The sequence below is a fragment of the Odontesthes bonariensis genome, chromosome 4 (genome assembly GCF_027942865.1).
Source record: "Odontesthes bonariensis isolate fOdoBon6 chromosome 4, fOdoBon6.hap1, whole genome shotgun sequence".
Taxonomy (NCBI): domain Eukaryota; kingdom Metazoa; phylum Chordata; class Actinopteri; order Atheriniformes; family Atherinopsidae; genus Odontesthes; species Odontesthes bonariensis.
The window spans coordinates 11,649,580-11,710,527 of NC_134509.1; the positions used below are offsets into that span (position 1 = coordinate 11,649,580).

Sequence of the window (60,948 nt, forward strand, 5' to 3'; positions counted from 1 at the left end):
TCAACACTTTTTCTATCTGGTTATTCTCACACTTTTAATTGATAACTCCTCCTACAGTGTTCACAATTGCTCACATACAAAGTTTACCACCAGACGCATTAACCCTTAAAAAGAACAAGCAGGAATATCCCTCACGTTAAGTCTACACTTTGAGATCGCTTCCAGCACGTTTTTTTTAATTTATTTGTGATTGGTAAAGTTCATTAATGGCTGTGTATATGTATGATTTTCTGCCGAACTCATATTGCATCCCCAGGAAAATATTTCTAGTAATGAGTTGGCCAAGCCTTATTAGTTTCATGTAGATTTGACAAAAGGCAGCTTGGTTTGACTAAGTGTGAAAAAGTCAATTGTAAGAAAAAAGTTTGCTGTCAAAGAATCTGTTTCTAACATCTTTTCGTAGCCTGTAGTTCTTGCAGTTTCTGCAATTATATCTTTTGTTTTCCTCACCAGCTGCTTTTATTTTTCCTCCACAGCATGCGGTAAGTTTTACAAAGCAGCTGTGATGTTCTCAGTCTATAGAGGGATGCTGCAGTTCAAGAATGCCCATCTTTTTTAATACTAGGCATAATCTGGGCTAATTACTGTATATTGTCTGAGCTAACAATTGGAAATCAAGTGTTATTTTATCCCCCTCTCATCCAGTCTGACTTACAGCTCCTTCAGTTATTTTAGTTGTAAATAATAGGAGTTGGCAGACTTTTCCCCAGAAGGTTCGACACACATTGAATGCTAATGATCATCTTATCTGACTCTCAATGTCTAAACAAAGAAAATTGTCTATTTAATCAAACTCTTGACTGGTGAATTGCTGGATTGGAAGTCAAAACATTATGACTACTCACAGATAACTTTTCACAATCAATATGCCAAGATAAACATTGTAAGGTGCAAGGGGTAAATTGGCATACCGACAAAGGAGCGACAAACTGTGTACCAGAGACAGCTGTGTCGGAGCCATAAATCTGATAAATGTGATCAAGAGCTTCAACTGTAGCGCTTTGCAAAATAATTAATTCCCCCTGGCATCTTTCCGCCTTACTAACTGAGATTAAAAGTGATGCGTTAAATATTCACTCACAACCCTTTACTTTGAACCAAAACGTTGAACCCCAAAGGTAATTGGCAGCACCACCTTCAAAAGTCGCATGATGAGTTCAGTGAAGCTATTTGTAGTCTCAGAGTCTATATATGACTCTATACTCTACTCTGTAAAATGTGTATATATACATATATATATATACACACATACTTGTGTGTGTGTGTGGATTCAATTTGATATCATAATACCTTTCTTGCTGCAATATAAATCATCATAAAACAAATGTGCTATTGTCATTGGTAGATAACAATGTGAAAATAAAACTGAAGCTGACAAACATTTAGAAATTTGAAATGTTGAAGGTGAATGCCTATGCTCAAGTGCTCAAGTGAATACATTTAAGTAAATTCTCACGTTTTTGTTTGTTTTGCGCCTTATGGAAGTACCTTATAGTGTTGATCAGATTATAAAAATTTCACAAAATCCATTTAAATCCCTAACTGAAAGTCAGCAAAATGGAAAAAATGTCAGTGGTGGTGTATTCATTCACAAGGCACAGCTCTAATGTGCCCGAAACCAAAGAATACCTTCAGAGGTCATGCCAAAATACAGGATTTTGGCCCCTCAATGTGGACTGGTAGCATTTAAGAGTGAATTTGTACATTTGGCAACAGTTTAAAATGCAACTGGCAAACTATGCTTTCATCTTGAAATGCAATGTATTGATTTGCAGTTGTTGATTACCGTTCAAAACAGAAATTGAATTGTTCTGTATAAATTCTAGTTGAATTTCCAGTGAAAGGTACTTGGCTGACTGGTCTTGTTGGTCCTGTTCTATCCAACAGGGCCTGCAAGGCTTTGGGGAAGAGGCCAAAATAAAAGAGGCAGTTGGCCTCCAAGCAGAGTGATCGTTCATTTTTTGTTTTGTTTTGTCACCTTTCATCAGTCGGTGCATTATTCAGTGAAAGATAAACATAAAAATGGCATCAACCATTACCTTGATTTATTTTCACACTAACAATACTTTAAAGTATTCGGCTGTGAACAAATGATAAAAAGCTGTACAGCTGTAATAATAAACTGCCACACGTGTAAACTAGTCAGTAACAGTAGTCTACTTCCAAATGAAAAAGAATCAAAATTGTCTATCATTAGATTGTAATACACAGATTTACCGATGGCATAAAAGGAATTTATCACTTGCTTAAGAAAGTAGAACAAATGATCAAAAATTCATGCTCAAATTTTTTCATGGGGGAGAAATCAAAATATGTGTTATTAAAATAAAATTCAAAAGTTGTGGATGGATCTGAAAGTAAATTCACTAGTCTGCTGAGGAGGATTCAGTACGGTTGCAGGCCCGGTTCAGTCAGTGTAGTTGCACCTTGACTTTGCATTTAACTGGACCATCGGTTTTGTCCCAGTATACATGCATTGGAACAGAATCAAGAGCACCTATATAGAAAAATAAGTTTTTGAAGTTTGTTGATCAGGTATGTGTTAACACAATGCTAAGGACTGCTTAAAGAGATTGCAAAAGAACTCAAGAGCTATATCTCAGACTCTACAGTTCTCAGTTAGCATGTGAAATGTTGAAGTTCATGACAATACATAGGAAGAGACTGAGCAAGTATGGTTTGTTTGGAAGGGTTGCCAGTAGTTGCCACTAAAGCCACATTTATTGATTAATTTGACCTACCTAGAAGGTAGTGCAAAAAAGTTACAGCTCCCACGTTATGACCAGCCCATTTTGTTGTTTAGAATTAGATTCAGACAACTTTATTTATCCCACAAAAGCAGTTCAGGTCTATAGTGTGAGTCACATTAAAAAGGAACAAAGAAAAGCAAACAAACATCCATCCATTCATTTTCATCATTTTCAGGGTTGCGGGGGGGCTGGAGCCTTGTGGATGTTCAGTATGACAATCAATTATTCTTCGCTCTTATTCAATCTTGGAAAGAATTAAAAAATCGTGAATTTGTCATATCTAAAAAGTAAAGAAAAAAAAAAACTTCTAGAAAGAATATTTAAACTACCACTCCAGCAGCTATCCGGGCTGGCAGCTGCCAGCATGCCAAAGTGGCGGCTGCCTTTCTAATATTGTTTAAAGCCACTGAAAGAGAATAAATTAGCATTCTGATAGTCATTTGCTCCATTGTTTCGTATGTAGAAGTGTTTAGAGTTACTGCTGTAACAGCAGATGCTCAGCTTTTCCTCACAGCTTGATGACTTTTTAATTCATTTGTACCTCACAATGCATGCTCATTAGCTGTACAGCCCATTGCGATACATAGAACAAATGAGCTTTCTGACCTTGCCTCTCTGAGACTATAGGTAGTGTTCTGTACAATCAAAGCAGAAATCCGCTAGCCTAGAAATCTAGACGCCCCTAGCGGCCGCAAAATGAATTTGCTCCGGGGCTTTTTGCTGTACGGGTCTGGCTTGCTAGGCTAGAAATCCGCGGCCATATAGCACTAATGACTGATTTTGCTCAGGATATATCTTGTGATATACAAACATCTTCTTGACATGTTAGGAAGTAGATTTTTAGTGGAGTTAGATGTTCGTTGTAATATACATTACCTCAGTCTCACTGTCAGCAGTGCCAATATACTAGAAAAATCCCTGAACTTCACAGACAAAAGTTCTAACAAGCAATGCAAGCCACAGCCAAACTCCAAATTATGACTAAGTTTATTAGCCTTTATCTCTACAGCCTGTTGCTATGTTCTACTGTGTGACTTTGTTCTTGAGTACCAGCACAGTAATTGCCACCTAGTTAGCCTGTTGCCTGAGTGTTCAGTTTGTGGAGAAGTGCCCAACACTTACAGTTGCTTAGCAAAACGGCTGATTGCTGTCAGATCAGTCATAAAAGCATGTAGTCTACTTGAGTCGTGAGTGAAGAGAATGATCATCTTTTCTCTTTTTTTTCTCGGATTGAGGCCCTATTTTGAACCTTGAGCTGAGAAATCACAATGAGCACATATTTTCTTTTTTTCTTTCGGTCTCTGCAGTTTCAGGCCGAGGTGGGAAAAAAGTTGTGATTGTCATCTTGTGGAACAAGCACTGAAGGGTTTGCAAGGGAGTTTAAGAGGCTTTATGGCACTTGCTAAATGTGATTTGAAATGTTTTATCTCACTAAAATAAGTGTCAATTGCAGAGGACCTTTGGGGGGGAAAAAAGTTAATCTTACATTCATTTCAGAAAAAAAAGGGTGCAGAGACTTTGAGCACAGTATATTCCTTTACCTAATAATGTAGGAGACTGTCATGTCTGAGTGCTTATCGGAAAGATGTACCCTGGTAGCTCAATCACATTTGGTTTTCTGTGTCTTATTTGGTACAAAGCAAGTCAGCTTGATGTAACGAACTCTCAATACAATTATTGTCTCAGAGACCATATACCAACCTGTTATAATGTAACAATGATATAATACGACAATGTCACAGAATCATGAGTTGCATTTTACCAAGCCATCTTCTTTATGTACCTTACAGTGTGTCAAACTAGTCATCGCTGTATTTTTTTGCCCTATCACAAAGATAAGGATTTTTTTTGTCGCAAACTGTGTTTAGTTGATGTCATTTTCAAGCAAGATTTTCTTGGATGTGGCAAAGCCTTGCAGGAAGATACATTTTGCAAGGGTGATACTTCAAGAGATGCTGATCTTATTTCAAAGTAATATCACTGGAAAAAGGATGCAGGAACACACAATAGCGTTTGATAATGGGGTACACGCCTTGTCAGAGAACAGCCTGGCCACACATATGAAAAGCAATGTCAAAATTGAAGCCATCGTTAAATTTGGGGATTAGGGAAAAGCTACTCTGGAAAGGCCTTGGGATGAATGGGAATAAATGAACACAAGCTTAAGTAGTCTTAACTGCAATTTGCTGTGATAGGATTCCTTTCAGTCAAAACAAATTATACTCACACAGCCTGCAGCTGAAAATATTTCAGTAGAACAATACCAAGGGAAATCCTGATAAAGAAATAAGGTTATTGCAAGCAAATTGTTAGGGTAATTAAATCTGATTATTCATGAGGGAGCACTTGATGCAGTCAGAGAAATCAACAGGCTCAGTTTGAGGACTGAAATAAAGATTATGACAATGTTTTGAGTTGATTAGTTATAGTACAAAAACAATCATGATTTGTGTTAACGATTTACTTTACTAAAGTTTGTTCAGAATTATTTGTGAAGGATCTTAGTTCTCCATCGCATGTGGCACTCGTGACTTACAGTCCAGAGGGCTAAAAGATTGATGGCCAGAGGACTGATTGTTGGTTTCCTGACCAGCAGGAAATAAAATCTGGGATGTCCTCCTGTTTTTCGCTTTTCACAGTTAAAGTTCCCTTAATCAAAGCAAAGCAAGCTCCTGTGGCAGATATGTTCAGTGTATCATAATATAAGCATAAAAAAAATTCAAATCTAAATGGGAGACACCTTGATCAAGATTATTAAGAATAGAATAATGAGGAGGTCCCAGGACCGATCCTTGAGGCATGCCGTTGGTTACACTAAGGTAGCTAGGGAGGATTCCATTTACCTGCACACACTAAAATCAACCGACAATGTGATCAAGCAATAACAATAATAAGGTGTACAATGCTATTGGAAGAGTGTCACGTTCATGGGGTTTTCCCCATGTTTTGGATTTTGTGTTTATCATGCTTAGTCACATCCTAGTTTAAGTCCATGTTTAGTTAAGTTTGCCATTGCCTTTTTTCTCACTTCCCATGCCAGGTTATTAGTTTCACTCACGTCACCTGTTTTTCATTTCCCCAGCTGCACTCATTTGTGTACAAGTCTCTTCACGGTCAAGCGCCAAAGTACATCTCTGACATGTTAGAGCCATATGAACCAACTCGGGCTCTGAGAACCTCAGGGAGGGGTCTCCTGCTGGTGCCCAGAGTCAGGACTAAACAAGGTGAGGCTGCGTTTCAGTTTTATGCCCCTAAAATCTGGAACAGTCTTCCAGAAGATGTGAGACAGGCCTCAACTCTGACAATGTTTAAATCCAGGCTGAAAACAGTTCTATTTAGCTGTGCATATGACACCTGAAAGTATTTTATCTGCACTCTTCACTTTTTAATTAATTAATGATTATTTTAATGGGTTTTAAATTTCTTTCTTTTATTTTTTTATTCCTTTTTAATGGTTTTATTGCCTTCTTGTGATGAAACGGTTTCCTATGGGCAACGTTATAAAGGCACAAACTATGCTTTTTATAATTTATTAATTACTGTACACTAGCACTGATAACGTGGAGGTGCGTCGCTTACTTAAAAAAATCCGGGTTACTGTAATTTTGATTTTTTTGTCGTAAAGTGGGTGTTACTGACGTCATCGTCGTGCTACTACACAGACAGCCCACAGACCTGCTGCCTATTTATTCATTCGGCTGAAATTCAAAATTACAGTAACCCGGATTTTTTTAAAGTATTAAAGTATTTTTTTAAGTGCTAGTGTACTGTAATTAATAAATTATAATCAGCGTAGTTTGTGCCTGTATAACGTTGCCCATAGGAAACCGTTTCATGGCCGAATATCTCAAGAGAGCAGCCAGACGCCTCTCGAATATCTTCGGAACAGCTCCAAATTACCAACAACAAGCAGGGGTGAGTATAACATCATGTTATAATGTGAAATCAAGGGCCCAATGTCAAAAAAACTGTCTTGTCCTTTAAATACCGTTCTTATTTATTCTAAGCCACAGTCATGTTTTGTTTTCGTCACAGTTTAGTTTTTGGTATACGGCTCAGCCGCGCTTTTTGTTAAAACCTTTTTGTGAATAAACTAAGTTTTTCTTTCTACCTCTGGAGTCCGCATCCGTGTCCTGCCACACCCACCCTCTTTGACAAAGAGCAGTTCAACTAAACCTACTGTCTTGGATAAATTGTGATTTTTTTTTTCTTTTTCTAAATGAGTGATTTCAAATATATTCTAAAACAAACATAACAGGAAGCATCTTTTATCAAAGTATTTGAAAAATTGGTCAAAGGAACACTTCTGAATGTCAGTCTAAAATGTCACTTGTTTATACAAGACATACAGTATGTATTCCAACCTTTTTAACAGTGACTGTAATGAGTGTTTAGTCTCTCAGCATCTTGTCTTTTTCAACAAGCTTTCTCTTTCAAACTAATAAAATCACTGAATCCATCTATATTCAGCTGTTTTTTTTTTTTCCCCTGATGTGCCCACATCCACCCATTTGTTTGCTCATACTCGAGAATATAATTGGTCCCGAATTTCCCCTTTCAGCTTAATGGAATGAAAGCTTTAACCGCTTTCATGCTGCTCACATTTTACTGGATTTCTGGATTCCCGGCCCCATCTCATTGATAACCAGTTAACGGATCTTATTTCTAACAGTGGCTTACGTACTTAAACACTTTTTGAATAATTTAAAAAAAGAAAAACAACAAACAAAAAAACGTTTCACATCCAACAACTAGAACATTTCCTCCTCATCTTCCCTCCTTTGAGCCCTGTCGCATCATCCACCTCCTGTCTGAGCTTCACCTGCTATAATAGAGAAAAGCATCATTTGCTTTCAGACTGACGCATTACAGTTTGAGTACCACATTAGTGAAGCACTGAGTTGGAACAGTCAAACCTGAATACTGTGTGCAACCTCATGTGGACAAAACCAAACACCTAAAAAGACTAGACAGTATAAGAAGAGAAGAATCATGGATTTTTTATTAAACTCCCTCTTACCGAAGCACAGAACTCTTTCTAATGGGAAGAAATTGAACTCACCCTTGATGAACTTCTACAACATCACAAGAATATCCCATAGTTTAATCCAAAAAACAGTGAGGTTTCCCCTTATTTAAACGGAAAAACTTAGGGATCCAGCAAAAGACTGAAACAGCTGAAACTGTTACTTTAATCTTACCTGCTCTCTTGTGTTGTTCTGATCTAGCACTGACTCCTTCATGGAAATTTTAAAGTCAATCAGAATTTTTACTTTTTTCCCCACAAGAATATACCCGTTTACAATTATATTTTCTATCAAGCTGCTGTTTCAGACAATGCTTGTGGCAGTTTGCCGTTCATTTTGTTTTGCACAATATGCTCTCTTCAAAATGGAGCAGAACTGAGCTCAGTACAGCAGTAATTTGTGATGACAGTTAAAGTCATTATCCTCTTCACATACTGAGGAGGTGTCTCCCAGTGGGATCTTTTGCCATTTTTTTCCCCCACAACAGCGTGGTTTATGTTCGATAAATACTTTACCACAAGGTTTTTGTGTTTTCTTATTCCTGAAACGACAGAGTCGAATCTCCCACACATAAGCTCCTCAAACTAGCAGCCCTGGGGCTTGAGGTGATGGATTTCACTGTGCAAAACCCTCTGAGTTTCAAATAATCCACAAGTCATGAGCCTTGGCTATTGCTGCTGTGTGGCGGTAACTCCGCAGAGTTTGGAAGATTATATTACATCCCATTATACTAATAGAATATATACAGTATAAAATGAAGCCTCCAGCTAAGTCCTTACAAAATTATCCCACCATCTTCCATTGACCTCAACACTTTTAAATGAGGTCAAGATGAAGTACATTAGAAAATACTTAAGTGGATAATTGGATCAACTATTCGACCGATGTCACATTTGAGAGGTAAACACAGTTGTAGGGTTGAAACTAAAGCAATCACCACTTCCAAAAGTCTGTGCCTTGGGGATCCCAAAGCACTTTAGTGGTGTGGACGCTGTGTAAACACGGCAAAAGTTATTGCACATTGTTTCGCATCAAAAGCAAAAACTTACAGGTGTGGGCCATGGTGCCAGGAATTCATGAATAAATATTCTCTGTTGAGTTGTTTTAAACAAAGTATACCACCATGGGGTTTTCTGATGCATTTCTCTTGTGCAGTACAGCTCAGACTGACCGGAGACTCCACTTAGAATCAAGACAGTGTTTCTTTGTCGGTCTCTAACAAGACTCGTTTTCATAGTAGTAAGTCTGTCAAAGTCTGGACAGCTGTTCTTACTTTTTAGGCCTGTTTTAAACTATTCACATGTCCACAGTTTAACCGCTAATCTCTGTTTTTTGAGGAACTGAGTCTGAATGGAATGATGCTTATTTTATAAATTTCTCTTGACATTGATTCATTAAGGTTGAATTTGGCTGAACCTGTTTGAGGCTCATAAATACACCTGAGTAAAAACCAGGGATCAGATTAAAGACTAAATGTTATGCTGGAACACGCACGACTGTATCTGCTCTACTTTCATGGTTGATAATTACCAGCATGACTGGCAAACAGTTGATTATATTATATAAGTTGTCCATGGTACTGAAAATAGAAATTCCACAGAGAAAGAGAGGGGAGATTCATTTTAACAGTGTTTTAAAAAAGAAAATCACTTTATTACATTCACATTATTATTATTGTTGTTGTTGTTGTCTTTGTTTTTGCAGCATCACTGCTAATATTTATAGCAAAGAATATACAACATTTTTGTTGGTAAAAGATGGATGTAGCCTTTGGGGAGTGTTACATGCTGTGTGTGTGTTTTTTTTATAGGTCTCTCATGGACCTATTCTGTCCAAGTATTATTATTCTTCCTTATTAGATGTGCTTCAGTGTTGCTCTGGAATCATTACTGTTTGATGCTTTCACAAGACTTAACTCAAATTGAATTCCTCACTGTACATTCCTCCACTCAAATCAAGTGTTTGTGGAGCTCTTTAAGAGAATGGAGCTGGGGTTAAACACAAGTCATGAGCAAATCAACAAGTACTTTCATCCCGACTGTGTTTTGACAGTTTTCACTACCTTGACTTGTTGGATCTTTTCCATCACCCACATCCCGTGGCAAAGCTTAACTCGACTCTCTTTGAGCATATCTGGTTTGATAGTAACATATATTTGGTTTGCTGAAGTTCCAAAAAGCAAACTAAACTGATACTAAATGGCCACTGTAACAAAAGCATGTTCACATTCATTATTAGGAGAGAACAGGTGATGCAATAACATTTTCTCACTCCTCCAAACATGTACCAACAAACAGCAGCCACAAGCCACATATTATCTCTATTGAATTTTGCTGAAGGAAAAGCCTTAAATGGTTAGCACCGTCGCCTCACAGCAAGAGGGTTCCAGGTTCAACTCCCGGATGGGGCCTTTCTCTGTGGAGTTTGCATGTTCTCCCCGTGTATGTGTGGGTTCTCTCCGGGTACTCCGGCTTCCTCCCACTGTCCAAAAACATACATGTTAGGTTAATTGGTGTCTCTAAAATTGTCCTTAGGAGTGAGTGAGTGTGTGTGTGTGTGGTTGTTTGTCTCGTTTGTCTCTGTGTGGCCCTGAATGGACTGGCGACCTGTCCAGGGTGTACCCCGCCTCTCGCCCGATGACCGCTGGGATAGGCTCCAGCCCCCCCGCGACATGACCGACGGATTCAGCGGGTATATAAAATGGATGGATGGATGGATGGAAAAGCCTGAAATACTGTTTCTTTCTTCCATGAAAAAAAGCTGCCCTGGGAAAAGTTGATTGGTTTTCTACAGACAAAATACTGTACGTGTTTGTGGTTTTTCAGGTTGTTACAACAAAAAGCTGAGTTGGGGCTTTATCTATGTTGCTTTCATTTCGCTGACCACCATTGAGGGTTCCCCTGAAGTTGTGCTATAAGCTGATGTAAAGACTTGGTTGGTACACTGTGCCTTGAATACTGTTGTAAAAATAATGACTGGGATCACTGCTGCTTTCAAATAACCCTTTCCTATAGAGAAAAATACTGTTCAAAAGGTGAGAAGACCTGCTGCTGACTGTGTAGAGATGACCTCATTCACTAATGTTCACCCTTCCCTAGCCATTGCTATTCTCAGATCATTCGCTAAAAATGACTAGGAATTAATCTTTTGTATATTTTGGCTCAAATAAGTAGTCATGGCTATCAAATTCAAATGCCCCATTGAAATAATTGAAAATAAGCTCAATATTCAGAACTGGCATGTAGAAATAAAATAACATCCGCACTTATCTTATACCTGAGGTTGTGAATGCTAAGATTAAAATAAATGTGGTCCAGGTAAAATCACTGTGACTTCTCTCTCACGTCACACAACGGGCCCACTTCTCATATAACACAAGCACTGACAGGTATACCAAAACTGGCACTAGAAGAAACAAAGTAGATGGAAAGGTCTATTAATGAGATCCTTATTGTTCAATACTTAAAATCATCTCAGCTTGTCTGTTGCCAAAAATAAACCACGGCGGTGTTACAATGAAACATGGTAGCATGCCAAATGCCAGGCAGCATCTTGAAGCTAGAAGATATCAAAATACAAGCACTTTTATGTCAGTGCTCAACTTTCATGTTTTGTTAATACTGTATTTGGTGAGTTCAGTTGTAAAGACTGGGCCCTTCACTAGAATACGTAAAAAAAACCTGTTGCATTCTGGAAGTAAGTTATGTGGACCAATCAACCGAGAATAAACTTTTTTCACGCCATCAAAAAAATTGTACGGAAATGGAATGCAAATTTCATATGAAGAAAAAAAACTTTGTTAAAAAGTAGGCAGCACAGGGAAAAAAAGAAACCACTGTTTTACTCCAAATGTAGTTGATTAAAATCTGTGCATATACATCAAAACATTAATGCATCGTCAAGAGCCCAAAAGTCTAAAGAAGCGTTTTGAAGGACGAACAAGTTTAAAAACAAATAATAATAAAAAAAAGAAAAACAACCATAAACCACAAGATTTTTGTACTATTAACTGTTTTAAAACTGTTAAAGATGGGAAAATTGTTGACTAAATCTATCATCTTTAACTTAATGACTTTTGGAAATCAGTTTTTTTTTGTTTGTGTCTACTCATGCACTAAAATATGTGTTTTTCGCGGAAAGTCTGACCATTCAGCCCATATTTAGCCCAAACATTTGCATGCCACTACATTCATGTAGGCACATGTGTACACACTCAAATTCACCATTGATATCTTCATCACAAACTGACATTTTTCCTTGTCACTGCAGGAAAAGTATAGTTAATATAACTGTTAACACTGGCTGTAGTCACACGAGATCCATAACCATGCCCCTGGTACTGGAACATTGAGATGGAACTGAGCCATTATTTATCTCATCAATCACACCTCTGTTTGACGGCCTCAAATGTCTCACAACGCTCCCTGCACTGTTTTATCCACACAGTTTGGGCATTGCATGAGCAACTATAAACATCTCAAGCAAAACCACTGCTGAATACAGAAAGATTTATCAAGTTCACCTTTACTCCAGACAATTTTAAACCTACCTGCTCAAAACATCACTTATAAACCCAAACTGACAAGCTTGCAGACTCGTGTGTGTCTTAACAGCTGCTTACGTCTGTGTTGTCCGTGTTGTGCTACAGCGCCGTCGGCTTCACCAGCTTGTTCTCTGTGAGTGTCCAAGGGTCAGCGTGTCGGAGCCCGTTTCAGGTTTGCTCCAACAGTCCTTTTTGCTGCAGATAATTGAACATCTTTCGGTAAGAGGGTAACAGGTGTGTGGTGATGTAAGGCATGAAAGTGTTTGTTGAAACAGCGTGCAGAGCTCTAGGAAACAGAAGCGGCAAGATGGCTGGCAAGATGGCTGGAGAATTCAAATATGAATTAAATTATTTACACATGTGCTGCTCCTACTGTGATGTGTCAAAGTGTGGAAAAGGCCAATGCAGCAACCTTCCCTCAGACGGAAAAATAGCTTGTCGAGGCCTGCTGTTTCCTATTGTAATGAATGGCCATCATCAGCTTTGACTGAGCCGATATCTTTAAAATACTTTAGGGAAAACTAAACTTGACATTTTCCTATAAACACACGTGGAGTCAAAATGAAAATGGGATTCTACCAACTTGCTAAATCCTTCATAGTATATCCAGGGCAGTCTACCTTCAGAACATGTAATAGCCACGTTTATTCACAGTGCAAAGATGTGATATCATACTAAGGACTAAAACTGTGATGGTAAGTTTTTTTGTGTTGCCTATTGTCTTTTATAGGGCAGTGTTCATGCAAATTTAATGCCCAACTCCAGCTATGTGTATTTTATTTTTTAAATCCATCCATTTTCTATACCCACTGAATCTGTAGGTTGGGTTTTTTGGACAGTGGAAGGAAGCTGGAGTATACACAGGGAGAACATGCAAACTCCATACTGAAAGGCCCCAGCCAGGAGTTGAACCTGGAACCTTCTTGCTGTGAGGCGACGGTGCTAACCACCACACCACCGTGCAGCCCCTATGTTTCAAAACCTAACAAATCCTGATCACCTAACAAATCAAAATTAAGTTTATTGACACAACTCGTGAGCAAAAATGTTAGGTTGGATGTGGCTTGAACGTAGGTCTTTTGGATGAATAGCCATTTCCTCCAGCCTTCTTTTCAGGTGTTTTGTGTATTTAATGAGGCTAATATAAGGCAGTTTAATCTTCCATCTATCCATCCATCATCTTCCGCTTCTCCAGGGGTCGGGTCGCGGGGGCAGCAGTTTGAGCAGAGAAACCCAGACATCCCTGTCCACGGCCACTTCCTCCAGCTCTTCTGGGGGGACCCCGAGGCGTTCCCAGGCCAGCCGAGAGACATAGTCTCTCCAACGTGTCCTGGGTCTTCCCCGGGGCCTCCTCCCAGTGGGACGGGCCCGGAACACCTCACCGGGGAGGCGTCCAGGAGGCATCCTAACCAGATGCCCGAGCCGTCATCTGACTCTTCTCGATGCGGAGGAGCAGCGGTTCTCCTCTGAGCCCCTCCCGGATGACCGAGCTTCTCACCCTATCTCTAAGGGAGATCCTCCTTTTTCACCACGACGGGCCAGTACAGAGCTCGCATTACTGCAGACGCCGCCCCGAGATACTTGAACTCCTCCACATGGGGAAGGATCTCATTCCACCCTTTTTACCACCCAGTTTAATCTTTCAGTGGTTAAATTATGTCCTTTTTATTGCACACCTGTCATCACAATGAGAGCTATTCTGGTTTCATCAATTATTGCAGCCAGCGGGAGCGGGAAGACGAAAGTTCCATATTGCAGGTTTAACTCAGTAATGACAATAAAAAGAATTCTAACAGTAACTAATATTACTTATCAATTCAGTCCTTACTTTTACAGACAACAATAGTTTAATTCATAGCAGGCACAGAGTGGTAGTTTCGGCAGTACAGACGGAGCTGTAAAGTCTCCACATTGACTTATTAATATAACGAATTGACAAAAAGTGAAAGGAAAGCAAGAATGTCTATGACAATTTTTTAGATGTAATGTCTTAAGTTTGTTGAACTTGTTTCCCAAAGCTAAGTTAGCTTAGCCAATCCAGTTTTGCAATTTCATAACCCACAAGAGGACTAAAGGCTCGTGTATACTTCGCAGCAGTGTGTCGCAGTGAGCTTGTCGCAGACACGACGCAGTTATTTTTGATTTATGCCTTGAAGCGCTGTCTGCGCTATGTTAATCCCACGCCACAATGCAAGAGGGACAATCACGAGCAAGCTAGGATTGTGGGTGTTACGGTTACGGAGGTCATTCAACAACAATGGCGACTGGATGAATGCGCACTTTGATTGAGATACAGCTGATCGATCTAGAAATAGATGAAATATTGCTACTACTGGAGCTGGCAGAGAGGCGAAATAATCGTTACGGTTAGCACGGTTAGCGTCAGCCGGTTAGCAAACCGGAAATACGCATAGTGTAGAGCGGATGTAGAGTTGACCAATCAGAGGCCTCCTTTCTCTCCTCCCTGCGGCGATGTCTGCGGCACTGTCTGCGGTGAGTTACAATTTTGAGGAGGTGCACCAGAGTGTCTGCGTAGTGTCTGCGTAGTGTCTGCGTAGTGTCTGCGTTAACTGCGACACACACGCAGACGACCTAGTTTCCGAGTATAAATCAGGCTTTAGATCACTTTGAATTCATAACAGACAAAGCTGAGACAAGGACTGACCATGGAGGACAGCGGATCCAGAAAGAACCTGCAACGTCATCATCCTCACCCCAAGATGAGGAGTCTTCACCAGCCCCAACAGCCAAACAAGTGGAGTCTTCACCAGCCCCGGCAGTCCAACAGGCGGAGTCTCCCCCAGCCCCCAGCTCTCTCCACTCAGTCTGGACTTCAGTTCAGACAGCCTTTTCAATCCCTGTGATGACAGGTAACAGAAAATTGGTCAAACTGGTGAGAAATAAAAAGGGTTCAGTTAAATCTACCAATCTATTGAATATAGTGTATCAACCCCGAAACGCACCAGTATCACCTGTTGTCTCCACGAGATTAGCCCTACTCAATATCAGATCACTAGCCAACAAATCCCTCTTAGTAAATGACATGATCATGACCTATCATCTAGACTTTTTATTTCTTAGTGAAACATGGCTGAATGAATGTAGCTGTGATACCATTCTCAATGAGGCAGCACCAACAAATTTCAGTTTTATCAATAAGTGTCGAAGTGGTAAGAAGGGCGGGGGAGTTGCCGCCATTTTTTAAATCAGTCTTTCAGTGCAAAGAAATTTTACTTGGTGATTTTAGCTCTTTTGAATATCTCTGTTTTTTAGTAAAGGGGGATCCAAAAGTTATCTTCCTAATCATTTATAGACCACCAAGATACCCAGGAACTTTCTTTGATGAGTTTGCTGAACTGCTGTCAGTTATCTGCACTGACTATAACTTTTTTATCATAACAGGGGATTTTAACATTCACATGGACAATAACATGGACACTAATGTCAAAGAACTCTGCTCTCTACGTGACACTTTTGGCCTCCTTCAACATGTGAATGGACCCACACATACTCGAGACCACACACTGGATCTGGTTATCTCTAAAGGTGTTGACATTTCTTCTGTTGATATCAAGGACTTGGCGCTCTCTGATCATTTCTGTGTGTTCTCTGACTTACAGTTAACTCCAAACATTCAGTTAACCCGTGTGTCTGTTAGAAAAAGGTACATAATAATAATAATAATAATAATCAATTTAATTTGTACCGCACTTTTCATAGCAAAATCTCAAAGTGCTTACACAGTTGAACTAAAATCAAAAAATAAAATCAACATCATAAAATCATAAATGAGAATACCAGTGCTAAGTTTATGGAAGTTATAGCTATGTCATCAACTGCGAGTGCAGAGACAGTTGATGAACTCTTAGATAACTTTAACTTGAAAATCTCAAATGTCATGGATACTGTTGCACCTGTTAAAAATAAGATGATCTTGAGCGGAAAGCGAACACCATGGAGGAACACTATGATGGTAAAGGCTTTGAAAACAGAATGCAGGAAAGCAGAGCGTAAATGACGAAAAACTAAACTTCAAATTCACCATGACCTCTACAAACAAAGTCTTTGTAATTTTAACCACGGGTTACTCCGGGCTAGACAGCAACACTTATCTGAAATGATTAATAAGAACATCAACAACACTCGTGCTCTGTTTGCTATGGTTGATAAGCTGACACCCCCCAAAAACAGATAGTTTCAGAACTCTGTTCCACAGAAAAATGCAATGAATTTGCTTGTTTTTTCAATGAAAAAATCTAATCTATAAGGCTAAATATCAACATAAATCAGCAAAATAATAAAATGACGCAATCCTTAAAACCACCTAGGAATCAATCAACTATGATGTCAGAATTCAATACAGTTGACCAAAAACCAGAAGAAACAGTCCAGCATCTTAAACCATCGACATCCTGTCTTGACACAATGCCATCTGACTTCTTTAAAACTATTGTAAGCTCTGTCCAAACAGATTTGCAGCAAATAATAAACTGCTCACTTCAATCAGGCACATTTCCTAAACCCTTAAAAGTAGCTGCCATCAAGCCACTCCTAAAAAAGACAACATTGGATGCTTCCATTTTAACCAACTACAGACCCATCTCAAATCAGGCTTCCGACCTCACCACAGTACAGAAACGGCTCTTATTAAAGTGTTAAATGACATAAGGTTGAACACTGACTCAGGCAAGGTGTCAGTTCTGGTCCTGTTGGCTCTCAGTGCTGCATTTGACACTGTGGATCACAGTATACTGCTGAACAGGTTGGAAACCTGGGCAGGACTCAGCAGGACAGTCCAAGAATGGTTCAGGTCCTACTTGGAGGAGCAGAGTTATTTTGTGACAATTGGAAGTAATCAATCTGATCGAGTGGCTATGACATGTGGAGTTCCTCAGGGGTCAGTTCTTGGACCCCTTCTGTTCACTCTATACATGCTGCCTCTGGGTCAAATTCTGAAGAACTCTAAAGTCAACTACCACAGCTATGCAGATGACACACAGATATATCTCGCACTGTCTCCAGATGACTGCAGTCCTATAGAGTCATTGTGTGACTGCTTAGAGCAAGTCAAAAAGTGGATGAACCAAAATTTCCTTCAGTTAAATCTGTCACACCCATGGACTCACGTTTTTAGTTTCATGTTTTAGGTTATGTTTGTGTCACTCCATGTTTAGTTTTTGCCATTTTAGTTTCCCTGCACTCTGTTTATCAGTTTCACTCACTTCACCTGTGTTTTTTTTCCCTCAGCTGCACTCACTCCCCAATCACTCTCACTCCCTATTTAGTTTCCTGCCTCCCCTTTCAGTTTTGCCAGATCTTTGTTGCTGTTAGATGTCATGCCACGTTTCCACGACTAAGCTAAGTGTTTTTCATGTTTCATGTCAAGACTTTTGTTTTCGTTAGTCACAGTTATATTCATGGTTTGGTCTCAGTCTCATTTTTTATATCCGGCTCAGCCGCGCTTTGTTTTGACTTCTTTTGTTTTGTGAATTAATAAATCTACCTTTTTTTTGGAAGTCCGCATCCGTGTCCACCCTTCCACACCCTCACCTTGACAAAATCAAGAAAAAACTGAGGTCATTGTGTTTGGCAACAAAGAGAAGAGGTTTGCTGTCAGTAAACATCTTGAGTCACTATCTCTAGAAACTAAAGACCAAGTCCGGAACCTCGTCGTGCTGATAGACTCAGACCTGACCTTCAACTATCATATCAAATCAGTCACCAAATCAGCCTTTTATCAACTTAAGAACATATCCAGAATTAAGGGTTTCATGTCCCAAACAGTTCAGGAGAAGCTGATTCCTGCTTTCATCTCCAAAAGACTTGACTACTGTAACGGTCTTCTGACTGGACTCCCCCAAAAGAGTCTCAAACAGCTGCAGCTCATTCAGAACGCTACAGCCCGAGTTTTAAACACAACAAAGAGATCAGATCACATCACCCCAGTTCTCAAGTCTTTACATTGGCTCCCGGTCAGATACAGAATAGATTTTAAAGTTCTGCTACTCGTCTACAAATCACGGAATCGTTTAGGTCCAGAATACTTGAATGACATGCTAGTAGAGTATAAACCCAGTAGAGCTCTGAGATCTACTGACTCAGGTCAGATAGTGGAGACCAGAGTTCAAACTAGACACGGTGAAGCAGCTTTTAGCTGTTATGCTGCACACAACTGGAACAAGCTACCTGCAGAACTGAAATCAGCCCCAACTGTAAGCACTTTTAAATCCAGGTTAAAAATATTTCTCTTTCGGTGTGCTTATGGTTGAGTTTATATATTTCTTTTTCCCCTCTTCTTTGATTGCTTTAATTTTTATTCTATTTTATTTATTTATTTTATTTTTTTATTTTATTTTTTCTCTTTAAATTGCTTGTTTTTATGCTGCTTTATGCTGTTCTTTTAAATGCCTTGTCTTTATGTAAAGCACATTGAGTTGCCTGTGGTATGAAATGCGCTATATAAATAAAGATGCCTTGCCTTGCCTTGTGATGCATTTTGTCCAGCATAACTAAGGAACAGACTAGTCTGCTGGAAGGTGTGTTTAAAACTGACCTTATCATAAGGGTGATTGATACATTTAGAACTTTTTATACAGCATATCATCAGTTTGGTGATAATTGGTGCGACAAGATGCAGAAACTAAGGTTTTAATGCAAGAAAAAAAAGAAAGACTTTGAGGACACATGGAGATTAAATCTGAGATCAAATCAATAAAAAGCTTGAACCGCTAATTAAAACGATTACTGCGGTCTACAATATATATTCAGCATATGGAAGACACGTTGAGTATCAGCTGCAGATCATGTCATTGATTGATCATCAGATCAATCTATATCATGGGAGAAATCTAGTGCAAAGAGGACTTACAACCAACTAGACTTACAACTCCCTATTAGGGTAGCAGAATTTTTAAACATCTTCACCCAAAAATTGCCATCAAAAATACATAAATTATTGTCCAAGATAGATGACGCTATTTCTCTACCATCCTCAAAATGGAAGGCAGATCTATCCATCAGTTCTTTTTTTTCTTCCCCCTTGTCCTGTGCAGCATTATGGCAGCAGAATTGTAATCTGTATACCGTTTTATACCAAGCACATTTGCTTTGCCAAGGGAAGCTTTATGAATGTCAAGCTCCCCTTGATTACCAAGTACTGCGTATTTATTTATTATTAATACTTTACATGTAATAGTGCCGCACCTGATAGGGGGAGAGGGAGACCAAAGAAAGGGAAACAAGACAGAAATAGAAAGAAATGATCAGAAAAGATAATGAAAAACAAGATGAAACCAAAATGCTATTCAGATTACAATTCTGCTGCCATAATGCTGGACAAGACAAAAAAAAAAAAAAAAAAAAGAGGTGTGCCAGCACATATATCTCCCCAGATTCACAAGCTTGGACAGAGAAACCCCATGGTGTAGGCTTCATGCTGAGGCCTTCAGAGAAATGTTTTGAATTACCCAAAAGATGTGCAAATATGAGAAAACGTGTGAAAAAAATATATAGGCAATGGATTTTTCCTGGTGTATGCATTTTATTTAGCCTTATGCTTGTGTCTCATCATGTTTACATTACTAGTGAGACTAGATCTTCTTTTCACAGGCACGAGATGTTTCAGTAAATCATTTCTTTTATTCATTGTTCATTCTGTTTTGCACACTCCGCAAGGCTGTCCGGCTCATCGAGGCGGTTGCAGAAACCAGAGATAAGATGTTAGCTTGCACAGTCTGATTCGTGGACATTGTTTTTCCTTCTGCTGTGTGTTGGTATAATAAAACATGCACTGAAATTGTAAGTAAGAGCTACGCTCTGTGTTGAAGTCTTTCTCTCTCTTGTACAACAACTATTCAATAAACCTGCCTGAGTACTTTTTTCCACCACAGCCTGTAAACTGGTATGGAAGCGAAGAGAAAGAGGACTGCAGTTTTCAGTGGTGGTCTTTCTCAGGAAAAGGTATTCAATTCAAAACATCAATTCAATGTTTGGTGTAACATAAAAATCAATGACCACTGCAGTAAAAAAAACTAACGATTTGAACATCCAGACTTAAAGTGTGTGCTTTGCTCAGGAAATTTACAGCGCTGTGCAGCTCAGCACTGTGGTGAGTAAGAGGCTGTTCTAAAAATGGCTGACCTACGTTGTGGACTGACGCAGACCAGTGCTCCTAGAATGCATGCAGCACACGCAAATGACAGTGCAAAAATGTCCTCATCTAGTGCTGCAGGTCCATGCTTCTTTAGAAATACTGCTCTGTGATGTGAGTGGAATTTAAAGCTTAATATCAGTTGCATTCAGCTTGTACAAGGTCTCAACATGCTTTTAGATCTAGGACACGAAAAAGATTTAACAGATTTGATTCAGCATAAAACGACCACAACTAACACATGCCTGACATTCAGTTTGACTGTCAGTCTGCACTTTAACATCCTTCAGAAACAATTACTTCAAACTGCTTAACGTGGTTCTATGAGGTACTAACTCACAAGTTGCCGTATACCCATTGCCTCATTTAGCTTGCAAACCCTGACATGAAATAGTAAATTTGAATCAACCATGATGTGCAACTGCATATTTAATAATATGTGCTTGGGAATATTACATATTTCAGTTCTTTGAGATGTTTTCCACTTTCAATTCAAAGGTCTGATTATTTTCTATTACATTTAAAAGGAAAATGAATGTGTCTGCATCATTATTTACCTTGTTTTTGATAAACTGAAACCCAACATAAAAGTAATGACAGATAAGTAAAAAGAAAGAAGTAATGTAGCAAAGTAACCTTGAATGAATTTGTGGTTTGGTTTGGAATCTTAACAGATCATTATTATGCAGACTGTGTAGCATCTAGAAGCTATCTCTGTCAAAATAAATCCTAAATGTGGAAAGCCATGCAGTAATAACATATTGAGGAGGCAGAGGAGAAAGCATTCTATTCAAGTGGTACAGCTTGTAATTTGAAAAAGGGACGTAAAAGAGACAGCTACCATTTTGGCAGCTGAGATGTGAAAACATTTAATTTAGTTGTTCTCAGAACAGGATGAAAAGGGACGAGAGCCTCACAATGAAACTTATTGTACATAATCTTCTCAATGAGCTAATTTCAAGTTTTGAATTGTGTGTCCTCTTGAACTTTTTTTGGCTGGTTTTCGACCATCCCTTTTGGCCATATAGCTCACAACACTAACTCACATTTACTCCCTCGTGAGTTGCAGAAAGCCAGACATAGCTGTGAAAAACTGCTCCTTACAGATCAACTTAAGATGGTCTCTGCGACAGATCTATGGTGACCTTTTGCTAGTTTTTAACACTGATATCATATGAATTTGTGGTGATTTTATTCAGTAATTCTGCACATTAATACAGGCAAACCAAGACATATTGGCACTTTAATAGAGGTCAAAATAATGTAATAATCCACAACATTTGCATTATCTCAATTATCTCCCTTGGTGATGACGGGTCATTGTAGTGAATGTGGATGACAGCAGCTCCCAAATTATAAAAATAAGGGTGAGTTTGCAATTCAACAGCTGAAGGGAGTGAAAATGAGAGCACGACACAGAACAGCATTTCATTTGTACAGTGGTCTACAGACAGCGGTTTACTACATTAGAAATAAAACCTTTGATGTGTTTTCAGTCCTAGACAAGCAGCAACAGTTGAAGAAGTTATTTTTTTATGAGACGTTTTGTGATTCCAAAACAGAATCATATAAATGTAATTGTGAAGTCACATAAAACATGACAGCAGTTTGATTGCATAGGACTGCGTCTATGCTGTTGGTCTAAATTTGGAAAATATCGATGAATTGAGATGATGAAGTGCTGCAAATTATTACAATAGTCTGCACTGCTTTTGACAACAAACACCCAAAACAAAACACTTTTGGCGATTAGTTTTTTTTTTTTCTTTCAATAAAACTGGAGTGATATTGCAACAAGTCACAGCCACATTTTACCACACGCATGTCATGACACCTGTAAACACAATACTGTCAAGAAGACTACTGCAATAAAGTTACATCAAGCAGATACATTAATACTGACTGAATCAAGGCAAGACAAAACCTTGGAGGCTTACTATAAGAGATACGATATAGAAATTGTAAAGTTACTCAATGTAATCAATAGCAGAGTTTTCCCACCTAAAATGATCATAACACTTTGCCTGTAATCATAATTTCAAAATGATTTGTTTAAAGGATAATGCATTTATTTTCAACCTGAGTTTTTTCTTTGTTTGAACTTCCCAAGGGCCGTTAAAGATGCACTGCAAAGTAAAATGGCCATAAATATGCTGTTACCTGATAACAGCATGACAATTTATTGCATGAAAGTAAAAGAATAAGTAAAAAATGGGACTCAGGCTGAAATTAATGAATTGCCCTTTAAGAACACTCAACACCTAACAGAGACACGCAAACATTATACTGCACATTCAAAAAAACACATTTGCAAGTTAAATACATGTCAAAATGGCTCGATCACCACCTACAAATGTTTTAAACCAACTTCCATAAAGTGATTAATGAAAATCTGTAACACTGAAACGCACAAAACATATTTCTTCACATTCTTTAGCCAGTACTTTCATGAAGTCTCCTAACATTCAAATTTACTGGTAGGATTAATTAAGGACAATTACATCGTGTTTTCCTGGCTGCATTTACTGCTTGATTTGTTCAAGAGGCTAGGAGCGTCTTTTCACATCAATGAGAAATTCACTGCGTGGACAAATTCACATATCTCAGTCAGCAGGAAATATTAATCACGACATGTAAAAACCACTTAGCTATGTGTGCTCCTCTACAGAGGGTCAAAGCATTATATCAAATCTAGCGGCAAACTGCTATTGTTTTACAGGAAACAGTCACTATGGTCATTTAAAGTAATCATGTCAAAAGCCGGGCTGCACGGTGTTGTGGTAGTTAGCACCGTCACCTCACAGGGTTCCAGGTTCAAAACCCAACTGGGACTCCACCGTTCAGTGGGGAGTTTGCATGTTCTCCCCATGTATGCATGGGTTATATCCAGTTACTGCGGCTTCCTCCCATCATCCAAAAACAACCCCTGCATTGGATTAAGTGGGTATAGAAAATAGATGGATGTATTTCAAAAGCCTGGTTGCACAAAACACCTTAAGTTGGGATTGTCCTTTAACTGTGATGTTAAGTTTCCTTAAAATAAAATAAAAAACTATTTCATCATGCTCTTGTGTTTTTGTTTAAAAAAAAGCTCACTTAAATATTTTTAGGTTTTCTCCATATCTTGGTCTTATTCTTAAAGGATCCCTCAACATTATTTAAACCATTTTACAAAAAACCTTGTCAACTGACAGTAGCTGCATCTTAACTGCAACTGCAAAGGAAATGAACGTATTCAGGGAAAATTGTTCAGCAACCCAGGACTCTCATCAGATATGCTTACTCACAAACAAGTGATCCAGCATTATTGATCTGACAGGCAGACATTTTATGATTGGTCTATTAAGACGGTGACGGCAGTGCCCAATGCCAAGTCCATACTGTTAGCTTAATGTAAATACGTGGGACAGTTGCTGAGATAAGATCTTATTCCTGTTTCAGCGCCGTATCAAAAAATAGCCGCTTTCGGACTGTAGGAACCTTTGGCAGTTCTAATAACCTTTTAATCCGCGGGGCCGTTTTCTCCCGTGTTCGGACATACAGGAACTCGGGGCTTTCTCCCTTAGTTCCTATAACTATTTAGCTCCTTCTCCGAGGTCGGGTCTTTTCATAGTTCTTATAGAACGAATCTAACGGAGGTGTGTGGTGGTCGGTAGCTACGCCCCATGTCATGCTATCACGGCTGAAATGTTTCCTCATAGACACAGACACAACCGGCGGGTGTTTAATAAGTTAAACTTACACTGATCTCATTTGTCTGCGGCGCTCTGCTCTCCTTTCTTCCTTCATGAAATGAAAAAGTATCGTCTCCAGACTCTCTCTGTGAGCTTTTCCAGCCTCGATATTAGACCCCTGATGTGATTGTCCATGATTAATATCACCATCATGCAGACCATAAACACGGTGGCCTCCCCGCTCTCCATATTAGCTTCTTGGTGGTGTTTTTTCTACTCTCCTTACTTTTATCATTTTGTTTTGTGTTTGAATGTAGCGCTAAACGGCTAACGGCTAACGGCTAACACGTCACTGAAGCAGACGGCTGCGCGCGGCGCATCAGTCCCTATCAGGTCCCGACTCATGTGCGAATGCAGACTGAAACAGTTCCGCTGGGGAAGGATAGTTATCAGAACGAAATTCGAGGAGGGTAGTTCTGATAACTACTTTCTTAGAACGGTCTGTCCGAAAGCGGCTATTGAAATTACCTTGCTAATTTATTTAAGGCTATGTCACTCAGACTTTGCCTGATATTCAGTTTTAGTGTGGAAAATTTGTGGCCCTGTGAAAATGTTAAAACATTTTGACAAACAATCTTTTATGGCAGTCAAATCCGTCTCAGCTTTGGGATCTCCAATAGTATACCCAAATAAACATATTGTTACAAGTACAACTTATTTCTCACTTTTTTTCATGACAAGCACATCAAGCATTTTTAGTTCATGTGCACACAGCAGAGCTAAAATGATGGAAAATTATTTGAAAAATAGGGTCCAAAATAGGGTCTCAAGTCCTATTTTGGGGGAGCTCAAGCCAGGATTTGATTGATTACAAACTCACTATTTTCTTGGCATCCTTGCCACTGATTTTGGTCCAACTGAGACCAAAATGTGTCAATTATTGGTGAAAGAAATCAAGAGACTGTCCTAAATCAGCGTATTACCTTAAAAAACTATGTACAATACCTGTAAATTAAACACATTGCAGGTTTTCTCACATTTACTAGTGGTCATGTATGTGTGTTGCCATGCACTGAGTCTGTGTTCCACTCATCAAACTATAAACCCAGTCTGGTACAGGTTGGCGCACTGCTGGGTACAGCCTAAACGCCAGATATGCACAAAAGCAGTGAGTTAAATTATCATGCAACATGAGAAGAAAAATAAGCACTTAACCACCAACAGCAGGACAAAAATGTCCTGCATTTGCCATGCACTTTCTTCATTTTCCATTTCACTTGGTTGGAAAAGCAAATGACTAACTGGTCTGTTCGTTTGTTTTCAGAGAGCTTTATGGGCAGCTTTAATCGACTTGCTGCAAACGAATGCTGGATTTCCCCTCTGGCTTGTTGCAAGCCACTGGAACATTTTCCGTACAAGAGTTACATAATGAAAAGTCAAACTAAGAGCCACATGGAGTGAAACTGAGTTCAATCAGCACATTTCATTGACGACTGCGTCCGCTTGTTCATTGCCAAAGGGAAAATAGTCCATCCTCAACCAGTTTTTACAGATGCAAATGTAAAATCGGATATACTTCCATAACTACAATTATTCATTTTTTGATGATTTTCATTGTGAGCGGGTTGCAAGTGTTAAGTAGCATTCGTGATTAAAGTAACATAAAGTAAAATAATGAATCTCTGATCAGAACTGCTACATGTTAGTGATCTATCAGCTGAAGTGCAGGACCAAGACCCTGACAACTACACTGCCTATGTTTAAATGTTGTTCTCCATCAGAGCTGAAGTTTTGGCTTATGAAGGAGCAGCTAACAAAACAGTATTTTATTAGTACATATGATTCTGGTTTGGACAATAATCTGAATCTCTACATGCCAAAGTTTCTACTTCTGTGTTTATTCTACAGTATGTTTAAGCCAAGAGATCACTGTGTACGCTATTTGTATGTAAAGTGTCCTGATCATGTTTATAAAATTGTTTACATGCAAATATCATATGAACTCTGCTGTTTGTATGTCTGCACATGTGCTCTTCAAGAGAATTCCTCAGGCTGAGCAGTTGGCGCAACTCCATTTTGTATTTTAGCATCGCTGTTGTTAGAGCCGGTGATTTCTGTCTGGCGAGAGGTGATGTAGCTTCTCTTCCTGCCGGACAGCGAGTGCTTCCGTCCAGCTCCGTTGCCCTCAGCAGGGTCGTAAACTACGACCATGGTGGTATCCATTCGTGTCAGCGTGTACATGCTGCTCTGGCGTGTTGGGTGCAGCCGTGTAGAACGTAATTCCAGCTCATCGTAGCTGGATATCGTGATAAATGGGCACCAGCGAAATGCCCTCTTGAAGCCTGCTCGAAACCTGGAGACACATCAAGAGGAAGGAGGAGGAGTTAGCAGTCACAGACCGAGAGGCTGCTTAGTAGGGATTAGAGGTGTACAGGTTCTTTCACATGAAGCCAGTGGTGTAGTCTACGTTGAACGCAGGTATACGGCGTATACCCACCTCTTTTTTGGGGGGATTTCCGTATACCCACCTAAAATGCTCAGTATACCCACCTAAAATTCGTTTTTCAATATTTAGAATAGCACAGCCACGTTTCATCAACTACCACTTTTCATGGAAGCCTTGTTATAATTTAACAATACAACGACAACACTTCAGAATTGCATTCATTCGGAAATTGCGGCAGTCAGTCAATCTCCAACCAATCAGACGCGTTTTTTATGTCTCGCTGTCAGCCAAAACAAAAATCTATTATGGGGTGCGTACGTAGGTGCTTAGTGGCTAAGGAAAGGACTTTGTAAAGTCGAGGCTTCTACGAAAAGTAATTGTACATCTCGAATGGGCTGATACGATATGTTCTCCATGTTCTCACCATTCTGATGGGATTATGGAATTATCATCTCATCATCTCAACCCGAGAGTTTGCATTTCCAGGGCACACTTTTCCATGGCTGTTGACAGGTATGGTAGTGATTTATTAACACGTTGTCTAACTTTCGTGAACATATTGTAATGACTTCACGGAGGCTCTGAGACCGGCGGTTGCCGAACGGCTCTTTATTAAGTTATTACAAGCAGTACAATCGCAGAACACGGGTGACTCTCAGTCCTGCTCCGCAGCCAGCCCCAGGAGAACACCAAACCTGCACACAGACTGGCCCACGCCCACTCCTCTCCCCCAATCACCAGCCCACACCTGAGTGACATGACCTGCGGTCCAGTGATTGACAGGGAGAGGAGGAAACAAGCCAGTCCGTGTGCTTTTACCCTCATTCTGGGTCGTTACAATATATTATTATTATGATGATCATTATTATTTGAAAAGCCTCAATGCGTGATGAAAACATGCCAGTGAATTTCGCTAGGTAGCCGACCGCGAGCTGCCAGGTTAAACAAAGCAGCAGCGTTCCAGGTTTTTAGTTGGGGACGACGAGGATCATGGCCAGGCGCAAGGGACAGCAAGACCTTAGGAACTTTTTTAATAAGGTTGCCCGACCTGACGTTTCCGAAAGTAAGTTAAGTTGAGTCAAAAACATTATTCACGCTTTTTATGAGACTTTGCTACCAAGTTACCCTTCTAGGTTGTTTAATTTGTGGACATAACACGGCAATAACACAGGCTAGTCATGCTGTAGTCTAGCTTTCGTTCTTCTCTCAATACTAGCAAGCTAGCTACTCTGATCCACGTTTGCTTACTTAGTTTAAAATTCTAGACGTTTGTTTATCTGGGATTCTTCTTTGGGAATAACTCCTAATCACCATACCTGTCTGTATATGGTCTACATGATGATATGTACAGTGGCTGTCTGGATTAAGTAATTTATCTATCATAAACTAAACTTTATTTACTAGCCAGAACCATGCTATCTCCATGGTATGCATGGATGGGGAGATGGATCTGTACTTAGGCAATGGTAATTACATGATCTACTACACTGTTACTGCGATATAATGTCAGATGCAAAAACCTTTAGTGCATGTGATGAGTTTACAATACAGGCTATATTTCTATAGGCCTACATTTAAAAATCAGTTCATTTCATTTTGTTTGGGCTTGACTTGCTGTAGGCCTACTTGATAGTAACATTTTTGATTGTCATAGATGAAAATGCCTAAAAATGAAACTTTACATTGGCCTATTTTTTGTCATAGCTTTTAGAGGGCTTTTCATCTGAACTGTGTTATGTCATAGTATTGTAGTACTATGGTACTTATTACTTTTCAATGACTATTACAGCGCGCCACTGGAGGTACGGCGTGCATTAAGGGGCTACTATTGGTTCCGAGGGGTCCCGAGTCCCGACCCCTAGTTTGGTACCACGGGCCAATGACTGGCCAACTATACAGTATACCCACCTCAAAAAGGTAGACTACACCACTGCATGAAGCAGCATATTTTACAAAGTATGTCTATGAAACTCGTCCAATTTGTGACTGCCACCTAAATGTTGCTGCATTGACACAAAAAGAAGAGTTAGCAGAGTTGGGAAATTAACATTCACAGTGAGGTAAACAGTAAAATAAGCCAAACATCTCTAAGCTGTTAAATGAAGCAGCATTGCATTCAATAAATCAAGCCAATTTTTTTTCAAATGAGTGATTTGAATGAATTAAAAAAAAAAATTCTACTCACACATTCTCAGTAAATTAACTCTTTCGGTGCCATTGACGTCTATAGACGTCAATTTAAAAAAAACCGTTGACTGTCAAAGACGTCTATAGACGTCAATTGCGTTTTTTAACAGAGCGGGCTGGGGGACAATCTAGTGGAGTTTGTCACTAAATCTTAGGCTTGTAAACACTAAACAGAGAATATACTGGCAAAATTACCCGCAAGGTGGCAGCAGTGCCACTTTGCACAAAAAAAGAAGAAGCGTGTTTTCTCCGTTTTTTTTGGTCAAACAGTTGTTTTTGGTGAAACCAACCTATGTTCTACTGTCTATTACTAAAGGACTGAAAATGGTAGACACAAACTTTTTTTTTCCTGATGAAAGAAGAGAGTCTACTCTTTCGTTTGGTAATTTCGGTGTGTACATAGTCATAAGACACACTTTTCTGTGGGTCTTGGAAAATCAGTCAAAATACTGTAAAACACTTGGCAGTATGGGTCTCTCTGAACTGAAAATGGCTGGCAGCCAATGAGTTAAAGATAAAGAGACAATTTGCAAAACAGATTTCATGGGTTAGTCTTCGGGTTTTATATTTCCATGTGTGGATCAAAAGCACATTACACTGTGCAGTATAAGAATGTGTACACTATATTTTCATAAAGAAGGACCACCATGTTTGAGACCATACAGTTTCTATTGCTCCTCACAAGCCAGGGTGTATCACATACACACATAATCTCAATACACTCCATCAGGTTACAGTTTTTGATCATTGATTTATCATCTTAGCTTTTCTTTCTAACTCAGTTTTCCCATGACATGGGAGTCACAGGGAGGTTGCTGAAACCGTCAGAAAATGTTCAGTTGTTAAAACACCTGAGTCACCAGGGGTCCTTGTGGGTTACGGATGTGTCAAATGTCATTTGAATGCATTTTTTAGTTTTTCATGTACCATTCATGCTAATGATTGCGGATAAAAAGATGTATCAAAAGTGTTCCATTTCATCTGCTTTCACTGATGGAATATACAATCGGCTGCACTTCCACTCACTGCGGGGGATTGGAGAGGGAGGACATCGTTTAGATCAGACTTTGGATATGGATTGCTAAAAATTGCATTTGCTCACTTGTGTTTCATAGAATGTGTAATCAGCTGAGCTAAAAGCAAAAGTTGTTCCCGTGTTGATTTTTAACTCATCTGTGAGAAAAACATCACAGCGTGGGGTTTAAAAATGCTTTTTAAAATCTAATTTCATCTTGGAAAAGAAAAAAGCTAAAGTGAAATTAGAATATTCAACCCATCTAATCCACTTTACTCCACCTATTGTCCTGACAAGAGAAATTCATAAAGAGGGGATCAGTGATCAGCATCCAGAAAAAACGCAGGGGTACAGTTGAAATGGCACGTGGCCCTTTAGCCCTCCTTTTTCCAGCATCTGTGTTTGTAAACCACGATAGTCCTTACTGACCTGCTGTTGAGGCAGCAGTAGATGATGGGGTTGTACATGGTGGAGCTCATTGCCAGCCACATCACTGACAGGTAAACCTGCTGGATGTACTTCCACTTAAGTAGACGCTTGTTGAGACCTGTTGCAATGAAGTAGACATGGTACGGCAGCCAGCAGAGGGCAAAGGTCACCACCACAATGATCATCATCTTCACCACCTGCAACACAGAGTGAGAAACTGTGAGGCGCATACAGCATAAGATAAAGAGGAACATGACTGTTCTTGAAAAAATCATAAACACCTAAGCCTCTTCTCAAACATGAAGTACATTAAATTAATGATTTCAACAATCTGTCAGACATAATAATACGAAAGTTCTCAAAGTCTTGCATCGGCATAACAGTTCACTAGCTTGTGAAGTGTGCTGTATTTTTGTAAAACCAAAAAATATCACATTTTTAAATGTTTAGAATTGTTTAACGGTAAAGGTTAAAGAACTCTGATTATCATCATGCTCACGAGGGTTCATGATGACTGAATTCACTGACCTTACAGAATGCAATGATTCATAAATGTCATGCCAATATCTTATTCATCTCATATGCCAATGTATCTCTTATTCATATTCCCAAAAACAACTGTTGAGATTGAGACATTTTAATACTTCATGAAAAAGAAGGTGACGGCAGCAACACGTCTCAAAATTTGGGACAAAGGGCATCAAGAGGCTGGACCGTGCCTGTGCCCACCTGTGCAAACCGGGAAGCACTGTGAGAATCACGTTTTTTTTGAGTGCGTTCAACACGCACAACACCTGCCCCGCTGGGGAATAAGATGATGGCGATGCAGGTGGACCCTCCCCTGGTTTCTTGGATTACAGACTATTTGACGGTTTGTCCACAGTATGTCCGACTGTGTGTCTGACAGGGAACTGTTCTCTCCCTTTTCTGTTCACCATGTACACCTGTGACTTTCAGTTCCACTCTGAGTCCTGCCACCTGCAGAAGTTTTCGGAAGACTCTGCAATTGTTGGCTGTGTCAGTGAGGGGAAGGAGGAGGAGTGCAGGGGTGTTGTGGATTCCTTCGTCAGGTGGTGTGAGACTAACCATCTGCATCTTAGTACCACCAAGACAAAGGAGCTGGTGGTGGATTTCTGCCCCCACACCCATTTCCATCAACAGTGAGACTGTGGAAGTGGTCCAGGATTACAAATACCTTGGAGTACACCTGGACAACAAACTGAACTGGGCCAAGGATACGCAGGCTGTTTACAAGAAGGGTCAGGGCCGGCTCATTCAACGTATGTAACATCATGCTGAGGATGTTCTACCATTCGGTGGTAGCCAGTGCCATCCTCTTTGGTGTGGTGGGCTGGGGCAGCAGACGGCAGCAAGATCAACAAGTTCATCAGGAAGGCTGGCTCCATCCTGGGGGTCCAGCTGGACTCTTTGTTGGTGGTGTCTGAGAGGAGGATGCTGTGTAAACTGCATAGTATCGTGGACAACAACACTCACCCTCTCCACTGGGTGCTAACCTCGCACAGAAGCACCTTCAGCAACAGACTCATTCCATCCCTGTGTAAGAACGCCAGAGGAAGTCCTTTCTGTTAGGATTTGGTGTTTTTGTGTGAGTGAGTGTTCCGGCTGCAGAGAGGATCTTTGCTGGAGAGTTGGCCAGTTCTGAGTTGTTGCAGACCTGAGGCCAATCTGTCATCAAGTTGGCTGGTGCTTATAAGGAGAAGAATGATCACCTCCTGTCGCCGGATGATTAACCCTGATGGTACTTCCAGCCAGAACCTGAATTAAGTACCCAAATAAGAATTTGCCTTCTTGTGAATCTTTGCTGCTTCTTATGAACTTTTCATGTGGATCCTGTTTTTGCCTCTAGACAATCTGAGAGCCCAGTCTGTTCTAGACCTTCCTGGAAAGACTTAACTTGTGTACAGCTGTCTTCTATCTCCTTCATCTACCTGCCCACTCTCCAGTGCGACGCCTCCTGCAAACCTTATCCTCCCGGATCTCGCTCTCACTCTTCTTGGATCACCAAGGGAACTTTCTGCAGACCCTCCGCATCCAATCCTTTACCCGGTCCATGTTTCCCCCCCTTCAACAACCAATGTAAGCATATTCATTAGTTATCCGCTAAGACCTGACTGCACACCTCTAATCCGTCTGCTTCCCTTCCTCAGACTAACCACAAGACTGGTTGTTACTTCACCACCGTAAACTGTTCACTTTGTCCTGTTTTCTGGTTCCCCGTTTGTCACAGCAAAGAAAAATTTAAATTTACTGGTTTTCCGAGTGATTCTGCATGTGGGTCAGAAAACTTCAAGGCAACATGACACTTTCTGCCTGTGGCCATTAACTCGTCAACCTCTGGTCGAGAGGATCAGTGGAAACACTGCGTCCTGAGGCCAAAATGCCACTTTATCCATTGTCACTTATCCAAATCACTTGTTTGTATATATTGTATTTTATTGAGGCTACTAAAATTGCACAGGGCTGTATATTGTATATACCTTCAGTTAGAACCTACCTACAAACGGTAAATTTTGTTAATTGTGTTGTATTCAGTTAGTTATGTTAGCTTTATTTTATTATTTTTAATTACTTTCCCACTTTGTATCGTAACTGTTGCACAGCAATTTCCCTCGGGGATAAATAAAGCTTCTTAATTCTTGAATCTTGGAAAAAATATGTGGTGCTAAAAAGAAACAGCTGGAGGAACATAAATTGTTTATGTTCTACGTCTGGGTATGCATGGATCTCCTGGTTGTAGGACAAGTTTCAGGTACTTTGTTAATGTTTTAGACAAGACTGAAACAAAAGCGTTAAAGTGATAGTTCGGAGTAGATTCACCCTAGGGTCATTTGAACTGTGACATCCAGCCAAGGAGCCCACCTGAAGTTTTTTCGATCTTGGCTGAACATCAGCTGAGTTACTGAGTTATCCCGAATAGCTTTGTACAAGCGCTAATGGAACCTGGCAGTATCTCCAAAATTACCACACTAAAATCACATGCCATGACACCAAACTTCTACAGTAGTACAAATATGGTCTGTACTCACAAAACGATGCATTTGGAAGTTTGTACATAGTCCAGGAGTTTATTATTATCAACACAAGCCTAATAGCTTCTCTGCTGCTAAAGCTGCGTCGACGTCACACTGCATGAAAAGAGGGATTTCTGGATGTATGTGGCCCCTTACATGTCCGGATACGTTAAGCCCCTGCATTTGCGGTGGTAAAAGTGAAAACTTGGCCCAAGTTGTCGCAAATTGACCTGGCAACTGCTCCCCCATGCCCCCCTCCCCTCCCCTACTTAGGAGAGCCTTTAATATGTAAATGCCAGTGATCAGGTCGGGAGCTGCCACAGTCATTTTCAGGTGGGGGGTGGGCAGGCCTGTTTCTACACGTTCACCATCACCTCCAACTCCAGCCAAGTTTGTTGCTGTGTTGTCTTGAAAAAGAAGAGGTGCACGGTGTCTGCTGGTGACAGGTGATGCATATCTGTTTTTTTTTCTCCCAAACACCTCTTTTGTAATACCACTTTTTGTGGGCAAAATTCAAGGATTCAAAGGTTTATTGTCATGTGTGCAGTTAGAAACGTGTTTCCCTGAACAATGAAATTCTTTTCTTTGTTGCCCGCACTGGATGTCCAAATGTATAATAATAAAGATAAGAAAGATAAAATAAGCATGCAACAGCAATATTCTAAAAGGTTTCTTAAATAAAATAGAAATATAGAAATAAAAATATAGAAATCTGGCCTGTATACATAATGTGCAGTAGTGCGCTCAGTGTTTTATTGTGTATGGCTTAATTCGGTGTCACAATGGTCACAATATCGCCGAGGTCTTTTCTTTGTCCTTGCAGAGTCCATTTTTGTGTCAAAACAGTGCAAATTGCCAGCTGTGGTCAGACAACATTAAATAGCAAAAGGACGGGAGGTTGTCTCGCGAGTATTCCGTGTAATGACGTATACGCATATGATTGGTGGAGCTTAACGGCTCGCATAAGCTCTCGTTCAATCACGTATGAGAAACATTGTGTTGTGCAGTGTAAACAAAAAGTTTAAGGAGCATCTGGCAGCAGAAAGGCAGACAGAAATCGCTGAGGTCCCGTACTGTGAAAACTGCCCTGGTTTGCGGAATACAATGGCTGGAAGACGACTTGCTTTCAACTCCCCAGCAACTCTCTGCGGGTCTACAGGTTTGTGTGTTTTTTTTTTCTACTTGCACATGACCATTTGATTGTTTAATTTTAGTCTTGTTGACACTGTACAGCACTTGGGACAGTTCTCGCTGATTTTAAATGTGCTGTATATTAAACTTACTTACTCACTTGCTTACAGGCAGATAAAATGAAAGTCCTGTTGAATGCTATGACCGGGATGTCTCGTATGGTGGCCAGCACTGTGGATACGGTCGTGGAGAGGGTTCTGGAGGGAATCGACCAGAGATTCGCTAGGTTGGAGGCAAGATGGCCGTCGAGAACGGACTGGAGTTACATTCCAGAGAAGTTGAAGAGCGCACCCCCAAGAGAAGGCGGATACAGAATCCGAAAATCGCGGTAAGAGTAGGTTATTGACTGTGGCTTTAGGCTAAACTCAACTTAATTGTGTCCATCACGTGAAAACCAGTGTGAGTTGCTTTATTTAAAAAAATGTATTTCGTGTTTTCAATTTATAGGAAGCAGTTCGCCGCCTGCATAACTCACCGTGGCATTATAATCCAGGTCAAGGGTAAGAATAAGTGAATGTTCTCCCAATATCTAGTTGAGTTGGACCCGATGTTACGTCAATGCAGTTTTTATTTATTAACCATAGGACTATTGTTTTTACAGGCTACTGTCACCTCACAATATGGATGTAACGAGTCGCTTGAAGGAGGCGGTGTCAAACAGTCCGAACTTCAGAGAGGTAGACGGGGACACTATCGAGGGTGAGCGGCGCTGACTTTTACCACGGCTGGCACTGATACTTTTAAGCACTGGTCATTTTATTCATTCCTCTTGTTTGTTTTTTTTAGCAGCGTGACGGACCTGTATGCTGTGCTACAGGCGCGTCTTGAAGCCAACCCGAAATACTCACAGTCTCACCACAGAAGAGTGAAAGAGAGTAAGAACATATACGCTGTCAATATGACTTTTGTTACTTTAAAGACAAGTTGTCAATATGCTGTGCATGGATAGACTATGTTTTGATTATTTATTGGTTATTCCAACAGCTCCCAGAAGCCAGCTTCTGATCCAGGATGAGGACGTCTGACAACTCCCGCAGACCCTGCAGGGACCGGAGTAATGCGAAGAATGCGGATTCCAAACGGCGGCGTTTAGGCTTATTTTGTATATTGTAGGCTACAGCAGTGTGTGTGTGTGTATATAGTTTTCAATTCTTTATTATCAACATGGTTCTTATTACAATGTAAGCTATGTACATTGTGTGGTGTGGCAATAAAAGCGCTTTAAAAAAAAAAAAGTTTCCTTTTTCATTTCCTCAATAGATTCACGTCATTCATGCCTGCATTCATAGCCTAGTCATAGTGCAGCTTATAAGAATGACGTGAATATATGAAGTACACAAACATCCCAGGAATATTAGTAATCATAATCACAATTATTAATCATAATTGCTGAATGATATGCCCATATAAAGTATGTATATATTAACCTAATTGGCCAATGGGCAGTCAGCTTTACAGGAGCTTTTTCATGTAATCACGTGCCTTTTTCGTCCAATACCAGCGAGGCCAGTGAAAGGTCCAGGCACTCTCACAGCGGGGTGCTAATCGCTGGGCCATTAGCACCCCACTGTGAGAGCCCGCCGCGAGTCGGGTTCGTTTCTGACGATTTTCTCGCTCAACAAACTTAAAGTTTGTCTGCCTGCAAGCGCCCAGGTGCGTCCGAAAATTAGGCAAATTCGCGGATGTTCACTGCCGTCCACAGTGACACAAATCCCTCTTTTCGTGCAGTGTCACTTCCTTGATCTGGGAGCTTCAATGTAAGAAGAGGGTTGATCTACTACTGTAGACAACAAAGCAAGGCTGCTCAATTTCTCCATTGATAAAATAAATTCACAACTCTACAACATAAAAGTTCATAAAAAATCATGTAGAATATAACATATACTTTGTTGTCTACAGTAGCAGATCAACCCTCATCTTACTTTGAAGCTCCGAGATCAAGGAAGTGACGTCGACGCAGCTTTAGCAGCAGAGAAGCTATTAGGCTTGTGTTGATAATAATAAACTCCTGGACTATGTACAAACTTCCAAATGCATGTTTTGTGAGTAAAGACCATATTTGTACTACTGTAGAAGTTTGGTGTCATGGCATGTGATTTTAGTGTGGTAATTTTGGAGATACTGCCAGGATCCATTAACCCTTGTACTAAGCTATTCGGGATAACTCAGTAACTCGGCTGATGTTCAGCCAAGATCGGAAAAACTTGGCTGGATGTCACGGTTCAAATGACCCTAGGGTGAATCTACTCCGAACCATCACTTTAAGAGCACTGCGCAGGCTTCAGAATGTTTACAGAGTGAATCAATAAACCGTAAATGGAACAATGTTAAAACCGAGACAATGCCTCTCTCCAACCACAGAAAACAAGCTACAACCTAATTTTCAGAAAAGTTTACCACCCTGTGGGCTAGAAAATGGCATTGGTCTCTTTGTGCAGCTGCTGTGTGATAAGTCTGCAGGCTCTGCCCCCAAAGTGAAATACAGGCCAGGCGTACCTCATTAAATCATGATACAGTTATCTTTATTTCATTTTGAATTAGTTTGCTTTAAAAAACTTTATCCAATAACCCTAGAGCAATCTGAGGTTTGTCTGATTCAACATGAGGAAAGCGGTCACTAACCTGGTACGATTTCAAAGAGTTATTCAATAATCAGTGGTGAATATACAGCTGAATTTTGCATCAATAAAAAGTAACACAGATGTTTCCATAATGTTTGAAGAATCTATTTACTTGACAATACGTAAAGCAACCATTCAGACTGCTTTCTTACAGGGGAGAGGGCACTGCTATGGACTGTAGTGTCTCCAGGTGGTAACTGGTAACAAAATCTATTACAATGTGTGAGTCCCCTGAGGCTTTCCAGAAAGCAACTGCTAGCAGAGACGATACCAGAGAGAAAACAGACATCAGTGAGTCCCTTCTGAAATCTAAACAGCAGTCTTGGCACCCTTTGTTTTGAGTGAATGTTTCAAAAAAGTTTACAGGATAGCACAAATCAAGCTGTAAACTGCACTATGTGGCTGTTAAACACTGGTGGAGCTGTATTTGTCTGACGACAGCACCGACTTTAAATAAAGGCTCTAATACACTCAAGAAGTTATAATCCAACCTAAAGGGGAAGTGAAAAGCCTAATCCAAAGACCAAATAAGTTGCTATGTGTAGTTTTTGTCCAGTGCATGTGGGGTGTTCTGTTGCCAACAAATACTCTAACATTGTATTGCTGTCATTTAATTGCCCGAAGAAGATATGGACTCAAATAACTATAATTAGGATCATACACTGATCCTCCATAACATGACCACCTGCCTAATATTGGGCAGGTCTTTGTCATGATGCCAAAACAGCTCTGACCAATCAGGGCAAAGATAAATTATTCTGAAAGCAGAACATCCAAGACAGCCTAAATATTTCACAGAAGCTAAACCCACCTAACAGGAACTGAAAAAACTCAGATCAGCTCATTTTTCAAGGGCTTTGATAATTTTCAAAAACAAATGCGCTCTGAGTTTTGAAAAAAGTATTAAATACAATAAACATATAGAATCTTTGCTTTGTTAGAAGATGTTTCTGCTGTATTTATAGCAGCAGATGGTTAGTGTGGTATTAACTTCCAAGAAATTTCAGTGCCAATTTTGCGAGAAAAGAAAAGACATCTGCTATATAACAAAAATGTATTATTCATGGCAAACTGTCGGTGGCACAGCCTATTAGGCATTGTCAGCACAGGCAAAATCCACAATATAAGTAGAGTCAATTCCAAGTACTTGGAGTCTTGTAGGGGCACTCTCTTGCAAGGCTTAGTTCTGTCTTTCATCATGAAAATCATCCGCTGTGACAACAGCGTAAACATGAAAATAAACTTAAGGAAGAAAGACATATTTGCTAAGAGCTTTTAACAGGGTCCATTTTCGCACCAGCAGACGAGTCAAAACTATCCATATGAATTGATAAGTGAATACACACAGCTTTACCTATCCAGTTCTAACCATGGCCATTTATACATGTCAACATTAACACGATGTTCCTCTCATTTATTTTGCTCTAAAGCAAGACAGTCATACTGCATCTTATCGATCACAGCCAGCGGAGCACATGTAGACACGAGCAAAAAAAATTTTTCAGCAAAGACTCTAAAATACAATGGGCAGCAGAAAAAAGATTGCACACATATGAACAGACAAGATTGGTGAGATAAAAGTAGGCTTTGTGCTTGTTGACACGATAAAATGTGGAAATTCTTTTCAATTAAAGTCACACAGACATGTAAATATTTTCACCTTCTCTTGTAATCACCAGTTTCACACTGTCCTTGCCAAATTGAACTATGTCTGTGTAGTAGTGTACATTGATTATCATGACATGTTTTTATTTTACAATTTCAAATCGTTGGACCGAAATCTGTGAATTTCTTGTTTTCTCTATTGATTTATTCTGAATAAAACTGTGTGCACTGGGTCATGCATTAGTATAACCAACAAAGAAACATGGCGCTCTAGATCCAAGTTATTGATTGATCATCTGGTGCCAACAACATTCCTTCTAAATTAGCACACACACAGCCAGAAACAGACATGGCTGACTTCACAAGTGTCAGAAACACTGTTTGGCATCACCTCTTGTTAGGATTTGTCAAGTCAGATAATAAAAGATATCTTGCTTATGTTACTTGATAGTAAAGGCACCTGGCTTGGTACATTAGTGTATATTTAAAAAATGCCACAGCAAATGAAAATACATCACTCTAAGGGTGTTAACAATAAATTACAGATCATGGTATCCAAACTCTCCAACTTAAACAATGTCAGAAAAGATTTCCTTGGGAGGTTTCGAGGAGAACTGGCTAGCGTGCTTAATTTTACATGCATCTGACTTTAGTGAAACCAAGAAAACACAATGTAATAACAAAAATGGATATTGTACAATTAATCACTCTCAGTTATAAAGAGTTTTGAAGTAACATTTAGATAGTCAGGCAAGAGGATGCAAAACTGAAGATTCATTGGGGCTCATCTCACATATCTATAAAAATTGCAAATATTAATCCTAAAGCTGATTCATCATGAAATGGAGAAATAGTGAAAAGAGGCAAAAATGTAATCTATTCCACGGTTTGAGTGACAAGAAAATCAGATTATTCACAGGTCAGTTGGCACTTTTGCAGTGATGCAGAAGTTAACCATCTGGGAAGTCCTCTGTAGGAAACCATTTGGAAGTGGTAAGAGGAAAATGCAAAGCAGCTGATTAAATGAAGCATCAATTGTCTATCTCAGTCTGTTATGAGTGAATATCAGCCAGTCAGATCATCACAGCACCAATAGGAGCTGCCATTTTGTTTACTATCTTCAAATCTTACACCTAACCTGAATATTCAGGAGATTTTTTTTTTTTGTCACAAAACCATTTATCAAGTTCTCCAGAAACTGTTTTGAAAAGGGCAGGCATCGAAGAAAAAAAAAACACTGAGCCACACAGGACCAGTCATTGCTGACTGTCTTCACCCTTAAAAAAACATCTTAAGCTACCAGTATGGGACACTGACTGACGTGGACCTTTTGGTTTATTGTTGTCCAATGAGGAGGATGATGAAACAGAAATGTTGACTGATTAAGTTGTTCAAAGCGACTGACCACACAAGTGTTTTTACGGAGGATTTTGTGAAAAAATGAACAATTTCTTGTTGGAGGTAATCAATAAAACAAAGTTAATTTTGTTTTATTTGTCAAATGCTCAGTTATACACGTATAACAAGCAGTGAAATGTAACCGTGAATCACTCCATAGACTGTGTATACTTTAACAATTAAACAGGTTAAAACACAAAACAATATCATGTATCATATATGTATGTGTACCCTGCCTCTTGCCCAATGACACCTGGGAAAGACTATAGGCTTAAAAATATCAAGTGTCGGCTCCAAAAATGAAGAAGCGCTGTCTTGTTTTAATGCTTCCATGAGCTGCGACTGCCTGCCACAGACCCTCAAATGGTGATCTGTGAATTTCTTTGCTGCTAAGCATAAAACCTTTTTATTGGCCATGAAATAAACTGTTAAATCAGGTAAAGAAATCTGCTTGAAAGGTGGATGCAGTGGTATTACACAGATGGTTGTCGACCAGGAGATCTGAGTTTGTCTCGTGTTTTAATCGTTCATTTAAACTTTTTTTTGTTTTCACTCTGTGTTCGGTTTGGTTTAACTAACTAAACCACCTTGAAAAGGTATAGGTGTTAAGAGTTTCTGGTGCATATCTGCAAAACACACATGTAGGCTGTGGGTACAAAAGAGAAAAATACATCCCTTTTTAAAGTTGTGGTAGGTAACATTAAAAATAAAAGCACAATATGTGTCCATTTGCACAAATAATCTGATTTTCATTTCATGCATATTTCATGATATACCAGAGTACAATTGATAGATTTAGAGCTCTAATTAATCCTAAATAGAAACCGTGATACAATAAACAACCACGACTTGGTAGTAAAATGACCAATTCTTAGAACATTTCAATGGGTCTTGTAGAAGTCTCTGGACTGTCTTTCTTTGTCTCAAAGCTGTATATTTTTCTGTCCAAGAGATCATACATCATTCACCTGAAGCATCCAACATTCTCCTTCGGTGTCCTCGTGAAGGCCTGGCATTACTACTAAAAAGGAGCTACCGAGAACACAACAATAAGAAACCTTCAGTAAGAATATTTAATTTCCTGTGCACTGCCAGGTGTTAAGACTGCTGTATGAATGTATTAAGGTTAGGAAATATAATTTTATCTCATGGCTGAGATCACTTTCTAGGTTGCTGGGAGACAGAGAGCATCAATGTTGAATCAACCATTTACCAGTTTCTGAATGAAACAGCATGCAGACAGACATTATAGAAAAAATACATTACTGAAATAACGTTAAACAGCTTTAATTTCTTAATTGTTCTTCAGAGATGATATTCTTTCCAGTTAGTGAATTAAGAAAGGCAAAGGAAGGAAGGGACAGGAAAACACAAAGGCTCGGATTAACTAAATGAATGGATAAGCTCATGGTCACATATCATGAATAGTGCATTCATCTAATGCTCAGAAAGAAAAGTTATTTAAGAAACTGTTGGAATAATTCCTTTCAATACACTTTTAAGTTTAGGGATTGTTCATTTGTTGCATAGCTTGGTACAGAGAAATTTTCTTCCTACTATTTCTCCTGCATATATCCAACATATTATTTTATTCTCTAATCTAAAAACTTAGGGTGGACTAATGTGGCCTTGTTTCTATGGTTATCGTACATATCCAGGTATCAACTGTATTTCAGCACCTCAAATCTGCTCTGAAACGTTGGAGACGTACGTGAGTTATTCCGGTGGTCTTTGGAGAAAATCATTCATGAAACATCAAGGCAAGGCATCTTTATTTATATAGCGCATTTCATACCACAGGCAAATCAATGTGCTTTACATAAAGACAAGGCATTTAAAAGAACAGAAAAACACAGTTACAAAGAAGAGGGGAAAAAGAAAAAGAAAGATATAACCTCAACCATAAGCACACCGAAAGAGAAATGTTTTTAACCTGGATTTAAAAGTGCTTACAGTTGGGGCTGATTTCAGTTCTGCTGGTAGTTTGTTCCAGCATAACAGCTAAAAGCTGCTTCACCGTGTCCAGTTTGAACTCTGGGCTCCATCAAAGTAGTAAAAAGATATTTCAAATTCAACACTTTGAAGTTTTCTCAGCTGTATGTAAATGTATTTTTTCAGTTTTTCATCCATATCTTATTCTCTCTTCTCTGTCTGAGCCAATTTGCATTGAATTTTCAAGACCATTTTCATAGGAAAACCATCTACGGCTCCCTAAATGTTCACATGATGTCATCAAGTGCTATACTTGCACCTTTGCGAAATTTTATCAACAGCAGTTCAGAAGTGCAACCAATTTTCCTAAAACTCAGTGGCGCTGTTCTACCATTTTCATTTAATACACACTGGCCTTGATTTACTGTCACTTTGTACAAACTTTGTCTTGTATAAAAAATTGCTGGCAGCATTTATTGTGAAGATGTAAAGTTAGTGAAAGGCGGGAATACGACACATTACACACACAAGCACATGACATGGTTGTGAAAATTGTGCACAGGTCACACAGGTGCTGTTCAATTGTGAGATGAAAAAGTGTGTGAAAGAAGCTAGAAGAAGAATGCTAGAAGGGAATCCCACACACGTTAGCAACCAACCCACTACACACACACAAAGCTAATCTGCTCCTGTATATTTTCCCAAATACCCGACGAGCCCCCAATTGTTACGGGGTAAGGAAATAAAACAAGGAGAACTGATGGGTGATGTTAAAGAGTTATTTATTTGAAAGGAAAAATAACACTATTCAAACGAAACCTAAAAGAAAATCACAATCCTAACGGAACCTGTTGAGGAAAAACAAGAGCCTCGATGATTAACAGAACAACCAAAACCAAATTCAAACAATCACCCTCCTTCCACTGAAAGAGTTACGCTGTCTCTCAACACCCTGCACAAACTACTGAAAACACACCAACAATAGCTGGCCCCACTGGCACTCGTGTGGCGTCTTCTTTCTTCTTTTAAAAGTAGCCCATCTGATTAGGCCTACTCAACCACAGCTGGGACAACTCACCTGGCTGCAGCCCTAACACACACACACACACACACACACACACACACAATATACTATACGACCCTCGGGTCGTAACAGTGACATTATTAAAAATGATCGCCAAGCTTTGTTACTCTTGAGACGTTTTCACACATTCACTAGAGTCCTGAAATGTTCTAGATGTGCTCAGAGGGATGAAATGCGCAAACACAAATGTCCGACCTTCTTGTTGATATTTTCCACCCACATAGAGAAATCTCAGGAAGATGCGCAGAAAATCCTGAGCATTAGCTGCCACTCACACTTGTCCTAGGGAACCCAGCATGCACCTATAAGCACTGAGCTTCTCTTCTCTCTAATACCAGGGTCAGACAACAGGGGTTTTGAAATAGTGACTGATTTTGAAGCTGCAGTTGCATTGCAGGCATAAGGAGCAAAACAGACAATCATATCTCCCATGTATAAAAGCCCGGGTAGCATATTCTTCAAGAAAAACAATGGGTGACATTTAGACTATCAGTTTTAATATTTCTCAACAGTAACATGTAATGTTTGCCTTAAGGGTAAGAATGTTTAAAGACTACAAAGCTAGGCAACTGCTCCACTCGACTGCTGTTGGATTAAGAATTCAGATTTCAAGCCCTGAATATGAAACATGTCTAATAGTGTCAGCGTGGCGATTTAACTTATCACTTTTTCCAGATAGTCTGAGCTGAACACTGACACAGACTGAGGTTTCAGATAAAATTTTTCTTCTGAATGTCAGAAGTTGGCTCAAAGTGTGTGTCGCCTGACCCTGGCTTTTAAGGAAAGGCTCCCGCTCCCGGCAGTGATGAGTTTCATTACACTGATTGACAAGTTTAGGACAGAAAACTTGGAAGCTAGGCAAAAAACATTGACAATTACAGGTGACTAACTGCAACACATGAAGCATAATGTCGTGATTAGAGCCCCTTTGGATGTGCTGCTGTTAGCTTTTATAAATAACGCAGCAATAGCTTTATTTAGCAGAAAAAGCATTTGAGCCAGACAAAATAATGAAAACAAGTTACTGACGGCAAACATCTGCAGTCATCCTCATATCTCACAGCAAAATCGTTTTAAGTGATAAATTTGAAATAGAGTCTTTGGATAGATAACAGCTGCCCAATGCAGTTGATCCACTAAACCATAAATCAATGAGAAAAGATTGTGCCAGTTATTTTCATAATAATGGCAATTTTCTTTTAACAAGCATTTGGAAGCAGGCACACAGATGTGAGATGTGTTGGTTGAAATCTTCTGAAAAATAAATCTGGGTGGGTGCGTCGGGTTTGCTTCACACAGGTCTGCCATCCTCTGACTCTTTGTCATATTCTGATGATAACGCAGTGTCACTCACTAACTGTTGAGGCTGATCGGTGCTTAACAATAGCGAAAGTTGAAACTTCCCTCACTCAGGGCAGCCTGTTATCAAAAGCTCCATTCCCACGGCACACCACTTCAAAATTACCACCGGGAGTGAGATAGTGAAATTAAACTGAGTGGGAAACAAAATATATTAGCAGGAAGCTGATTTAGAAAGACAAAAAGTAATCATATGACCTGTTAATGAGATTTTTAATGCATAAACTGGGATCTGAGTCAGAGTGTAGTTCAACAAAACAATGCACGAGATTGATGTTCTTTCATCTATACACTAAATGACTGCCTGTTAGTCGGCAACTGAGTGATAAAACAAGAGAGACACTCATTCAGTAAAAACTTAAGAGCAAGTAAGTCATCACAAATCATCTTCAAAAAGCTTTCAATGCAGCCCACTCTGGATATTGTTTATTTAGTTTTAACTTCCATTTAAGGATGAAGCAACAAACTGTGTTGACTGACAATAGTTTTTCGAGGTGACCCGAGCACATGCAGTGATTTCCACTATGGAATTGTGCCTGTGTTTGATGTTGCGCTGCCTGAGGGCTTGATGATAACAGCCATTCAGTATTGGTTTTCAGCTTTGTCCCTTGCTCATAGATATTGCTCTGGATTCCCAGAATTCTTTTATTATATTATGTATTGTAGATGTATTTTGTTTTCTTTTGTAATTTGACACTGACAAGCTATAATCATCAAACTATTAGGCCATGCAGTCTTTGTCATGGTGGTAAACTCCTCACCATCTTTACTTTTAAAGAATGAATTCGCATGATACAACTTCTTCATTCTTTTCTGGCCCTGTCCCAACCTTTTTTAAATTTTTTGGAAACCACTTACAGACCTGAAAAATGAATATCCAATATTAGAAAATTTTACTCTACACGTATCTAATAGAACACGACTGTTGTATCATATATAAGGTTAAATGCAGGATTTGAACGGCTCGTACACAATTGCTTTTGTGAAATGTTTTTATTTGAATTTTTTCAGTATGAGACTTTTTTTGGGTTTGGAAACATGAAACCACATGTAGCCAATATAAACCCAGCACTCAATCTCTGAGAGAAAATAGCCCGCTCACATTTAATCATGGTAGGGCTCAGTTAATGACCCTTGAAACGTCTTTCTCAGTAATTTATTTTTTTTTTGCATATAGAACAAACCTAAGCCCTCGTCCATCCACCCATACACTTGTTTTTCTTAGGACAGACATCTATTAAAACCTGTCCAGTTGGTATTAGAACAGCCCCATTACACTGTGTGACAGTGACACAGACACATACATAGCATCTGTTGTCATTTCTAAAAAAAATCTCATCTCTTGGAAGTAATCCATTCAAGTCATTATGAGCACAGACATGTGCCTCCATCAAGTAGTTAGCACTTCAGGCAGAAAGACTGCCAATCAATGGCGCTTGCAGCAAAAGTCAAACACAAATTGGCTTAAAGAAATGTTATATTGGCGAGCCATTAGTAATGCTTCTCAAACTGACATTTCAAATGCAAAGCCCCAGATATGAGCTTTCAATAGAGGACCTGTGGCGTAGCGATATTAGCAGAGCGGATTAAGTCAGAACAAGGGACTAATTCTTTCTTTCAACAACAATGATGACAAATAATACAAATAATACAGAGGTGGAGGTTTTGTCCATTTCTTTCATTTCTAAAAGTTGTGATGGAATTTTGAAAAATGTGAAGAAATATTGCATTTCTGTGCAATATTGCCCTTTTTTTATCATAAATTGTGTTTCTTCATTTTTCTTTTTAATTCTGTGACCTCTGCTTCTAAATACACTACTCCATCAATCACTTTGAGTGGGTTACAGCTGTTTTAAAAATCAAATTATCACTGTTTCAAACAAATCATCTAAAATTATGGTCACAAATATGCCAAGGGCTGTATTTGGACCTAAGGATGTCTTTGGCAATCAAGCAGCAACTGAGTGTAATATACTTACAAGATACTAAAAGAGAGGATTAAAGATCTTTTTAAACATTGATTTATGTTCAAATAGGCTGTCTGCTGTTACTCTGTAACACCCAGTATGAATGTAGGGTTGGGTTTGTCTGTCAGGTCAAAGAAACTAAAATATACAGAATACAAATATATCAACAGATTAGATTAAGAAATTTATTTGGAAAATTCTTGTGATTTTTGTGCCTTTTTTGTTTCTCTGTTGACTGGAACTGAGCTCTGTCACTTCTCAGTCATTATGATTTCTCCCAAGATATTCAACAATTCTGAACTGAGAGCCTGGCACAGACTCATTCAGTGCAATAACCTGTAAGCTTCTCTTCTAAGTCTCTATGGAAAAGAGTGACTGCTGAATCAATGTAACGTAATGAACAAACACACAGCATAGTTATGAGTCTTCTTTGTGTCGTGGCAGACACACACTGTGCTGATAATTAGCTGATCGTTCTCAAAGTGAGGGATCATCTGCGTGATGGAAAATGAGGCACTGAAGAGCCGCGATAAGTCAAACTATGGTGTACTCTGCCATGTTATGATAAAACGCCATTATTTTCACTCAGTGTTTGGTAATGTATTGGAATCAAACTAGTTTGGTTTGGTTTATGGAAACATTGAGGTTGGGTTAGAAAGACTGTCAGTTAATGATATGGAAATACACCCAATGTGTTGAAATCTGTCAATATACATTCCAAATGCATTTGGAAGAAACACCATCATCCCAAAAAACTGCAAAATGCAGACAGCAGACAGGTAGTTTTGATACTGAGGCTGAAATTATAAAAGGTAATTTCATTTGTTCAGAATTTGTGAGTCAGTTGAAATTTTCATCTCAGTATATTGTCCATGAATATGGACTTTCAGTTCACAAGGAAAAAAAATTATTTGCAAAGATTTTATCATTGAATGAATACATTTTTTAAGACTATATAGACAAAAACTTTAAGTCAATTAAAAAATGTCATTTTGGTCAACTTGAAAAATGTGTGTTCATAATTGTGACTGTTGAATACACAATACCTATAATTTCCTTTCAAATAACAGGGAAAACTAGTTTTAGCAGCTCAAGCATTTTGATGGATGTGTCAGGTTGTGGTGTAGGGAAGGACTCGGATGCGGACTCTTTTCAAAAAATAACGGTTGATTTATTAACAAAAAAAACAAAGTGCAAACAAAAGGCGCGGCAAAGCCGGATTCAAAACACAAAACCTGGCAAAATAAACAAAGGACTCAACATGGCATAAATAAATATTTATCTTGGCAATATCGACGTGGAACATGGATAACAAGAATCTTGGCATAGGATGGCAAACAAAGATCCGGCAAACTGAAAGGGGAGACTGGAAACTAAATAGGGAGTAAGAGTGATTGGAGAGTGAGTGCAGCTGAGGGAAAAAAAACACAGGTGAAGTGAGTGAAACTGATAAACAGAGTGCAGGGAAACTAAAACATGAAACTAAAAACGTGAGTCCATGGGTGTGACAGGATGAACTTGTTTTTAGAGTGCATGAGTTTAACATTTTGAGTATATAAATATATAAATTATTGGATATAAGAACTCCAGAATGACATTGAAATCCCTTAAAAGATGATATGAAAAAACTTTACACCTAACATCATCATTTATTTTGTGATCAAAGATGATAACTTAATCTTTGAGAAAAAGGTGAAGTTGAAAAACACACCTCCTTGTCACTAATATTATCATTTATACCGAAGTACTGCTTTGACTGTGTACTACTGAGCTTCAGAAGGCTACTCCACTAATTTACTCAGCAAAAACAAATCTCTAAAATAGAAAAGTTTAATCACAAAGGGGTGACCTCATTTGCTCTTTCGTTTGCTTCTTTCTATCACCTCTGGTTTTTAGCTGTGCCTCTTGAAAAGATTGAAAGTCCCTCAGTCTACCGACAAGCTCATTTGAAACAAAGAGACATAGCAAATTGAGAGGCCGTATCAACAACAGGAATTTAAAAAACATTCTCAGAGCTCGAGGAAGGTAGAAAGCAAGAACACATGAGATGTGGTCTCTGACTAGCCCGGTAAACCAAGTTTTGTTTAATCTGGAGATGATTAGTGGACCTTTGATTGAGGTATGTGTAAAGGCAGTTGCAACAGTTGAGATATGAGTGTGAAAGACAAAGTACTAGATCATATTTTTGAAACAGGGCTGGCACCACAGTGCAGTGGTTCGCACTGCGTCTGCCCGCAACAATCGCAGCACGGACAGGCTAAAGCCTCCTGCGACCCTCTAAAGAGTGAAAATAATCTATATAGCTTTCAAGATGATGAAAGAAGAGCTCAAATCCAAGCGTGTTGTCAAACCAAACACAATGGTTCTTAGAACCTAGCTTTATATGTTCCTGAAAGAAAAAAAAAGTCTCTTTCATGTTTCTATAAGCCGCAAAAAATATTTCTATAGCCAGTTATTCACTTCACATTGAGATCCATATAGTGAACTCAGCATGTCAGAACAAGATGTAGCCTTTGATTTTTGGACAGGTGAAAGGAAACACCTTATCTTTGAAGTTCTTCCTCTGAGTTTATTACATGCTGCAGCAGGCCCCATATGAGGGTTTCCACAGTGACAGATATGTGCACACTGTGTGGCACAACAGCAGACACTAATCGTAAATAATCCCCACCGTGGAGGACAGACTGTAACGGCAAAATGGATGTGTGTACTTTCCAGCACTTAAAACGAGTGGGCTGTGACACATAAAGCCACAGTTTATTAACTAATTTTAAATCATCTATCTTCAGATTGCGTTCTGAGTTCTATTTCAGCTGTGGAAATGTTTGGATTTTACTGTTCTTCAAGATATGATCCGTTTGAAGCTAAAAATACGTTGTCTACCTGTCACGTCAAGTGTTTCATCATCATTCCTGTCTCACAACAGGAGACTAGCAGTGATTACATTATTGTCCATAATACGGACGCTTGCCATGAATGTATATCAAAACCTTTCCATCATTAAACTACCAAAGTATGGCAACGAGGAGGCTGTCGTTAAATCTATAATATCATCATACTTGATTTTCAGTGTTTGGGAAATGATGCAGAGTAAAACTGTGGATATTGGCTGATGATTATTTGGGATATCAATTCTTTGTAAACTTTTTAAACACCATAGCATCTATTCCAGTGGACTATTTGATAGGTTGTTTTACTCAAGTCGCTATCAAATTAAAGTTAAAAAAAAGAAAAAGAAAATTACTCTCATAATACGGCATATTCAGGTAACCTCCATCCAGACAATTAGACTCAAATAAGTATTGAATTGAAATGAACAGAATTTATTTTAAATCAATTGAATTGATATTAAATTAACCAGATAATACTTTATTAGTCTCAAAATTATACTATTGGAGTATAAATAATTGGAAAAAGAATGAATCAGATGTGTTTAGGCTTTCAGATTCATTTCTTGATGTCAAACATTTTTAGTTATATCAATATATATATATATATATATATGCAATTAATCTCCTTACATTATGATATAAAAACACTGTGGGGGCAGCGTTGATTATTGAGACCCATACTTTTAAATCAATAAATCACTAAAAGGACTAAAATCAAACAGTGGACAGGGCGATATGAACAAAAATTTATATCAGGATTTCCAACCAGAATGCTGGCATTTTATCTTTACCAGTTTTAATTTGAACTCAGCGCCTTGTGTATGAAGTATGATGTCACAAGCACTTCTATGTTGGTCACAAAAGAGAAGTTTTCCTTTCCTGTTCAACATAGCACAGCTGTGCAAATTACACATATGCCAACTACAAGAGTAACAACAAATAACCGATGCTTTTTAAAGAATATATTTACATGTCAATTAAAAGCTAGATTCAAATCTGTAAAAGAGTCTATACTAACGAGGCCAACCACCAGTACTATGGGGCTGTGCAATAACAAAAATGTAAACAATGAAAATAAAAAGCCTTTCATGTTTGGAAATCCACAGCTGCTTAGTGACATAACACTCATTTAGTAATTTAGTCACACTTTTTCCTACAGGTTGCTACATGTAGGGCTGGTTGCTTTTGTCTAAAAAAAAAAAAAATCACTAAGTTGATAATAATGAGAACAGATTGTAAGGAAGTGCAGCTCAGCTTGTTGCTCACAAACACAGAGTGGAAGGGGGAGTTGGTTCCACTAGGAGAAAGGAGCAGGAGAAATCCACGCTGGATAAGCTTTACAGGAGACACAAATGGTGGCAGATGTCAGTATGAAAGGTATTGTCTGATTAAATACTTTGTTTGAGAAAAATGGCGTTATTAATAAAAAGGTTAGTATACACAGTCCTATTAAAGAGACCGTAGCCTATGGCTACTCCTAATTGCACTTGAAGCAAAATAATATCTTTTAAGGATTCTCCGTGATGCTGCGATAAGGAAATCTGTGTCCATTATGCGGTGAGCCGAGGAAATTATGGTCATCGGTAGCAAACTGAGCAGTTGTAGAATGAATACTGACATAATTGAGCTAGTTTCTCCACTGTGAACACTCCATCTATATTCTGCTGAGAATTAACGAGTAGTGTTGAACTGGGATCGCTAATGAGCCATGGTTTTGTCCATTAATACCACGAACAGTTATAAACGATTAAACGTCAATTCCATGTTGAGTATTATTTCAAATGAGCTTTGAAATATAGAGTTTGATTGATGCTCTTCTGTGCACATTTTGTATTCCACTCTGCTAAATGAGACACAAACGTGCGATAAATGACAAAATAGAGAAAGAGGACCGTGTTAATTGGCAAAGCAGACATCAACGGAATAATTTGAAACCTCAGACGGTGCTAAGAGTATCCCTTACTCAAAATATATGATTTTCTCTCACATTCATCAAAATAGCTGTTTTTTTTTGTTATTCAGCTTACAGAGCTGGATAATTTTATTTATTTTGAATGTTTTTCCACAAGTCTGGAATACAGTTAAAACCTTAGATTCAGAGCCAGCTTGTTTTCTGATGCTTGACAGTGTTGCCTCAGGCTGTTCTCTCATTTCGGTAACCTATTCTGCTCAGACCCTGTGAGCACTAAACTCTCAACCCGCATGACATTCACCGGCACAGAAGAGGACAACATATTCTGCAAACCAGCAATCCGAACAAGACAGAGGCTAGAGGATGAATGTGCTTCATCGTTGAATAATGCTCAGACGTTTTCATGAAGACAACAAATGCAATTCAAATCAACACTAAAATACAACAAAATCTAGTCTGTCTGGAATAAACGTCTGAGAGAAAATGGACATAAAATCAATTCACAAACCACAGCCCATACTTTTAGATGGACAAGTATTCCCTTTCACTTATTGATCTGCACAGCCTCCCAGCGGGAACTCTCCGGAGAACCATTTGCTGTTGTGAAACCAATACTGAGCTTAGAGGAGGTAAAAACACATGAAGGCATTAGAAAGTAATTCCAACTTTGCATCTATTAATTCTGTAATTGATTGCTAGAATGAGCAGGTATTGGTGTCCACGTGGAGCACTAACCCACTTAGAAAGGAATGGATTTCATGTCAACTCTGACCTGTGAACTAAACCTGTTTCTTCTCCAGTATTTTCCTCTCCCTTATCCTTATCGGTGCTGGCAACTCAATGGTTTGATTTAAATCTCTTTATTTAGCATCATCTATTGATCCAAAGCTGAGAATCAGCATGCTGATACGCAACACTTAAACACTTAAAATAAACTTTTAAAATTGGATATTGTTCTACAATTTAAGCATTTTTAATTGCTTTTGAAAGACTAAATACAGATGTTTGATTTAAATAGTCTTGGAGTCGAACAAATCATTATCATGTTTATGCTTTGGATTTACTCAGTGCTTTTTGAAGCCTTCTGAGTTTATTTTCTGTTATTATGCTTTTGTTATTGTGCTTTTAGTATAATGTGTTCTTATTGTACCCGGTCTCACTCGACCTCCCTGCATTAAAAAAAAGTGATGGCGATGATGCAATGCAGCACCGTGCAGCCATTATCAGTACAAAGTAAAGTACTAAAGTAAAGTAGGGATCCTTTCAATGTCAGTACAATGAATGAATTCATTTATATAACTTCTTACATATTGCTATAAAAAGCAGCAGTTGCAGAATATCATGTTCTTCGTGTCACTGAGGTTAGATGTTTATGCCTCTGCTGTATGTTTGGACTCATAGTCATGCAACAGAGTGAACTTGGCACCGACGAGATCCCTGCTCAATAAATAAGGATTTTGTCTATCCTATGTGCACCAGACAGGAAAAATATTATTTGGTGTTTATGCCCACGTTAATTTATTGAGGTGGCAAGATCTAATTTCTACGATACAGATCCTGAGTATATTTATTGTAACAAAAGAAAATGACCTACAGGCTGCTTGGACACATTTTCCACCACCCAGAAAGTTATACATGGAATATTGTGATGTTGAAGTCAACAGGGCAGCAGAGAAGTCTAATAGAAATCTTAAAGCTTCTGCCGGTCAAGGCTGGAGTAATATAAATGCAAACTTGACCAAATCTTCTAAAAAAGAGAAGAAAACTGTCTTACTGTCTTGTACTAGCTATATTTTTGTATAGATAGTAGTAGTTTCAATGATTGATTGAAAAGTGTTTTTTCTCATACCTACTCTTTCTTTGTACTGGAGGTAAACAGTTCCATTGTAAGGACATTTCTGTAATGAGATGCTGACTCCTGAGGATAAAGGCCATAGTTCCAGATGTGTCTATCGAAGTGCAGACAAACTCGTAAACCCTGAAGACACTGTTGGTTTTCAGAGCTTGTGCCAGTCCAGTTGCATTGACCACAAGTGACAATCACAAAGGTTGTGTTGTGTTGCATCACGGTTTTCTCCCCTGAAATGTTGACTGACCTACACCTACTACACTCACACACGTGGGCGGCATTATTCTTGATGAATGCAATATGCATATTAAAGCAAAGAATGTACTTGATGAAGTGATGAAAATTATATCTATGGCTTCTGTGCAGTCCTTCTGCTTTTACACTATCGCTATAGAACCATTTCAAAACTGAAATATTAGCTTCTCTTATTAAAACTGAACACAATGCTTACATGGCGCTAATCTAAACATATTGAATAACGCAAGGCTTGTATCAGAGAATTAAACAATGCCAAACAATAAAAGGAGTTGTTATAATTTCATTGTTGGAAAGTATCTTTGTTAAATTGATTTCATCACCACCAATGATGCCGTGCCTTGCTTATAAACGTGATAGACTTAACAGATTTTCATGGAACACAGAGTAAACACAATAGGCCAATGAACAATGAACTTAATTTGATGGTGTTCTGGGATTCCCATGCATTAGAATATAAATGTTTCGAGACACAGAAATTCCATTAGCAGACACAGAAACTTAAATCCCAAAGACATGTTCAACAACAGAGAGCTGCATCATTGTGTTACTTAAACTCTCTCGGCTGAACCACAAAGAGCTCTCTTTTTAAAGACCAATACATGTCAAACAGCATTCCCTCAAAATGCTCCTATCATGTTCCACCTCAGATTTTTTATTTTTTTTTTAAAAAAGAGAAGCAAGATAATAATCGCCTGGAGCCGTAAACGTTTTGATGGTAGAAAATTGCTAATGATTCCCAGTTTACAATATTTTAGCGTTCAAGCATCCTGCTTCAATTTAGACATCCTTCTGTCATACTGTGTATCTATTCTTAAACGAACGCCCTTACCTTCCTTTTAGCCCGGAGCTGTCCGTGGTAGTTATCTGATGAGTCTCCGGGAATCTCACCTCCCCACAGGGTCACCCCCACGATGGTGTAAGTGATGCCCATAACCACCAAAGGCAACACATAGACCAGGATTGTAACTATGATATGATACCTAAGAGGAACGTAGAATAATGGTAAAGGATTAGGCTGTAAAATGATTTTGGTCATTTCACGAAACTTTGTGAAATTTCACATAAGGCTTCTCCTTATGGAGTGACTGGTTAAAATGAACTGCATATTCCATCAATAAAAACTATACCACAAGAGGAAATGACCAAACACATTAAAGTTTTGTAAAGAGAATGATATATTTCTTACATGAAGGAGTCATCTGCCATGCGGGGCCAGGCCACGTAGCAGATGGTCCTGCGGAGAAGAGCTTGGGTGGTGGAGAAGTAGCAGAGAGGAAAAGCTAGAACCACAGCCAAGCTCCAGATACAGACAATAATCCCCATTGTGGCCTTTGCTGATAGACGAGGCTTCAGAGGGTGGATAATCGCCATGTATCTACAGGAAAGAAATTGGCAGATTTAAAAATACTTTTATGGTGACAGCACTAACAGAATTTTTAATTACTATCCGATTAATTAATTCAGTTAACTGATTTAATCTTTGCCTTTATAAATTACACTCACAGATTAAACAAGGAGACTGATGAGTCCTAAAGTTTAAGGCTTAAATCTGAGTGCAGTTTGGGCACTGCAGTGAACAAGATTTTTGTGCTGCATGGTAAATCATTTCTTTTAAAGAATTTTTTTCAAGCTTCTAAATGTGACTGTAGAAATTCTCCAACCTGAGACTAGCCTACATCAGAGGATGTTTCACATGATTGAACTGACGATTCACAGATATTTTCTGCATTAAAATTCCACATAATTTTCAGCGAGGCTGCCTGCAGAAATCCACTTAGATAGTTGACTTGTGATTTTCATGGAAATTGATGGAGGATTCGTTTTAGAACCCCGTGAATGAAATTCTGTCTGAAGCACACAGTGAAACACTGCAAACTGGTGGGAGATTACTTGTCACATAAACCCAATTCGAAAGGCTACATGATTTTAAATGGCTGATTACAGAGGCTCTAAGTTGCTAATTCATTCTTGCTGATGTGGTAGAGAATGGATTTTGTCCTGTCATCTCAGGTGCTGTTTACACATACCAAGTATTTAAAACATTACAACAATATTACTGGGCATGTATTGTTGTAATGTTTTAAATACTTGAACGCAGTTTTTCTAGAGAAAATAATTGTTTTGTATATGGGATTATCGTCCATCGACTCTTTTGGGCTTTCACATGCGCGAGCCTACAACCAGCCGGTGCGTTACATGCTGTTTATAAAGTTGTTTTGTAACGTCCCCATGCCAGTAATGTAAGAACCATGCATTTGGTTTTGATGGTAAGGCTTGTGATTTTATTGTCGGATGGTTTATAAAGTGGTGTGACGTTTCTGCTGTGTGCAAGTTGTTGTTTTACGTGGAAGGGTTAGCAGTTGCCCCTTAGCCACCACGTATTAGCCTCGCATGACACGCTGTGCGAACAGCGCGATCTCCACACAGAGAGCGCAGATTTGCACCTCTCTGTGTCCTACTATCAGTATTTGACAACCTCTAGCAATGGAAACGCGCTTCAAATGCCCCGGAGTTCCCCTTTAAGCCACCCCCACTTCCCAGTGACACAAATAATACACTTCATTAACAGTTAACGAAACTAATGATCCTGTCCAGTCTCATGGAAAAATGTGAAATGCTTGCACAGCAGAAAAATATTTGTGTTGATAAAAAACAATTTGTGTCATCCAGCAGGACTTGTAAAGTAAAGTATGTTAATAGGGCATCTGTTTTTTGTTAGCAGGTTTTGTGTGTTCAGCCCTGGAGGCGGAACTCTGCATCCACTAATCCAGGAATCTGATATGTTGTAACAGGGCCAATTTTAATGCAAGCCATGATGTTTTCTGTAATCTGAAATCATCTTATGTTAAAACCCTTATCGCATCAGTTATACCTTATTGCCAGATAGAAGTAGCTCAGCCCCACATTGTATGTGCTTATACATGCTGACTTGATCTATATAGGCACACAGTGAAGTGAGCCCATTTTGCAGATCGACTCCCAGATCCTGTGTACTTTCACAGGACACCAATACGCAATAAAGGCACATCAGTCTGGGCTTGAAAGGTATGTGTGAAAAGGTCAATTGCCTTAACAGCCACACAGTGACCACAGCGCTCTTAGTTTGGACGATAGTGGAAGGTTTCTGATTGGGAGCAGTTTATTTGGGCATCTAAAAAAGACTAAAAAATAAAAAAAACATATTTCTGTCAGAGAGAATGCTACATTGTTGACTAATAGACTGTGTCATTTTTTAATCAGTTGGGTCCATTTAAGGCAGTCCATGTTGCAACACAGCCATTCTGGAGTAACGGAAAATGCACTGACAAATAGCTGTAGTGTAAAAATCCATAATACAGCATTTGCTCATACAACTCTCTCTTTTAATTACTAAGACAATTTCTACAAACCCTGGACACAAATCCACCATAAGACTATTGTTAGGAGTAACTGACAAACAATCATGATACAAAGAGCAAAGCTTGTAAAAATCTGGGGAGTTAAAAAAGGGCTCACAATAACTTAAAAGCATCTGAAAACCCTTCTCACATAAGTGTTCATGAACCAGCCAACAGGAAAACACTGCGGCTCATATGGCAGGGCTGCAAGGTGAGGGGAACAGCGTCGAAAAAGGAAGTTGATCCTTGTATGAAGATTCATGAAAATCCCAGAATAAAGCCAGAAGGTACTTGGAAAAATGTTTTTTGAAGATATTGAACCGCAACTAAACTTCTTGGTTCAAATGAGGCGCATCATGTTTGTTAAAAGACAAAAAAGAAGGAAATAAAGACAGTGGCGGTGTTATGATGGTTTGATGGAGTCATGCTCAAGGTGAACCAGGATGGATTGCAGTTAATAAAGGAATACAATTCTTTGAATTCATGGGTTTGAATTCCGAATTACACCCGTGAATTCTCGAGAGAAATTCACATAAAGACATCTGTCTGTGAACTGAAACGCATGAGTAAGTAGGTCATGCAGCAAGACCACGAGACTATGCACATAAGTTGTTCTACCAAAGAATGGTTAAAGAAGAATAAAGCTGATGTTTTGAAACGACCAAGTCAAAGTCCTGACCTTAATCCGAGAGAAACTTTTTGTTAGGAACTGAAGCGAACATTTCTTGTGAGTTGAAGCTGTTCTTTGCGGATGATATGCCCCACTGGTAATCCATTAGCAGAAGATTTAATTGTTACCACTTAAGAGGTTCACAACAAATACTGATAGAAAAAAGGCCACATTTCTCATTTGGTGAATTCTCTTAATCTACTTTTAAGAGTCACGATTCAGATCAAGTTTCTCAAGACATATAGACCCAAAGTAAATTTAGACCAATGGCAGCAGTGTGGGCCTTAGAGGGTTAAAGGAGAACTTTCATGCACTTCTGCTGTATTTGTCTTTCATAGAGCTTTTTTTATTCTTATCATTATTATTCAAAGGTGGCAAAGTTGATGATGAAAAAAAGAAAAAAACTTTTGTTTGGTTGTTTTAAGGCCAGGAGCACAAAAACAAAATTCCATTATTTTTGTGCATTTAATGGTGGGTATCATCAACTATGGTGTTATGGCGTTACCTTTCACACAGAGACCTGTGTTTTTTTCCAGTACAGTGCCTAGAGAAACACATTTGGCAGCTGAGAGTCAGCAGGAAGGACCAATTCACAGATGATCATGAACTGTGGCCCCTGCCATTTCAAGACATCAGCGCGGAGACAGAACTATACCGGGGTTACGAAAAGCATGATCGGAGGTTACATCTACAGCACATCATGCAGGTCATGCCAATGTTCTCGTTCTCAGTAAACAATTGACAAAATTGAAGGGAGACTGCAGGCCAGAAACACAAAGTTGCCGTAGAGAAGCCTAAATAAGCATGGCTCAAAAAAATGCAGTGTCCCATTTGGGTGTCAAGGTGAAGCACTGCAGGAAGAAAACACCTTCCGCAGGAGAACGACACACCCTGACTGACGTACTACACTAGCTGCAGACACACAGTGCTCTTCGCTTCATACACCTTTTTGTTTTCTTATATTCGATCTAGTGGCTGCCTCCCTCGTAACTTTAATCCCTGTTAAGATATTAATGGTTCACTGATCAAAGCCGAGCTGATAGCGTTTGCATCTCCAACTAACTGGAAACCAGGAGCAGGCAAAGAGAAGCAGATAAAGGGACCAAAAGAGAAAAAGAATGAGTGAAATGAAAGAGCAAATAGGATGAGTGCATGTGACAGAAAGCAGCAGAGTTAGAGTGAGAAAAACATGGAGGAAGGGGCGATCTTTTCAAAGGTGTTGGCAGACAGACACACAGTCATTCACGGCAGCACAGACTTTGCAAACAGCTTCAGTCTGCTGGCAGTGACATGTAATGATAAATCTGTGCAACAGGCTCAATGTGATGGCAGTTCAAATTGGTTCAAACCAATGTGTATTCCATATGAGGGCACACTTTGGTACATCAAATGTCTTTAATCACACAAGCTTTGCCAAAACAGAGTGTAGTTTTTCATCAGCCAATATATAAAAGAGTCATAGTCGATTCAGACAGTAGCCATGAGCTTATTTTTCTTAAACTTTTCATTTTTAAACTCTGTTGGTGGAGGCCTCCATAACCAGGTTTATTAATCATGAAAACAATGTCCAAATAATTATTAGCAGTTAAGATGAAAATGTTTGAGTGGCAAGGATACTTCAACAATGGGAAAAGCTAAAATCATTGATGCTCTGTGCACGAGCCCCTTGTATTTCACATTTCCTTTGAAGATAGCCTGCACTGTAATGGAAAAGATCACTTTCAAGTGCTGCACGGTGAGATAAAGCAGAAACCTCCCTAAGCGTAGTGTGTGCGTTTTTAACTGAACTTACACAGAATGCTTTTTTTTTCTCGTAACTGATGTGCCAATAGAAAAAGTTACTCCTATAATTAACCCATAATTAACTGATGGGGAGTTGGGGTGAGATGGGGAGGATTTGTTTATTCTTGTAGTATGTTTTAAACCCACCTGTCCACAGCTATTGCAGTCATTGAGTAGATGCTTGCAAATATAGATGTGACCGGAAAGAAGTTGTGGAATTTGCAGTAGGCTTCCCCAAAGTACCACTCCCCGTGGGCAGCGTAGATAAAGTTGATCAAAGTGTTGAACGCGGCCATGGACGCGTCCGAAAACGCCAAATTAAACAAAAAGTAGTTCGTCACTGTCCGCATTCGCTTGTGGGCAAGAATGATCCATATGACAATGAGGTTTCCAAACACTGCCACCGCCAGCACGGAGCTGTAGGCGACCGACCAGAGAGCGATGCGCCACGGCGGCTGCACAAATTGGTTGGTGTAGTTCGAGGTTACGTTGGATCCGTTGTGTGGAGCTGCCATCGTCTTCTCCTTTTCTTCACCTGAATGCAGTAAAGGTGTCTGTTGTTTCGCAGTTTGATCTACCTGCAGAGGCGCAAAGCTGGAGAGGCAGGAGAATATATGCGTACATGTGCCATAGCGCGCAAGCCCCTAAAATGTCTTCATCCTCTTCCTCCACAAACCCTATCTACAACCTTTTCAAGAGGAAATCAAACAAAACGCAGCGAAACTGTCCACGAACCAAGTACCGTCCGTTGCCTGTTGAATGTGGGTGTGAATGCACAGCCGCCTCCAGCATCAGCAGCAACAGGCAGGGTGACGCGCAAGTCCTACCAACAGTGAGAGAGATTGATTCATACTTGGCGGCTGCTGTTTTTTTAAACTTCATTAATAGCAAATGGTCCGCTCTGTCTCTCATATAATCAGTCAGCGCATATTGTGTAAGTTTATCTTCCTTAGCCCGTCAGGTATTCTTTTGGCAGCAGCATTTCAAGGGAACCACAAACAGGATATTGAAATATTGCAATATTTCACACCTCTCCCAACCAGCGGACTCCCATACTGTACAGTTCAGTGCCACATCATTGTGTCGAGTTTTTAGTGGCTATCAGATTGTGAAGGACTTGTTGTCCTTGATTACTGTCCTAAATCAGGCTCATGGTGCACCAGAGGGAATGGAGACGTATGGTGCTGCATCAACCTGCTGGTGGAATAGATATGACTCTCCTTTTCTGTCACACCAACACTCACAACTTGCAGACTGAAGTCCCCTCTGGACACTCAACTGTTCACATTATATAAACCTCCTTCATTTGCTTTCATAGCTGTAAGTGCTTTTACCTCATGACTTACAAACATTTCCACCCAAGCTGATCAAATCCAATCAGTCCAGTAAAGCTTTTCAACACATAGCCATGTCTCTCTCACTGTATACAGTGGCAGCTGCCCAGAGTCATTTTGTTCTTTGAAGCAACATATTCACAGTTACAACTCCACACAGAGGTTTCCTTTAACAAGCCACACAATCTATTCCAAACTACATTTTCTAGCTCAGTTTTTGGCAAGCTGTCTAAAATGAAAAAGAATTGGTTTTTGAACATGAAACCAGCAGAATTTGCAATGCTACATTTAAGCCGCCCCGCCAAGAGACGTTTCCTTTGTCCTGCAAAAGAACTGCAGTTGATGTAGCAATGACTCGCGGCATCTCTGCAGTGCAATCTACAGAGAAAGCACACCCTCTTTGGATTATGAGGTTTTAAGTTTCAGGACTTATTAAGAAAATCTTCTAGTCGTAATTGGTCGTATT

The 60,948-nt window shown here is 39.3% G+C and overlaps 1 protein-coding gene across 1 annotated transcript; it reads right to left on the minus strand.

The window, feature by feature from the left end:
- Window positions 1-25,372: 25,372 nt before the first annotated feature.
- tacr3a (tachykinin receptor 3a) lies at window positions 25,373-59,908 on the minus strand. Its single transcript, XM_075462963.1, has 5 exons — window positions 59,296-59,908; window positions 54,506-54,694; window positions 54,149-54,299; window positions 30,221-30,417; window positions 25,373-26,496 (listed from the first exon to the last, which is right to left on the minus strand). Exons 1-5 carry the CDS (start codon window positions 59,661-59,663, stop codon window positions 26,178-26,180), a joined length of 1,224 nt encoding a protein of 407 aa, XP_075319078.1. The 5' UTR covers window positions 59,664-59,908; the 3' UTR covers window positions 25,373-26,177.
- Between the last annotated feature and the right edge of the window lie 1,040 nt (window positions 59,909-60,948).

Coding starts and splice junctions, on each gene's coding strand:
- tacr3a (XM_075462963.1), bottom strand. CDS start 59,663: ATGGCAGCTCCACACAACGGATCCAACGTAACCTCGAACTACACCAAC. Junction 54,695..59,295: donor ACTGCAATAGCTGTGGACAG/GTGGGTTTAAAA, acceptor TCTTTCCTGTAG/ATACATGGCGATTATCCACC. Junction 54,300..54,505: donor ATGGCAGATGACTCCTTCAT/GTAAGAAATATA, acceptor CGTTCCTCTTAG/GTATCATATCATAGTTACAA.